The sequence below is a fragment of the Akebia trifoliata genome, chromosome 1 (assembly GCF_017979445.1).
Source record: "Akebia trifoliata isolate Shusen 1 chromosome 1, ASM1797944v1, whole genome shotgun sequence".
NCBI classification, from domain to species: Eukaryota; Viridiplantae; Streptophyta; class Magnoliopsida; order Ranunculales; family Lardizabalaceae; genus Akebia; species Akebia trifoliata.
The window spans coordinates 3,260,662-3,332,750 of NC_141375.1; the positions used below are offsets into that span (position 1 = coordinate 3,260,662).

Sequence of the window (72,089 nt, forward strand, 5' to 3'; positions counted from 1 at the left end):
CTCTATAAGTGACCTTTACTGTTTAGATCTTAGTTTCCAACTGTAGGGTTAGACACAAATAGGTGATGCCCGATTAGGAAATCACCTATTTGAGTGAGCTTAGTTAGGGCTTCCCGATTAGGAAATAACCTATTCGAGTGGGTTCACTTTCTAGATTTCAGTTTCTAACACTAGGGTCAGACAACAAAACTTCTAAACAAAACAAGACCATTGAGACGTCATCGTGGGATGATGTTAGTGGGCCAATTCGATTTGGAATCATTTGATCAAAGGTGTGGTACTAGTACCATTGCATTGGTGGTCCAAATTCTTTAAAATGTGTGACAACTACTTCAAGATACCAATCATTCTTAGCAATATAAATCATTCTCTCTTTATTTTTTTCAAATTCATAAAGACACATATACTATACAACAAAGTGTAGTAGGGTCAGTGCCAGCTGATTGAGTGATTCTTCTTTGGCTTGTTTCATTTGGACTTAATTGAATCACCACGCTTTTGATAAAGCTATTTTTAACTTTCTTATTATTAAAAACAAAACTATACACAAAAGCCACTGTAGTAAGGTACTTTCTCTCTCTCCCCCTCTCTATCAAAAGTTATAATGTTACTGGTCCCATTATATTTGTCAATGAGCCAACAGTTATGGGACCCAAAAACCTAATAATCATTAAATCAAAGGTCCACCTTATTTCTAACATGCTTTAAAACTCGAAAACTCAAAAAAAGTTATAATTCTATTGGCCCCATTAAGTATTTTTAATATTTAAAATAGATATTTATTTATTTTTCATTCTCAACAGAAGTCAAATAATTCTAACCAATCTCATGGGCTTAGACCCATATAGCTCTGTTGGTTTGACACATTGCAAAACAACTTTGAGGTCGTGGGTTCAAGTCTAGCTTACTCATCCAGAATTTTTTTTTTCTATCCAATCTCTATCCTGACTCGATGCATTTTTTAGCTGACTCATCCTAATTGCCAAATTGACTAATTTATTTGTCGAGTTGATTTGATAAGTTTGTTCCATCTTGTTTTAAGGAATAGTGCACCTCGAAATCTTGCTGAGCTTACTCAAATGAGCTTTGAGTTGATCGAACGAGTTCAAAATTATTATTATTTTAACTATGTACATTGTAGAATCTAAACCAACGTTTCATTCAACTCTAATATTTGTCAAATCGATTATAATCACAAATCAAATAAATTAATATTAAATTTATGATCGAGTATGCAAACATGAAATCCAATTGTAGGGAAATATGATTGGTATTCCGTTTCATCAAGTTTTGGTCCCAAGTCACCTTAGAAAGTTGAAGATACTCTAATTTGTCTAAAAGATTGGTAAGAGGTTGAGCGCGGTGAACAAAAAACAGAAGAAGAATCACAATTTGAAGAATCATTTGAGCAATTTAAAATTTAAATTTTTTTTATTTCTATTTTTTTGGTTGAATTGTGCATATGATAGATAGACGAGTGGATGCCAATCTAGTTGGATGTACTCATACTATTGTGATGCAGTACCTCCCCTTTTTACAATTCAGTTTTGCAGATAATATAATGAAATCAATGTATGCACTTAATCTTAATGTAATTTTATATTTGTATTAATAAAAGTATGATTGGAGTTTTTCTTTCATTTATTATTATTATTATTAATTATTTATTATATAAATTATATATTTTAAATGTTAATTTATACAAATTATTTATATAGTTTATATAAATTATATAAGATTACATATTTATATTGTATACTTTATATTAGGGATGCAATTTGGTCCGGTTCAAATCGAGAATCGAACCAAATCAATAACTTTAGAATGATTTAATTCGATTTGGAATAAGTTACGATTCTAGACTTGGCCAAGTTTCGAGTCGATTCAACAAGTTTTAAAACCTATGAATTAACTTTAAATCCATCTAGTACTGCGTGTCCTACTTGAAAATTGATAAAGTAATATTCTGGTAAAGATGCAACGTGAAAAAAAAAAAAAAAAAAAAAAAAGAAGATCTGATTCGAGGTGCGTGAGATTTCCGTCCAAACTCATTGGAAGGGATGAAAGCGAATCCAAGACATCTTTTACTATCTCGAATTTAGTGTGTGCATGCAGTTAAAAGTGGACGTGTTGCATGGGATTAGAACGAATCTTTCAATCACTGATTGGTCTTTGATATTTACAAGAAATCATGATCTTATAATTATCTTGGAAAGTCTACGTGGGCCCACAAGCTCTAGCTTTAATTTCTCTTCTTTTAAGAGAGAGAGAGAGACAGACTACATGAATGTAAAACTAAGGAAAAGTAGATTTGATTTGCATTAATTGAAAGAGAGAATCTGGTACCTTAAATCTCTTGTGGTTGAAGCCCTTTAAAGTTTCAAAATTTTCAACATGAAAGAAAAGAGAAGAAAAGAAAAGAAAAGAAAAGAAAGAATACTTCTCGATCGCTAGTTCGTTAAAAGCAAGTCAATTAGTCTTTGACTAAAATCAATAGTTATTTTCAAAATAATTGGTGGTAAAAAGTCTATCTTTTGATGTGAAATCAATTTCCAATGAAAAATGCTGGAATGACACAATCGAAGACACAAAGATGACAAAAATGATGTGTTGGCGTGCATATAACCCTAGATGTTTTTTATTTGTATCTCGCGAAAAAGTATTTACAGTAATATGTGCCCCATCACATCATTTTATGTCACTCCGACATGACTCATTTCCAATATTTGAATTCCATTGACACGTGTTTAAGGATCAACTTTTTTTTTTTTTACTTTAATCATAAAATAATATAATGGTACTCTTTGAAATCTCGTTTAAAATGCTTTTTATATGTTCTTTATAATTTAATATATATATATTTTCAAAAATGTATTTAAAACATTGGACATGTGACTAATTTTCATAACCTTACAATTGTTTATGAGCTTTTGTTCAAAAAAATTGTTTTAAATGAGATTTGGTACATAGAATAAGATTTGAATTAAATTTTCTTCATTATCATCTTCTTCGACTTTTTTTTTTTAATTTTTATTTTTGAATCGTGACGATCGAGCTACTATATGTGGCATACTCAAACAACTCCCTTGATGTGACAAGTCCGAGAATCATAGATCTATATGCCTTGGGATACACAAATGCACTCCCCCATAAAAAGTGTACCTAGAGGCGTATAGATCTACAATTCTTGAACTAGTCCCGCTAGGAAAGTTGATTGAGTTTGCCACATGGGGTAGTCAGATTATCAAGATTCTTTATTTTTTTGTTAAAATCAATAAGTTTAAGTCTAGTATTGAAAATGAATTTAGGATATGTTCGGTTACACATGGAAAATAGGATGGAAAATCATTTTACTTGGAAATTAGTATTTTCTAGGTGTCTGATTGCACTTTTGACATGGAAAATGATTTTCATTATAAAACATGGATTCCATTTTCTCACCTATACATAAGGGAAAAATGAAATCCACCCTTATTTCCCATCCCCAAATCAAAACCCTAACTTCATTTCTTCTTTTCCACCTCCACCACCATAACCACAAATCCTCCTTGTTGTCATTATTTCCATCGCCGGCCACCTTTCCCCTTCACTCTCTTTCCTCTTCCTTTTCTTCTTCAATTTTTTCCATACTTTTATTTGATGAAATCAAAGAATAAAACTTGATTGTCTAGTTCTACACATTTTTCTTCACTATTTTTTCATGGATTTCAAATTCTACGGAAAATCACTTTTCATGTAATAAAACATACCCTACTGAGCTGAATATGGGAAAATTCCCATCCCTATACATTATTCATTTCAACGAATTTGGAAATCATTTTTCAACGAAATTATTATTTTAAAATATTATCAACATGATCATCACTTTTAAAACAAAATACTTGTGATCTTGCCATTACAATATATCCGATTTATTAAGTCATGATATCAGTACCTCATGTTCAGGCATGTTTAAGGAATTTTCTGCATCTTTCACTCACTCTCTCAACACTTTGAATCCGAATAGGCCTTCTAATTGAGATTATAATCAACATTCGTTGAACATGCTAAGAAGGAGAAAAATTCTTTAAACATAGTCACTTACATTGCTCCACATTGTATTGGATCATCGCACATGAAAGATGCAAAATGTTTCTTTTCAATTACTTAAAAAAGAAAAAATAAAAATTCCAGCCATCACCCCACATGAACTTATCAGGGGCAGATAACATTCCAATTGATAGGTGGTCCTACAGCAAAGGGTGGGTCCTCTTAAAAATCCTTTGACCTGGTGCAAGGATGGCCATTGGATCGAATTGAGCTTTCCTCTCGACGAATCTCGGCCATTGCTTACCAAAATGCCATTTCCACTGCTCCTCTGTTTTATAATGTGGAAGGTAAAGCTTAAAATCAAAACCATGTGTAGTGCAGCATTGGAGGATTTCTTGATTCTGACCAATCATTTGATCGACATGTGGGCCTTTCGGATAGGGTAGACCGAACCGAAGCAATGCAACTAAATAGATGATCTCACCTTCAGGTAACATGATAGATGTTCGATTGTCCCACCTGATCAAGATCAAATTTCAGAAAAGTGGTATACATATATAATTACGATGTATAAGCCTATATTGGATAGAATCCCGTAACGTTCATATAAGGGGTAGATTTGGAATTAAAAAAATATTACATCACATTCATCTAGAAACATAATCAAAGGATAATCCATCCAAAAACGCTTTAATTTGTCGCATACGACAACCCAAATTTCATTTTCAATTAAAAAAAAAAAAAAAACAACAGAAAGAAAATGACATAAATAACCTTACGTCTAGCATAGACAGACACAGAGTTGCCCACCCCCCACCTGTACTTTGAAAATATACTGTTAAGTGGGTCCACAACAAAAATAAAGAGAAAATTACAAAACAAATAAAACATTTGCTGAAATTCCAATTTCAGCTCACTATTAATTTCTAATTTTCAAAATTAAATACTAAAGGATATTTTAGTAATTCAATTATTTTCTTTAGTAAATTTTTTTTAATCCCAAAAAGGATAATTTACTATTTTCAGAATTAGAGGCAACGTTGCGGTAAGTCAGCGAAAAACGAGAAAAATGGCAAAAAAGGAAAACTACTACACATTTTTATCTTTCTGGTAGTATTGAAGCTTACATACTTCGCACATCCAGGAACTTACACGTGGCAAGTAATCAAGAATGATGCAATGTACATAAGTGGGTCCCACATTCGAGATATCTGATTCAATGCCATATGATCCGTCTGAAGAATCCTACCCACTCAATCTAAAGGGATACTCTGATGATGGACAAAGTCAACAGCCATGTTTGTTAGGATCATGGCATTGGGTTCATTTATTGACCAAAAGATATTCTGTTGGGACCCATTCTTCATTTCGTTAAAAAAAAAAAAAAAAAACCTAATACGTGGCACCACTACAAGAGAAGTAGACCTAAAATTGACCGACTGCATTATAGGTAAAATCACCCTTCAATATGTGCATACGTGGAATGATCGTAACCGTCAATCTTAGTATGTTTTACTTACTTGCTTTTCAAGATGGGGTAGATCAACATGGGCCCACCAATTCCATCTTTTAAGATCTTCTTAAATACCATCTGATTGAAATGAACCACATTTCGCTTTGATACGAATAAGTTCAGCCAAGGGTGAGGAGTGTCCCATATGCCGCTGGACTTGGCAGCTTGCTCCACCCGCTTAACACGTAATAAAAACTCTACGTACCCCAAATTCATCTCGAATCTCAGATTCCTAATATATCTCAACCGTCCAAGCAAGTGGCCCACTACCTGGCATAACAAACCAATAACTTTGTATAATTATATCAGGGGCATTTACGTAATTTCAGAGGTATTAAATATTAATGAATGAAAGAGATGGGGGGTATTTTAGACATTTTTGCTCAGTATTGGGGCCCAACTAAATCAACTAGATCGGAACAAAACAGCGAATTACTATTTTAGCCCTGTTCAGTTGGCAAAATTACGAAAAAGACAGTATTTTGAGAAAAAGTCCAAAGCGAATCGCGGAATGAACTTTTGACGGCGGAGAAGATTTTGGATGGCAAATTCGAAGAAGATAGACTTAAAAAAAAAAAAAAATATTGGTTTTGGTCATTTAAAACAAAGATAAGGGCCATTTTAATATTCTGCACGTCAGAAAATCCAAGGGAAAGATTAGACAGATCGCATAGTTGGTTTCCTATTTAAATGGACCACGATCAGCGAATAAAATGTACACGTCACGTCATGAGGTTAGAAGATCGACGTGGGCCCACAAAATATCAGAATCGAAAATCTACTATTTTTAAACGACAAAGAAATATGGGATAATAATCCAGGGGATCAAATAAATTTAATTTATTGTTATTGCCTTCCTCTGCCCCTGACGTAAGCACTTTTTATAGCCTATTAAATTTAAGCATTGTAAGATATAACTAGTGCGGGGAGTACCTGATCAACGTTTGATGAATTATCTTGCTTCCAATAATGGAAACCCATCTCGAGACAGTATAGAACAGGACCAGCACTGTCAGGGATTCGGGTCGGGTCGAATCTTTGATCCGAACCCAATGGTACAGATGGCCACCCATTGATCAGGTCAGCGCTGTTAACGAATGCGAAACCTTCCACGTAATCGAACGAGTCACCATCCGCACGAGTCACTAGCAACTCAGCGTCACTTGTGAACTCGTCGAACTCAGCATAAACCACCCTTATCCATCTCACCTACTCACAATAACAAAAGCAGCGAAACACATAACGTAACCTAATGTAACGTAACGCCGATACAAACACAAGTAATTAAGAAATTTGAAAAAATACCAACCATGTCCGGGGCGGTTTGCAACAAGACCCTAGCTCTAGTGATAATTCCAAACTGACCCAAACCACCAAGAACCCCAAAAAACAGTTCCGAGTTTTGGGTTTCGGAGCAAACTAAAGTTTCGGATTTCCCCGTTACGACTTCTAACTCCGTTACGTTAGATGTTTGTGGACCGTAGCGGAACGCTTGCCCACTTATACCAGCGTTAGATAACGTCCCACCAACCGTTAACCCAAGATAATCCGTCCATGACCTGGGCGCAAGACCAAACCCATAAACGCACTTTTTTAATAAATCTTCCCATAATACCCCTCCTCCAACGTCCACGTGTACGGACCCACCAACCCTAACAAGGTCAATCTGACCGTTCATTGCTCCCATCTCCACCACTAATCCTCTGTCCGCCATAGCCTGACCGTTGATCGAGTGACCAATACCCCTAGCAGCAACCGTTAGATTTGATGACCTTGAAGCCACTTCAACGATTCTAGCCACGTCATCGGCTCCAGCCGGTTGGATTACAGCCAGTGGTTTGATTTGGTAAATACCTCCGAAATCCTTATCAACCCGAACTGTTGACCCGAAATCGATTCTTCCTTGTAATTGCAACTCCAACTCTCTACATAGGTTTATGCCCTCGTCATCTTGAACCGTTTCGGTATCGGTTTCGGGTACTAATCGCTCAAGGTAGGCTATCATCGTTGAAGATAAGAACCGGGTTTGGTTTTTCTGCCTCGGTCTGACTCTTCCGTGAACCGGCTCGTTTCTCCCTCTTGCGTTCTCTCCTTGGGAGTTAAATACATATACACATAGAGAGAGAGAGAGAGAGAGAGTTGAGTCGTCACACTTGGTTTCAATGTTTGGTTGACGCTTTGATCAGATTCACATCCCTCTGTCTGCCACTTTCAGATTTATATTTCCTTTTAAGGTTTTTTTATATTTATTTATAGTAAAAAAATTATGATAGGTTGGGAGTGTGTGGCCCACTGAGTTTTAATGATTTGGATTAGATTTTTCGTAGTGGGCCCACTTTACCTGTTGATGATCATTGGATTCTTGGGCACTAGTGTGTAAGTGTTACACTTTAAACATCCTCCAATATTGTGTGTTTGTTTGGAGCTACAGCCTACAAGTCTGTTCGATCGTATTAAAAGCCACCATTTCTACATGACTTATGTCTTGTTTGGTTTCGTGGCTTTTCTTTTGTAGTGTAAATTCAGTATCAAATAATTCACTGCCTAGTAATAATTGATGGTCTTAAAGTCCTCAAAACAATCATTTTTGTTACTTTCGATCTATTGTACCTTAGGATTGAAAGATTAATAAAGATGTTGCCTATATATATTTAACATTGGATTGATAAAGTAGACATGTGCCCATGGAATTTTACTTTGTGATCAACATGTACCTATTAAATTAAAAGAATTTTTTTTATAAGACAAAAAGAAGACTATTTATCCTTAGAATGTATCAGAATATGCCCATGTGCCTACATCACTACAACACGTGCATCATCTTTTATGTTTAAGGATAGAAAAGAAAAGACAATAAAATTAAATGAGTATTATTGAAAAAAAAGATGATTAGATTAGAAAGAATGAATATGAAGTTAAAAATTATCCATGAGATTGAATCCCAATCCCACTTTATGGAGGAGGGATGGTGGGGAGGGATAAAGGGTCTAGGGTTCATGTTGTATTTTATTAGAGTCGTATGAGAGTAATACTAAAATTAACATCTATTCTTACATTGCTGATGTGGAGGTGCACACATAACCATATATGCTTTTCATCGAGATAAGAGTGAAAAGCATCCATGGTTATGTATGCACCTTCACATCAGCAATATGAGAATTGATGTACATTTCAATGGACATCCTCATTTGGGTTAAGGAGTTAGAAGAAGTAACGTAATAAAGTTGAAATGATATTATTGAAAAATATGTAGTAGAGGAAAAATAATAAAGTTGGGAGGGGCATTTTTGAAAAGGAAGGTAGAAGATAAAAGAGAATAAAGTTGGAAGGGTATTTTTGAAAATGAGAAAAAAATGGAAATAAAATAAAATTAAAAATTATATTCTCAAGATTCATAGGGATTATCAACTCCTTTTGATGTCGGGGATAAAATGAGTGGGATCTGCTATATTGTGTTTTATTATATAAATAACTTATCTACGTAAAGTTTCCATGTGTAGTACGGATTTATTAGATTATAGAGGTGTATTGAATAAATGTGCATAAGATACTCCAAATCACTTTTGGTGTAAGTAATTAAAATAGAAAGTTGTACCTCATGATCTATAAGAATATTTAGGATTCTTTAGATAGAAAATTTTATCAATCAAAAGTATAAAAGTATACTTAATTGGAAAGATTTTAAGTACCTAATTGATTAATATTTTCTCATTAGAGAATCCTAAATATTCTTAATGATGATGAGCTATATACAACTTTCTTATTTCAATGATAACAACAAAAGTGATTCTGTGTATCTCTTTCTCATTTATTCAATACACCTCTATATGATCTTATAGATTTTATATTTAGTAGATAAGAAATGCAACCAATAAATATGATAAAACTAATTAAAGTCGAATTATCATGGATTTTATATATGACAAATATGGAGAAAGCTTATGATAATTAATAGATTAAGGGAAATGGAGACGTATTCCAAATACATGTTTTTGGTGTTTCATACACTAATTAATGGATTAAACTTTTGAGGTTTGAGCATGATTTTAAATCTCAACCGAGATCGAGACGACTCCATCCAATTTCGTTATCAATTTTATGTCTCTAAACAATATGTTCAAGTTTGTGTGGCAAATGGGCTGAAAACATTCATGTTCTATATGGTATGATAAAGATGATGCACGCTTTCAAATGCCAACTAGCTAGTAAATCAAACAACATTTTAATAAACCCAAAAACAAGGGAAAAACAATGTGATCATCAAGAGTCTAAGGAAGCTGAATATAATTTATCTTCGTTAGGATATGGAAAATTTAATTTTGATGGGGTGACAAATATTTTATCAACCCTATGGTTGTATAGCTTGAGAAGGGTATTAGCAAGACATATCTTTTTATAGTATGATTTCCTAACTCCCCCATGTGACATAGTCAAAATACTCTTCTAACGTGGCATACGCTAAAACCATAGATATTTACTCCTCAGGAAACACAACTACTCATATTTATGGAGATGTGCATGTGTATTCCAAGGCATAAAATCTATGGTTTTGGCACATGCCACGTCAAGTGAGTATTTTGAGTGGAGTTAGATTATCAAGACTCATCTTTAAAAAAAAAAAAAAAAAATGCTTGACATGTAAGCAACAAAGGTGCTCTTGACTTAGTGGTCTAGGGTGCAAATTTTCTATTCCATTGTTTGGCGATATACTCCAATCGACTATGCTAGGACATCGGAGAATCATCAATCATTATTAAGATATATATTTGAATTCTTTTTACCATGATTAGATTTTTGAATGCAAGATGATTAGATTTTGTGGGGACACAGGGCTGTGAGGAGTCTCTAAAAAGGGATATTCTTCTTCATTTTTTTTTTCTTTTTACCATGAAAAGTTTTCCAGTCAAAGATTTTGTGATTTATAATGGTGAACATTTATCATGAAATTGTAACTTTTGAGAAAATTTGAATGATTAAGAGATTGAGTAGATTGTATTATTCTTCTCTCGCTTGGCAATTCCTCTCATAGTATCCCCCCAATGAAGGCAAAAGTCTGTGGACCCATGTGGACCCAATACATATGGGTGCTCCTAGTAAAAGGTAGTGTAGCAATAGAAGATTCTTCTATTTTATCCTTTTTTTTTCCCCAAAAAACATGAACCAAAACTTAGACTTTCTCACATTTGGGATGGAATGAGATGAGTCCTCATGTCCGTAGGCCACGACCTCCTGAAAGCTTCCAACATACAACACGATAAGTAATGAAGCCACCAAGTTTCGAATACACAATCAAGAGGAGCAAACCCCTCTCTCTAGTTTTACTTTTACCACGGAGCTAAGACTTAATTTAGGTCAAACAAGAATCATTATCTTAACTAGTATAAATTTATTTTATATAACTAAAGTAACTTTTGTTCTTAAAAAAAAAAACAAAAAAAACAAAAGATGCTCTTTATTTTAAAGAATATTGTTGGAGATGCTCTTAGGTCAAATAAGAATCATTTTCTAAACTAGCATTAATTTGTTTTATATAGATCCAACTCTATTAAACCCTAATTTAGCAATTTCTTTCTATTATGTTCCTTCTACATCCATCCCCCTCCTTTTCAAGAATACATGATTATGCATCATATTGCTTCAAGCATCTCACGTGAAGAGCCATGTCTATGTCTTGAGGTATCACTTGAATCCCATGTCCCATACAAAGCACACAAAACTAAAAAGAATATAGACTTGCTAGTGGCTCTCCAACTTTTACTTATTACAACCCAATTTCTTAAATTGCCTATCACACCCCAATTATAATTTAAAACTCATCCTTTAAATATTACAAAGGTTTGGCTCAAATTATAAACTCAAGATTACAAAACATAATGACACTAGTTCAAATAATTTTAGTAGTTATTTACAATTATAATCTGACTCCTACAAAATCCTAAACCCAAAAAATAGAAATCTAGCAAAAAAAAAAAAAAACGAAAACAGAAAAAAGAAAAAAAACAAGAGAGGGTTCTATTGGCACTCCAATTTTTATTTATTCTTATCCATTCATTTATTATTTTTAATTGGATGTAATAGTAAAAGTTGGGGTGCCAATTAGGCTTGTCAATGAATAGTTCAAAATCCAAATCCAATTTGTATTCGAAAATTTTGAATATTAGATTCAAATTCGGATATCATTTTAGCATCTAAAAAATTAATCGAATTGAAATTCGGATGTTAATAACTGATATCCATCGGATTTTGGAAAAAAAATTCGGATTCAAATACTACTATATTCAATCTAATGAATATCCCTTGATAGCCCTAGTGCTAATATCAGCTCTAAAAATTATCCCCCTCATTCAGCACAGATCTCTAGGTGACACGTGTTCTAATGACATACATTGCTTACTTTTACCGATCACAATCATCATCCAAACTAGTTTATTTATTATAGAGATGTTAATACTTTGAAACTTTCTCGCCAACCACATTTTCCATATCTGAATCCAAACAAACCCTTCTTGGCCCTCACCTAAATCTAATGACGTGTACCTTTACCCGACTTTGAAGCGTGGCGGACGCTTCAAAATTTTAGACGAACACTCCTAAAAACATGACAGGTGTCCTTTATATTAATTTTATGCCCCTACTTTTTGCTAATATTTGAAATACCTCCTTCGAGGCATCACATGTAGTCTAAGGGAGAGTGGTAGAGGGATGGCAGCTTCAATTTTTTTAAATTTTTTTTCCCGGTTCAGGGAAGAGAGAAATTCTTATGGAAGATGAGGGGTGAAAGTCAAATTGATTTCAATTGCTGAGGGCATTCCTGGAAATAAATGTGTTTTTGGCAGTAGTTAGAATTTTTTTTTCTACAAAGGTTCGGTTTGGAAGGATTCCGTAAAGGAAAAGGTAAGTTATAAGTTAGTTAAGAAAAATTAAACGTGTGATTTAGACTCTCCTCAGGTTACACTTGAGAATTGAGATGAGGCCGTATTTTTCAAACTGAAGACATACCCCTTGACTCAAACATCCTCATCTTCAACCCCCATTGAAAATTCGACGGGTCAAGATCATAAATTTTAGAAATTGAATTTCAGTGGTTAGGGTCGTTGAAATTCTTGATATTCTCTAGGTTCGATAGCTTAGAGCTGTCAAATTTCTCTCATCCTCCATTAATTTAATGATTTCGATCCGTCAAAAAAGAAATTTGACAATAAAACATTTGATGCCTTGGTCTTTTAAATATTCTTTTTTTTTTCCCACATTGTGCAATATTTAATCTTTTTGATAAAAGGCTTAATTATTTAGGCAACCCTTGATTTTATCATCTTCAATCCTTGATTGATTTGGTATAATATAACCTTATGATAGCAAGCGACGACACTACTATTTAAATCCAAGGAAGAATCAAGGGAATTTGCAGAAGGTCGGAGATGTGGTTTTTTCATTCATTTTTTTGTTAGTCAAATTCTTTCATTGATTTGTATTTGGTTAGGGAAGATAGGACTTGTGAAGTGCCACCCCACATAAGAGTAAGTGTGCTAGCGCGCTACAACTAGCACTTTGAAGCCAGTTTTAAAACAAACGCGCACTACTACCCTTGCTTAGCGTTTGACTTGTGATACTGGATGCATGAAGGATTTTGGATAAATGCACTCGAATGTACCCCCCTCTCTCTATAAGACCCCATACTTAATTTTTCCCCTTTCGTGTGCGACCTCTGCTCTCTACTCTTCTTGTTTGTACCTTATCATTCAGAATGTTAGCTATCATTCGGGCATCTTTGATTTATTTCTTTAATTCTTATACGTCGATCATCTTGAGAATGCTCCAACCAAAAGAGACCTTCAACTAGTAAGAAAGCCAACCACCAAAATTTCTACTTACAAATTGATTCCATTTACGAAGAATTCAATAAAGAGAATGCAAGTGAGAAGGAGTTGGACAATACAATAAAGATGACACACTAATTGCACCTCCTAGTACTAGGAACCCGAGTGCCAATTGTTGCTATAGTGTTTTGAAATTTTTGGGTAGAAGAACTACTTGAATTTATCAATTTATTAGATAATAGAAAGAAAAGGATCAATGGTAAATCTAACAATACCAAATTAAATAGTAATGAAAATTTCCTTTAATATCTATAAAAATAAAGTTTGTGGCAAAAAATAGGAAACTTTATTATTTAGAATGGATCTATTAATAAAATCCAAACTTTATTATTGGAAATGGAGTCTATTTCCCAATCGAAATCCCTTATAAAATCGAAGCTTAAATAAAAACCATCCCCATCATAGATTATAAAATCTTGGGTTGATGTTTTCCCACCAGAAAGAGAGAAAACAAGCACAATTTCATCTTTATGAGGGGCCTTTGGACGTCATCATAAATTTCTTTAATACGAACATTATTTCCTTTTCCTGGCTTAAAAAGTAATATTTTAGATAAATTCAAATAAACACTAAAGGTATGTTTGATTGCATGGAAAGTGACTTTTCATGGAATTTGAAATCTATGGAAAAATAGTGGTGAAAAATAGGTAGGGTTGGAAAATCAAATTCAATTGTTTGATTTTACTTGGATAAAATTATGGAAAAAATATATGAAAAAAAAAAAGAAGAAAAAGAAAGAGAGGAGGAGAAGGAGGAGAAAGAAGATGAGAGGAGGGGGAGAAGAAGAAGAAAATGAGGAGGAAGATGGCTATGAGAGGATGTCGTGGTGGTGGTGGAGGTAAGTAAAGAAGAAGATGACGAGGAAGATGTGGGGAGAACATGGTGGTGGTGGTGATGAAGAGAGAGAGAAGGTGGCCTGAGATGGTGATGACAGGGACGATGATGATGAGTAGTGTGATGGTGGTGGTGGTGGTAGGGAAGAAGAAGATATGAGTGGGAAAGAATTGGAGATGAAAAATATGGGTGGATTTCATTTTCTCACCTATATGGGTGGCAAAGTAAAATCCATGCTTTAGTGGACTTTTTGATTGTGGTGGAAAATGAATTTCCATGGATATGTGCAATCAAATATTTGAAAAATGTCATTTTCCATGGAAATTGATTTTTCATCCTATTTTCCACGTGCAATTAAACATACCCTAAGGAGACCCACTAAAAATTCCAACCATGAGAAGGAATAATCTCATCAATTTTCAATCAACATTCATACTTCAATATAAAGGCCATACCAGACAATACTTTTTCTAACATTAAAAGTTATTTGTTCATAAAAGCTCACATTCATTGCTTTGAGATTTTTAATACCTGAAAACCTCTCAATTTCTTAGAAAAGTAGACTATCCATCAAGCCATCAAGTGGTACTTAATTGAAAAGACCATCCCCTTCTTTACCTCCTTTTTAAAAGTTTAATTTCTTTCACTTTCAATTTTCTTGGCAAGCTTGTACTGTAACTTCTTATCTCTAGTAAACTTTGGACTTCATCATTCTACCACTAATTAAGGTTACTTTTACTCTCCTTTCTTTATAACTTTAGTACACTTTTTTCTGTAAATTCCTCAGAAGCTTTTCACCACTCTTCTATTACAATGGTCCATATAATATCTCAATAACAATGATATTTTATTTCCTATTCTCTTACATGTTCTGATGCCTCCAACTCTCAGAAGGGTTGGGGAACCAAAATCAAAAGCTTGCAATATGATAAACTCGGGAGCTCGGAATCTCATGTGGAAATACAAACTTCAAGGTCTTAGAGTATTAGTAAGGATACATTATAATTAATACGTTGTAATTTGATACACCATATTATTGATTTTCATGAAAATTAGGATGTAAGAATTAGATTAGGATTATGTTAGATTAGTTAAGGATCTTTCTTAGTTTTCTATATAAATCATATTAGGATTCTTGTTTTTACTATTATGGTGAGAGAAGGCGGAGTAGGTGTGGTTCGACACCAAAATTTGAGTGACCATAAATGCCCTCACTTTTATATTTAAATTTAATATACCAAGGCCATTTTGGTAAAATACCAAGAAAATTGCAACCGACTGACTAATCATCTTGTTTAGTATTCAAAATTACAAAAGTATCATTTTTTTACTATGTAATATAAAAAAAAATTCCTTTAATCAATATTTTAAATTACAAACAAGCTCTTTTGATACATGTGCGTTTACACATGCCACTTTCTAATAACTATATTATATTATTCTTTATGGTATCAAAGTTTAAGCTCTAATTAGAGTATGATATTGCAACCCCATTCGTTGACGGTGGCATCGTTGCCATTGTTGAGCCTATTTTTTTTCTTTACTATTGTTTTACTTTTATATCTTGCATTTTTATCTCTACAAACTTCCCTAGTCCACAAATTCATCTCTGATGATATTTATTTATTTTTATTTAAAATCTATCCAACAATAGTTCTTTTAGTTAAGCCTCACAATCCCATTACATCATGTTCTTGGGAGAGATTATGATAGGCCCGATCTAGTGAGTCACTGACTTCGAAATACTTGAAAATAAGATTGAGGTGCAACAATGAAGGACTTTACATAGAGGAAGCTACTGCTAATAAACATGATTAAAATTTTGGCCATCAAAGAACAAATGTAGTATTAAAAATATTTAGTATATAAAATAAGAGTGCACACAACTCAATTCTAACTTGACTAGAGTTTTTCAATCCGACTCGGCCAAGTTTTTGTAGGGTGCAAATTAGTTTTATTTAGAAAATAAATCAAGTACAAAATTAAATGAGAGGTTAAGTCAAATCCAAATTAAATAGTATGAGAGAAAAAAAATATAGAATTAAAAGAACTTATTGGTTTGTAAAAACAAATTAAGATCGAAGTTTCACGTTGAATGCGATATCCTTAAAATAGATTTCTCCCTTGCTCTAGTGCCAACAATTTGTAGATGTTCATCTCCCAAGATACAATGATCTATAACAGAGAGGGTAACATTCCAATCTTTGTTTATGGTGAACCTGAAAATATTTGGTACTCTCTTTTAATATATCTCAAAAATAAAAAATAATGAGAACAATTAAAGCGTAATCGAATGAATGTTTTTAAACTCAAGAATCTCATAACATTTGCTTGAGAATTAATCAAAAGTGGAGTTTTTTAATCTTTTTGGATTAACTCCAATAAATAAACAATGAGGAGTTCTCATTGTTTCATAAGAGGTGTTAAAAATTGGGGTGCCAATTGGCAAAATTGAACCAATGCCTTAAAGTTGTTGGCTTGAAAATGACATACCAAAGAAGAGGTTGGTTAGAGTTAAAAGAAGTTATAACGTCTCACCTTAAAAAAAAAAAGAAGTTATAATTTCTTAGGGAACTATCCCATGGTTGGTAATGTAACATATTAAGTTACTCGTTTCCAATAAAAAAATAAAAAACTTTAATTTTCAAGTTCATTTTTATTTATTTTTTTATTTACAAAAAATTCAACAATCCCGCACATGAATGCAGAAAATAAAATAAAGATCAATAAAATTAAAAAAAATATATTTATGTAGAGAGTACAAGATAAAAATCCTTCGCATCGAAATAGGTGTCTTTTGAATTTGAATTTGAATATTCCCTAGTGAAGACCAATCCGATTTACTTGGCTATTCAGTGAACATTATATCTTGAATTGACTAATCGTTCTTGTAAATCAAGACAATAGGTCTCACACAGTCTTTTCGATACATTGGATTCTTACGATTGTGTCCATTACTGTCTTAAACAACTCATGGATTCATAAGTGCTTTAGAGAGTTTAGCCTTTTAGACATAATTCTCATAGAAATGACTACACTTCTTCACTTATATAGGTGACACCTATCAGAAGTATTTGCTATACTCTACTTAAATAAATAAGATGTAGACATCATTAAAATAATAAGTATTAACCTTACATAATTGCAGGTAATATTTTTACATCATAAAATTGGGGGTATATAGATTTATTTTTATTTAGTATTTTCTTGGAATTAATCATAAGTTAATTGTCCTATTAAATCTAGATATTGGGATATCCCGTCAACTAGGTTAGGTTTCCATTAAGCTAATTTATTTAATAGGCTTTAAACCCATTCCCCTCAATGTATTATAAACTTGCTCTCTAGATAATCTTTTAGTAAAAGAATTTGCTAAGTTATCTTGAGATTTCATAAAATTAATTTCATTGGAGAATAATTGCTTCACAGTATTATGTCTTCGATGTATATGTCGAGACTTTTCATTATATACATTGTTATGTGTTCTAATGATTACTACTTGACAATTATAATGTATACATATTGCAAATACTGTACTTGGCCAAAAAGGGATATTCTCTAAAAAAATACCTTAGTCATTCAATTTATTCACCAGTCTTATCTAGTAAAAACTTTGATTGCATAGTAGATTGAACGATACAAATTTATTTGAAAGATTTTTCAAGAGATAACTGCACCCCCAACAATAAATACATACTTATTGGTGGATTTAGACTCTTTTGAGTCTGATATCTAGTTAGCATACTATAACCTTCAATTACAACGAGATACCTCGAATAGTGCAAATCATAATCAAGAGTATATTTTAAATATCTTAATACTCTAATTAAAGTTTTCCAATGATCATGTCCTGGATTACCACATCTACTGAATCTATTAATAGAATAAGATATATCAAGACGAAAACAATTCATAATATACATTAAACTTCCAATCACACGAAAATATGTTAATTATAATATACTATCACAAATATTTTTCTTAAAATTATAATTTGCATAAAAAAGAGTTTTAATAGATTTATAATCAAATTGATTAAATTTCTTAAGTACCTTTTCAATATAATGAGATTATGATAAAGCATGACCATTAATATTTCTAGATATTTTAAAACCTAAAATAACATCTGCAAGGCTTAAATCTTTCATATCAAAATTCTTTGATAAAATTCATTTAATAGATTTAATAATATCAAGGTTAGTATTCATTATTAATATATCATCTACATATAAACAAATAATCACATGTGAATTATTTATACTTTTTACATATACACATTTATCATACTCATTTATTTTAAAATTATTAGTCAACATTATATTGTCAAACTTTTCATACCATTATTTAAGAGTCTGTTTTAGATCATGCAAAGATTTAACTAATCTACAAACTTTATGTTCTTGACCTCTAGTCACAAATCCTTTAAATTGATCAATGCATATTTTTTCATTTAATTTACCGTTTAAGAAAACTATTTTAACATTCATTTGATGAATTTTTAAATTATACGATGTCGTTATTGCTATTAAAATTCTAATTGATATTATTTTTAATTACTGGCGAATAAGTGTCAAAAAATATCTAGTCCTTCCTTTTGTCTATACCCTTTAGCTACTCGTTAGTCTTATATTTATCAATAGATTCATCTAATTTTAATTTCTTTTTAAAAATTTAATTTCTTTCTTAAAGATTTATTGTTTTACTATCAAAAGGTAAATCAATTAATTTCTAATAATTATTTTGCATTATAGATTCAATTTCATTATTAATGATTTTTTTTAATAAGGAGTTTCTAGACTAGATATAACTTATTTAAATGTTTGGGGTTTATTCTCAATTAAATAAGTCCAAAAATCTGGTACAAATGAAGTTTCTACTTTAAGCCTTTTACTTCTTCTAGGTTCAAAGTCATTTTTTAAGTTATTTTGATTGCTACTTGAACCCTATTTTAATTTTCTTTTAAGAGCAAGCATAAAATTATCTTTCTTTAAAAAAATATCTTTAAAAATTTAACATCTCTACATTCAAGAATAATATTTTCATCAACACCTAATACATTAAATTTGAAAATAAGAATCTGTAAGCACTACTATTATTAGTATAACCTATAAGTACACAATCAATAGTTTTAGGTCCAAGTTTAATTCTTTTAGGTAATGAGACTAAAACTTTTGTTAATCACCTTCATACTTTCAAATATCTAAAATATGCAAATTTTTAGGCACTACTATTATTAGTATAACCTATAGGTACACAATCAATAGTTTTAGGTAATGAGACTAAAATTTTTGTTAATCACCTTCATACTTTCAAGTATCTAAAAGATGCAAATTTTTCTTAACAAAGTTCATAAGGATTTTTTATCTAATTTCTTTAAAGAAATTTTATTAAAAAGATAATTTATTAACAAAACTGCCCCCCACAAAAATTCTAAGGAAATCCTTAACTATTTAACATTACATTAACTATATTTTTTAGAGTTCTATTCTTTTTTCTGTTATGCCATTTTGTTGAAGAGTATAGGTTGCAGAAGTTTGATGAATTATTCCATGATTTTCAAAAAATTAATTTACAAAATTAGAGTCATATGCTTCACCCCTATCTGATCTAAGAATTTTAATTTTTTTTCAGAAAATTGATTTTCTATTTTATTTTTATAAATTAAAAATTTAACTAGTTCTTCATCTTTATTTCTTGGTAAATAAACATAACAAAATCTAGTGCTATCATTAATAAAAATAATGATATATTTTTTACCACTTCTAGTTTGAGTAAATTTAAAATCATACAAATCACTATGAATTAATTCAAGAGGTTCGTCAGCTTTTTAATAGAATGCATTTTTTTTTATATTTTGATTCTATGCAAATTTCACATTTATATTTTCTATTTATTTCAAATTTAGGTAAAAATTCTAAATTAATCATTTTTTGCAAAAATCCAAAATTTACATGACCTAATTTACCATGTTAAACAGTAAATAACTTATGAATATCAACAAAAGACATAATTTTATTATTCATTCAACAGATACATTCAATTTAAATAATCCATCACTCGAATATCCCTTTCTTACAAATATCCATTATTTGTCAAGACAAATTTATCTGACTTAAAACACTCATTTAAAGTCTTTTTTACTTAATAATGACTTAGACATTAGATTCTTTCGAATCTCTAGTACATGTAGAACATCATTCAAGGTAAGAATTTTTCCTAAAGTAAATCTCAACACAATCTTTCCATGTCCAGCAACTAAAGAAGTAGAAGAGTTTTTATTATACAATTGTTCTTTATTTTCTTTACTCAGTAATGACTCAGACACTAGATTCTTTCGAATCTGTAGTACATATATAACATCATTCAAAATGAGAACATTTTCTAAACTAAACTTCAACACAATCTTTTCATGTCCTATAACTAAGAAAGCAGAAAAGTTTCCCATGTATAGTTGTTCTCCATTCTCTACCTTATGATATGTAGAAAATACATTTCTATTAGAGCAGATGTGTTTAGTGGCCCTAGTGTCCACCCACCAATCTTTATTTTCATTTACAAAGTTTGCTTATGGAATAATTGCTGCAAGATTCTATGTTTTGGTCACATTTACTTGAATAGACTTGTTAATTTTAAAAGAATCATGTTCTTTGCGCTTTCGACAATCTTTTGCTCGAAGTTCGAGTTTCCTGCACATAAAGCATTTGCCTACCATTTTATTGAATTTTTTTCTTGGATCATAGTTATTCTATTTTTGATTTTTATGGGAATTGGATTTGGGTTTGGATGAATCTTCTTCCATAACATTTGCTTTGGATTCCATGGATGAGACCATAGTTTTTTTTTCTCATTATTTCTAGTATCTTCTTTGATTCCTAACCTCACAATCAAATCCTCCGTAGACATCTCTTTATGTTTATGCTTAAGGTAATTTTTGAAATCTTTTCAAGTCGGTGTAAGTTTTTGAATTATAGATGCAACTTGAAATGATTCCCTGATTGACATACCTTCGACATGAATTAAAATTTGGAGATCTTGGATTTGATTTCTGATTGTTTTGGAATCCATCACTTTAAAATCTAAGAATCTACCAACAACAAATTTCTTTGTTTCGGCATCTTTTATTTTGTATTTTTTGTCTAGGGATTCCCAAAATAGTTCTGCAATTTGAATTTGTGAGCATACTTTGTATAATACATTATCTAACCCATTAAAATATTTTTTTTTCTACATAAGAAGTTTGAATAATTCCAAGCTTTTGATGCTGCAACTGTAGTCTTATCTCCCATATTCTCATTAGGAATATGAAGATATTTTTTAAGAAGATGGGTTAGATTCAAGATAGTAAGATGGTACAACATTTTGCTATTGCCATCTTTTGAAGTCACTATCATCAAAATTTTCTGATTTCTCTTGATGATTCATTTTTCAAAGAAACTAATTTACACTTAAACAAAAAATTTGTCTTAAGATTGTTGGGTACAAATAAGTTTTATTTAGAAAATAAATTAAATACAAAATTAAATGAGAAGTTAAGTCAAATCTAAATTAAATATTATGAGAGAAAAAAAATATAAAATTAAAAAGATTTATCAGTTTGTAAAAACAAATTAAGATCAAGGTTTTATGTTCAACGCGATGTGCTTAAGACAGATTTTGCCCCTTACTCTAGTGCCAACATTTCGTAGGCGTCTGTCTCTAAGGATAAAATGATCTATAACAGAGCAGGTAGCATTCCAATCTTCGTTTATGACGAATCCGAAAAATATTTGGTACTCTCCTTTAATACATCTAAAAAATAAAAAATAATGAGAATAATTAAAGTGTAATCGAATGAATGTTTTTAGACTCAAGAATCTCATAATATTTGCATGAGAATAAATTAGAAGTAAAGTTCTTTAATCTTCTTGGATTAACTCAAATAAATAAACAATGAGGAGGTCCCATTATTTCATAAGAGGTGTGATAAGAGGTGTTAAAACTTGGGGTGCCAATAGGCAAAACTAAACCTATAAGGCAATGGTTAGAGTTAAAAGAAGTTATAATTTCTTAGGGAATTATCCTATGGTTAGTAATGTAACATATTACGTTACCCGCATCTAATAAAAAAAAGTAAAAAACTTAGATTTTCTAATTCATTTTTATTTATTTATTTTTTTACCAAAAATTCAACAGTTCCAAATAAACTTGGAGAAATGGTTCACATGAATATTAAGAACAAATCAACCAAAATGCAATGAAGTCAAGTTGACTTGGTCAAATTTTGAATCGACTCAATGAATTTTAAAATGATGGTAAATAAATAACTAAATATAAATGCCTTAATGGAAGCTCTGACTTTGGATAGAGTAGAATGATAAAATATAATTTATTGTACCACCCCGAGATTTAAGATAAGACATAGATATTGATTGCTCACTTAAGTAGGACTGAAACACACCATGTCTTGATCTCTTTATTTCCAAAGCTTACAAAATCGAGTACACTTACAACAATATAAAAGACAACAATCTATTCTTCTGTGATTCTTTATTTATTTATTTTTGTTTGGTTGTTTTTCTTGATTCAGAATCACATTATTCTAACAATCCACACACACATACTAATGGGATATGCTAATGTTCAAGTCTTCTTGGAACATTAGTATTCTCCACACCCATGTTTCTTTCATAAATATCTCTTAAAAATAATTTTTATTTTATCTTTTAATAAAAAAAAAGTATTTTATGATCATTATTCAATGGCATTTTTGTAAATGACTCTTTGAAATTTTCTTACAAGCATAAAATTGCCATTGATAATGAAAATAAAATCTAATTTTTTATTTTAAAGAAAAATAAAATCTTTTATATGGCAAGTTATGGAAGAAATATGATTGTGGAGGATGCTATCATCTCCTGAAGTCTTGGACATTTGCATTTCTACCCACAACATATCTTAGAGTTGGTGTAGTATGATCTGAGCTCCATGTTGTGGTTGAAGAGTCATAACAGTGTAAGGAGCATGAGTATATGACGGCGAAAGCTCGAAAGCAAAGTGCTGAAGAATCATAGCCAAAGCCATCTTAGTTTCTATCATGGCAAAGTTTTGGCCTACACAAATCCTTGGACCCCAACCAAATGGATAGAACACGAGTTGGTTCTTTGTCGCCTTTGAAACTCCTTCCGCAAATCTCTCTGGCTTGAATTCTTCTGCATCGTCACCCCAAAATTCTTGATCGTGATGGAGAAGAAGTATTGGTAGCAAAATGTCGACACCCGGTGGGACAGAGATCTCTCCCACTTTGATTCCCTTGGAAGTATGTCGATAATGCTCAACAACAGGTGGATATAACCTTAGGACTTCATATAGTATCATAGTTACCTGCACACGAAGTTTTCAAGCAAAACAAAATTAATATATAATGGTAAAGATGTTTCTGTTTTTTCGGATGATTAAAGATTCAAATTAGTACCTCATGAGGATTTTAAGGGGTTAAAGATGCCCGAGTGGACTTAAGGGGATTTTAAAACTATGGTTGAAACCAGTTAAACAATATGTTGAGTTTAGTCCCACATTGGACACTCAATTCCTTATCTCTCTACTTATAAGTTCCTGGGCCTTTCCACTCATATCTCCATGTGTTTTGGCCCAGTCTGGCCCACATGTGCGGGGCGTGTTGAGTTTAATCCTACATAGGACACTTATTGCCTTGTCTCACTCTTTATAAGTTCCTGGGCTTCTCCACTCATAGCCAATTGGTTTGAGTTGGACCCCCAAAGTTATCATAATGGGTCCTCTTGGAACGTACTCTAGATTTGATCTTTAGGATTTGAAACCAAAACAAAATTGAGTTGGGTGGTTTGGAGTAAGAAGTACTCACAATCTTGAGATGGTTTATAGCATTGAAATCGGGTACATTTTTGCCACAGATTTGATAGACCTCTTCTCTTACTTTCTCTTGCCAGCTTGGGTGCATGGCTAAGACGATCATCGCCCATGTCAGCAACGATGATGTTGTTTCTTGTCCGGCAAAGTAGAACAACTTGCATTCCTCTATCACCTCTTCAATTGTCATCCCATTGTTCTGGTCTTCAGATTGCAACAAAAGGCTTAATAAATCATCACCACTTGATTGTCCACTTCTCATTGCTTGTTCTTTCCTATGGATCAAGTCTCTTAAGATTGATTTGATCTCTTTGTCCAAATAATTTCTCCTCTGGTTCTTCTTTGTGGGAATAAATCTATATACAACATCGAATCATAATGCATAACTATTAGAATTTTATAAGGATGCAATCTTGTTTCAAGCATATTTGTTTCTTCTTTGTTTGTATAATGAAATCAAAATTTCTCAATTTCACAAATTAGCGACTAAGCTTTTAAGTTAATCAAGAAGGCAACAAAGATGGTGAGGATCAAGTTACGTTTATGCCATATATTATGTTGACAGAAGGGACTCTACACCAAGCCATTATTTTTGGGGTAACATTTTTTGTACCTAATTTCGTAATTGTCTGCGCTACGAAAAAATGGTATTATGGAAAAGAAAAGGAATTGATTATTGGGCCGGACTAGGCTAAAACAAGTGGAAATATGAACTGGGTGATGTGGAGGAGAGAGAGACCTGCTCTGATATCATGAAAAATTTGGGGTCCAACTCAAAACCAATTGGCAATAAGTGGAGAGGCCCACGAGCTTAAAATGAGAGAGACAAGGCAATGAGCGTCTGATGTGGGATCACACATTTGGTTTGTGGCGAAGATGGGTGCAAGAAAAACTTGTAAACTAAAAAAAGCTCAAAATTAACAAAGAAATTAAAATGCAATAATTAATAAAAAAGAAAAAAAAAATCAAGGAAAGGCAATGCACCTGAAGCCAGGTATGTATAAGCTTTTCATAGCTTCAACAACTAGTACAACTTGCTCCTTTTGAAGTTCGAAAAGCCTCTTTCCTTCTTCATATTTTCCTCCAAATGCTGTTCGAGCGATGACATTGCTAGTAAGATTTTGCGATTCAGTCCACATATCCAATTCACATGAACCTTTAGGGCTCACCGTCTTCTTCCATCCCTCAATCATCTCACTACAACTAGTCGAAAATGCAGGTATCATCCCCTGTAATCAAGAAAATTAGGATTAAAATATGATAATCGAAGATACCCATTGGTAGGAATTAACACCATAAGACCAACCAAATGTTTAGTTAGAGATGTCAACCCGAAAAATCAATCCAATTAAACTAAATTAGGTGACCATTAAGGGCTTGTTTACAAGTAATTTGGCTTATTTAGGTGACCATTAAGGGTTTATTCACATGGGTTTAGAATTCAGTGAGTATAGATGGATAGGAAGAAACAACCTTCAACTTCTCAATGTGGAAAGCAGGATTGATTATCCTTCTATGTTGGGCCCATTTCTCTCCTTCCAAGCTTGTGAGTCCCTTTGATAGACTCAGAATGAGTGGATTCACTGGTGGCTTTTGAAAAACACCAAACTTGTTAGACATGACTTCCTTAATCAGTTGTGGATCCCATATGATCAGCCTTGGAGTTGACCCAAGCCACATTAGAGAAATCTTCCCTGTTTATCAACCATAAATTAAATCAAGAATACAATAATAAAAATGAAATAATATGAATTAAAAGAAGATAAGATATCTCCTCATCAAGCCTTAGTTTTCTTGTTTGATTTCACTCATCTATAATCCTAAAATAAGTTACAATTACTTATATATATATATATATATATATATGGATTAGGATCTGTATACACATAAAGCTACTCAAAAAGCTACAACGTGTTTTGTCTTATATATATATATATATTCAAGAATTTGTTTTTGTACATAATATATAATGCCTTGTATATAAGCTTTGAAAATATTTCCCTAAAATATGTCTTAGAAAAGAAATTTCCTTTCAAGTTTGAGTATAAAGTATGTACCATAGCTTTGTACCATATTCATCACTAATGGGACGACCCGTGGTGCAATCTGGTGCGTTAGATTCATGGGTTTGGACCATGCTTCTGTCATCAATCTCACAAACTCTTTCATGTCCCCATACAAAAAATTGTAAGGAGTGCCTTTGATCCCTTGTTGCTTCAAATGCCTCTCTAGGCTTTTGGGTCTCCACCAAATAGTTTGACCTACTCTCACAGCACCACAAATAAGCAAAAACAAACAGGAGATGATCAAAGTGATTAATAAAGACTGACTCATTTTCCTCCAAAACTAGAAAGACTGAAGTTGTTGGGAATTTGATGAAACATAGACTAGAATGATTGGTACTTAAAAGGTTTTTGTTTTATTATATAATCTGTATGAAATATTTTACTTTAAAGTCAAAATTCTGTATTCTATTATATCTTGTATTTTCTTGGAGAAAAAGATACTTGGTGCCACCAAACTTTTCGATCTTGAATGTTGATTCTGTGTGGGCCACCCACCTATTTAATGGTCTATGATCATTGTGCTCTCTCATTAATTTTTTCTATAGATTGGGATGTATTGTTGCTTGAGGATCAAGTCATGGAAAAGATTAAGATTATAAGAAAGAAACTTTTGACTAATTAGTTCATTTTTTTATTCGAACACCACAAAAGGATAAACATTTAGAGTCAAAATCCTAAGTTTTCAAATGCCTTGCTCTCCAAGTGATAATATTTAAAAAAAGAGTGACATTTGGCAATCAAGAAACAAGGAAATTTTAGATTATCTTAGGGTGGATCATGATTGATAAGCTTGTTGTACATTTTGGATCCATCTGATTTGATGTCAATATCCTTTGTACTCTAGATGTCCAGCGTGCGAGGGTGTCCCCATTATTTCCCCATATGGAGCCACCGTCGTAGTATAGATCGTATGTTTTGCCAAGAAAGTGGGGCGTTTTCAAATGCCTTGCTCTCCAAGTGATAATATTTAAAAAAAGAGTGACATTTGGCAATCAAGAAACAAGGAAATTTTAGATTATCTTAGGGTGGATCATGATTGATAAGCTTGTTGTACATTTTGGATCCATCTGATTTGATGTCAATATCCTTTGTACTCTAGATGTCCAGCGTGTGAGGGTGTCCCCATTATTTCCCCATATGGAGCCATCGTCGTAATATAGATCGTATGTTTTGTCCAAGAAAGTGGGGCGTTTTCAAATGCCTTGCTCTCCAAGTGATAATATTTAAAAAAAGAGTGACATTTGACAATCAAGAAACAAGGAAATTTTAGATTATCTTAGGGTGGATCATGATTGATAAGCTTGTTGTACATTTTGGATCCATCTGATTTGATGTCAATATCCTCTGTACTCTAGATGTCCAGCGTGCGAGGGTGTCCCCATTATTTCCCCATATGGAGCCACCGTCGTAGTATAGATTGTATGTTTTGTATAAGAAAATGGGGCGTGTTCTTGGCAATGACATCATACTTGATCGTAGTCAGACATACAACCCGGCCCTCGCACATCTAGGCAATGTTATGGTTAACAAGCAATAGTTTTCTAGATCCTTTTGTCTTTTCCCAAACTCCACGATCTCGTCAATTATTCGAGTGACCCGTTCAAAATTGCAAGAGCATCTCACAGTCTTATCGTGATTGATTCTAGTCTAATAGACTAATGGAAATTGATCTAAAAAATTCCTTCATCTTCAACCTTTAGCCAAAAAAACTTGCTTCAATTCTTTCCTTTTTCAAAATTAGTCATCTTCAATCTATTTGGATAAAAATCAATTGGATGTTCTACATGAGCGTGTGTACATACATACAAATATACTGTTTTGTCCTACATGGGTTAGAAATTTTGGAATGGGCTGATTTTTGGTGAGGGTGATCTTTATGGGGAGGAGATCAACTTCATCAAAACTTCTAATCCTATTAAAAGTGATTTACAAAAATGGATGGCCCACAATTATTCTATTCTAAACATGGGGTTAGAAGTTTCAGAATGAGCTGATTTTTGGTGAGAATAATCTCCTCATCATAGAGACCATCGTCACAAAAAATCAGCCCATTCTCATGTATGACAAAACACGTATGGCAAAATGTAGGGTGCCAAACATTTCCATATATATATATATATATATATATATATATATATATATATATATATATAGGATAGTGTTCAACAAACAGTCTTAGGGGGACAATGTTGGGACATAAAATTTGTATTATGTGGCTTAAAATTTTCGGATGGGGGTGATTTCATCCTCTAAAAAATCAGTCCAATATGAAATTTCTAACCCCATCGAAGTGGTTTAGAATTGTGAATCATCGATTTTTACTGTTAATTTGTAAAATTGCCCCCATCCTCAATCTTTTGATTTTATCTACTTTAACAATTTAGTCTCAATAACAAGATATGATTTTTGGAGAAGTAGAAGACAATTAAATTTTGTGTAGAAAATTAAAGGATTTTCTACAAGGCCTTAAGGCAAGGTTGAAAATGATGGGATGTAAATAATTCACCAAAGAGATGGAAGTGCAAGGAGATGAAGGATTGAAGTCATTTTTCATTATTCTGTTAGAGAAGACCACGGTCAAGGGGCATATCTCAGTTTGAAAACATAGGGATATCTCAAATGCTCACCCAAACCTGGAGGGTATGTATGTCCTAATGAACCTATTAAAAAAAATGAGAAAGTAACTCATCAACTTTTAAGAGATCATCCCAACCAAAAATCAGTCCATTCTTGAAACCTCTAACCCTATCAAAAGTGATATACAAAAAATGAACGATCCACAATTCTTCAACTTGTAAGCTAGGATTATGAGTTGTTTTATGTGTCTATGAATCCTCCTGACCATATATATATTCATGATAAGTGGTATCTTTTCATGCAAGTGCTGGAGCCATCGCTTTCCTTGCTTTTGATCCCTTAGCCATCACTGTCAAAGAAAGGTGACAAGTCGGTATAATGGCCATCAAGAATTGATTTTGACAAGCATATGATGATGGTGTGAAATTTAAATGGATTTCTACTTTATCCAAGAAGTGATTCATAGAAGCAAAGCTATAAGCATTCAAATCAATAAACTTTAATTGATGTGGACAAATGTTTGAGAAAATAATTCCACAATGGAGTTGATGTCTAATTAATCTCCCCAATTCCTGTCCCAAATCAAGGAATCCAAGTAATCCTCATAATCATCATATCATATACAGAAGATGAATGTCAACTTCATGAAGCATATAAATATGTTGAAGACAAATTATAATATAAATTGGTAATGACTCGCGCAACTTGACAACAAGTCTCAAATCAGGATCGATGACATTGTTGATAATCAAGATCATACACTTGGTAATATCCCATTGTTGAGATTCTTGATGTTGTTAGAAAAAGAAGGAAATGTTTTTGAGCCTCAAATCATCTTAGAGATGCAAGATGTCAAGTTTACCATTCTGGAAAATTGACAATTATTCTATTGAGGTCTTAGAACTCATCATTCAACCTTTAGATGTCTTAAAAATTCACATTTGTAAACTATCATGTCTTCCCATGAAAAATTTCTCCTCCATTAACAATTTTATTTTTCCAAAGCTCAACAAATCAAATCATTAATTATAAAAATCAACTCATCACCTTTCTTAAATTATTTCATCATCTCAAGAGTCCAATGAACAATCAAGATCATAGACTTGCAAAGAGATCCTTACGTCCATTGTAAACTACAAAATGGTCCCTAGAAGTCATAAATGATTCGTACACATCCAAATTGGGTCTACTAATAATTGGGAATAATCGCCCGAACTTTGGTTTACATAAATCAAATTTGTAGTCTAAACATGTCCAATTGATCAAGGTGCTAGGTCTGCATACCAACAAGATGGGTTAGCAATGATGGAGCCAACACAACGTGAAAAAAAATCGACAGACCGATCAAATTGATGTCAAATATTTCATTGTCAAATTTTTTTTCGATGGGCTAAAACGAATCAAATTAATGAAGGATGGGAGAGCTTCGATGGTTAGAACTCAACTACTTTGATACATGAGCTTTTCTTGGTTAGGTTGATCTTGTTGGCATAAGTTGGCAGAGGAAGATATTGAAAGTGACTCGACAAAAGGATTTGAAAGAGAGGCAAGCTTTTGCTTGGCTTTAGCAGATTTTGCACGGCATAAATTAAATAACATGTGCTATTAGGTCCTTTCCTTTGAAGGGCAAATAAAATCCTAAGCTATCGAATCTAGGGAACATCAAGAATTTCAATGGTCCTAGACTGTGAAAATTTAGTTTCTAAAATTCGTGGGCCTTGGCTAGTCAAAATTTCCTGTTTTCAAGTAGTGCAATAACCAAATAATCTAATTAAGCTCTTCACACTAAGACCAATGGATGAGGTCTACTCCTAAAACCACTAAAATTGAAAATTCACTACCACCCTATTATGATAGTAAATATCTAAGTCTAGACCATTATTTAGGGGAGATTGGTGATCAATTTCTCTTACAAGACTTAAAGATATGGTTATGTTAGTTGACCATGAATTGAGTGAACATATATATATATGTGTGTGTGTGTGTGTGTGTTCAACAGTTAAATATAATCACTTTTATATAAAGGGAGGATATATAGAGATTGAAAGGTGTGATCTGGGGAGCAAACTGAGTTGCCCTTATCATGTCACCATAATATAATTTCGATTGTCATTTTATTTTGTGTATCCCAATGTAAAGATACAAAATTCTTTGTTGTTTGACCTCATTATGAGCATTAATTATTTCATCAATCTACTTGAAGGTGTGCTTAAATCCTCACTCTAAGACTAAATACTACCAGTGGTGAATATTTAATTAATTACTTCTAGATCAAACTTATATCTTCTTTAAAATCAAAAATTCTCCTCGACTAGTTACATTTTGTCAACGAGGGAGAAGCATTTATTTCTAAGAATTTGGCATATACCATAAGTGATACTTTTGCCACCAATAATATACGATCCTGACCACAATGCATTCTAGCTTCTATGGCAATCATTGCTAAGTTATCCTCAACTGTGAAGCCATCATCTCCCCCATTGAATTGGACAAAGGATACCAGACCAGACCTTGAAAGCCCATATGAGGTTATTGATTGAGACTACCATGGAATCCTACATTGGTACCATTGTTTGGACCCAAAGAGGCCGTGGTAATTAATAATTGAAGTACAGATGGAGCCTACATTGAACCTTGTTTTAATATATATAGTGGAAATCATCTAATCATGTTGCATTTGAGGGCTACATCTGTGTTCGAATTGATTTATCCATCTATCATTTCAGCCATGTAATCATGAGAAATTTACCAACACTAGAGAAAGATGAATAAATTATTAGGCCAATCAGGTTTTTATTCAAAAATTTATTAAATTGGTTTTGTAACTGTTTTGATAAATAATTTACAATAACTGATTACTTTTCTTTTATACTCATGTTATAAAGAATAATAAAAAAAAAAAAAATTGATCAAGGTTTTGTTCATAATTATTTGAAGGGTCAAGTTTTGGGGACTCATGAAAAAAAATAAAAAAACACACAACCAGGCCCGGAGCCAAGATTTTTGGTTAGTGGGGACTAAGTTCTGTTGACGATCAACTAGTATTCTTGATTTCCTTCTATACGGTTCTTTCGAATAATTACAAAATCCGAACTTTGTTACTATAGTTCTTGCGACTGAATAGCAGTTGGAAGTGAGGGCATCGAGACAAAGGGATGCATGTAACATAGGGATATCTCTAATATCAATCAAACTGTGAGAGGGCTAAATCACTGTTTTGTTTTGTTTTAATTTAAATGTTTAATGGCCCTGCAAGGGATGCATGTCTCAGTTTGAAAAACACGAGGTATCCCTAATTCGATCAAAATGTGGTTTTTTTTATTTATTTTAAAGATGAATAGAAGTTGAAGGTGTGGGTCCTTACATTAATTAAGGCTAAGGAATGCATATCATCAACTTGAAAAACACAGGGGTCTCTCTAATATTGATAGATACTTGGGGCGAATCAATGTTTTTTTTAAGAGTGATTTATTGAAGTAGACCTCACTATTGCATTTTGAGTAGAAAAACTCTCTTGGAGTTTGGGCAACTCTCTTGATAGATATTTTATAAAGTTTGTTACCCAACAAACTTTGGAGTGTGACTCACATTCTTTTAAAATATTAAACGCCTACACCCCTATTCTTTAAATCAAATAATTATTAAAGAGATTTATTGGGTAGACCTATTTGTTGCAATTTTATTATAAATCTTCCTTACTTTATCAAGTTTGTAACTCACTTTATGAATCATGCTAGTATGATTAACTTAATAAGATTTCAAATTTTACGAAAGGTCGTTGGGTTCACATGGATTATCAAATTTGCAATCTAACACCACAACCTTCTAGATTTGATGGAAACAGTCGAAATCAAAACAAACAATTTAAAAAAAAAAATTTAACCCAAACAACTTCAATTTTATGATGTGGATCCACAATCCAAGGTTTGCTAGGTAACAAACTTCATAAAGTAAGGTTCCCTTCAAGTTGTTAGAACTTCAAGGGAGTTTATGTAATAAAAATGCAACAGTTAAGTCTAGCGGGTAAATCTCTCTAATTATTGTATCTTCTCTCTTCTCAACGTAATTATCTCTCTCAAAATCATCGTTGGGGAGCATTCGATAGACAATCTTAAGGGACAACGTTGGGAGAAATTTTTTGTCTTATATGACTTAAAAGTCTTGTATTGGGCTCATTTTTTGTGAAGATGATTTCTATGGTGAGGAGATCATCCTCACAAAAAATGAACCCAATCTAAAACTTTTCAACCCATCAAAAGTGGTTTACAAAGTTGAAGAAATGTGAATTGTCGATTTTTATCGTTAATTTGTAAATCACTTTTGACGGGGTTAGAAGTTTCAGATTGGGTTGATATTTTTTGTTGAGGATAATCTCAGCATAGAGATCATCATCACCAAAAATCAGTCTAATCTAGAACTTATAAATCCTATCCCATAGGACAAATTTTGTCTCTCAATGTTGTCCCACTAAGATTGTTTGCCAAACCCTACCCATCATCATTGGCTCACAAGGCCACATTGGCAATCCAGCGCTAAAACCTTATAGATTTCATGAAAAACCTTAGATTTTAAAAAAAAAAATTATGTTTTTTTCATGGTTTTGGGAGATGATATATGTAGATGTTGAGAGGAGAGATATATATTTACTTTAAAAAATTAAGGTACTATAGGTAGTTAAAATTTTAAAATGATGTGGATCCCATTCCAAAATTTCTCAAGTAACAAAATTGACAAAGTAGGGTTCACTTGGTATTTTGTTAGAATTCCGAGAGAGTTTTTGTAATAAAAAATATATATATAAGTTCATTTGTTGTCAATTTGTAAAGCAAGGGATATTTCTAAATATCAATCAAATTTAAAGAGCTAATCACCATTTTTTTTCTTCCAAAAGGTTCAATGGGGATTATAGCCCCTATTCGTCCCTATGGGGCTCACTTCCTACACAAGACCTCGATCTTGTAAACACGAAAGCTAGTCCCTACTTGTTTGCATCGGGAATTCTTGCAAATACAAACATTTATCGCATTTTTACCATTACGTATGCTTGGTCAATTAAGGTTGTGTGGGTCCCGTCATAAAATACCATGAAATATCGCAAAAGACGACTCTAAAGTGCGGTAAAATTTTGCAGAGTTATACCCTCCACAAAGTTTTGAGGAAATCTCGTTGTCCCCACGACTCTCACTATTGAATGAACGAGCAACTCTCTCTCTCTCTCTCTCTCTCTCTCTCTCTCTACCAGCAGGAATGCAACACTAAATCGGCCAAATAAAGTTGACTCATTAAGTCTTGCCATTTTGTTAGCAAAACAAAGTTAGAGAATTGAATTGCAAGCATTTTATTTACTTGTGGAATTGTGTCTTAAAAATTAAAATACAATTCCATGTGACAAATTATGTACAAGAAAATAAACAGCTATTATGTTTCTTATTGAATAAAGCAAGAAAAGACTATGAATCACCCTCCAACATCTATTATTATTATTATTATTTTTTAATATGAAAAAAAGAAAATAACAACTACATATACCACAAAGATTTCAGAGAGTATCATTTTCAAGTTGAAAGTTCAAATATAATACGTGTTTCTTTCGATGAACATTACATAATACTTTGTAATATTTTGATTTGTTTTAAAATGATATGGAGCCATATGTCATTTTTTATATTATAAATTAAATAATATTTTCATTAAAGAAAACAAACTATAATTTTATTTTTGACGTTTGCAGGGGTAACCAAGCAAGTGTAAAAAATTTCATTAGACACAACCAAGTACTCCAATCACAAAAATAGGTAAAAGTCAGTAATCCTAAAATTCTGTAAACACAAAACTTTCATGTTTACGACATTTTATGGTGAAAACAAACAGGGTCCTAATGATTATAATTTATTCTCGGGATAAGTATATTTAGAATGTGAGTGATAAAAAAATCATCTTTAATTAGTACACATGTTATTGATATACGTATAAATTCGGACCATTGGGATTTTACGTTTAGAGAGTTGGGATCATGTGTTTTCTCACGAGTCATTCTTCATGAAATATCAAACCCAACTCTTATTGAAATACCTACAATATTGAAAAAAGCCAACCTTCTCAGAAAAAAAAAAAAAAAAAAAAATCAGAGAACTTTCCATCAATTTCCCAACTAGCTCTATGTATGTTATTTAATATCCTCATTTTCTATCGATCTTTACTCTTGTGACGTTGTAGGGAAAGATTTTGGGTTATTCATCACTTTTTGAGTTTTCATGAGATTGAATGTCTAACACCTTTATCAACAATTTTTTGAATGATACACTCTCTAGACACCTCTTCAACGATCTCCTCAATTTCTCCAAATTAAATATATGTTTTCTTATAAGGGGGTATAAAAGAAAAATACAAGCAAACAAACAAACAATAAAGAAAAGAAAACTGTTGAAAACTTAAATTTTGAAGGAAAAAAAAAAGAAGTTATTTACCAAAATGGATTTTAATCATTTTGGTAAAAATTTTGAAAACCTTGAATAATTTACCATTCTTTTTCTACCGTTTTGGCAAAGATGTTCTACAATACTGTTTTTGGAATTCAAAGATTTTATTGAATTCATTGAGAGGATTGATTTCAATGGGTGTGACAGAAGAAACAAAGCATAAGATGCTTCCTTACCATTCTTCTCATTTTAAAATGAAAGTGCTGTGATGTAAGAAAAGATAAATTAGGAGTAAAACTAGTATTTAATATGATAGGTTGAATCCACGTATTTTACAAAATTGAGTAAGTGTTTTATTGAAATTAGTTTATCAAATATGTTTTTAAAATACCTAACAGAAAAGGACATATACCCATTTTAGTATTTATTTTTTCAAAAGGGTACCCATTGTTCCAAATATTTTGCCAAAATTATTGGGCCAGAAAAAGTTTTTAAAATATTTATTACAAAGGGTATATAATCATTTTTGGTATTTATTTATTTTGACCAAAATAGAATACCCATTGTCATAGTGGATTCCCATTTTAGTAAAAATAAATAAATACCTAATTCAAGTCTCAAGAAGTGAAAGTCTTGAGTTCGAATTCCCCCTCGTCCTTAGGGGTCACTCTCAGGGATTTATCTTAGAAAATACCTGGTGCATCTGAGGAGAGGGGACTTCATGTGCCCCGCGGATTAGTCAGGTGCACTAAGAGGCTTACATACCTTAGTTCAAAATACAATCTTCTTACTCCATACATGAATAGTAATGACCACATGAACATTTTTAAGTTGCATTGTAAATTTTTTTATTTTTGAAATAACTATTGGAGGAGAGATGCACCTACTTGGTCGGGCAGGGCTGGGTCAGGCTTGGTTTAGGTTGGGCCCTTTAGGATTTATTTGGATCAGGCCATTTTTCCAGGACCAAGGACCAGGCCCAGTTTACTAAACGCCAATATGGGCGAGAACTGGACTCGATCCATGGGTGCATAGGTTTTCACCTGTTTTTTACACAGCTAGATAAATATCTTAAAAACTGATATGGACTAGTAGTTTCGAAATCAACAGTGCCCATTTTTGTACTTTTCTAGGGGGTCCATTCGAATTTTCTAAATTTAAGAAGTCTAGACTATAAAAAAGAAATGTAGAAGAAAATGGGAACTACAAATATTGCCATTTTGGTGTCGAAGGACATTATTTTGTACAAGTGTTATTGTTATTCATGGAAACTAATGAGTCAATTAAGTGGGTTTTTGGTGAATGTGCTATAGGTTGGAGATGCTGAAGGATCTATATCATGTTGCCACATTGAAAACCCAATGCCAAAATATGTATGATGCAGCCCATGGCTTGTTAGTAGGGCTGCAACTTGGGTGGGCAAAACTCGTTGGGTTGAACCCGACCTTGGGTCAAGTCTAGGCATAGCTAGCTTGGGTTCGCCCTTGGGTTCAAGCAGCCAAAAAAAAAAAAAATGCTCAACTCAAATCGGGTTGGTCACAAACGTAGGATTGGACAGCCCGATTTGTCCAAACTCGAACCCAAACTTGAACTTAATATGATTATAATTTAAAAATATTTCTTATCTTGGTTTCTGTCACACTCATAATTCGTATTTCAATATGTATACTTTTGTTTATCTATGTATCAAAACTAATATGTGATTATTTTCATTAGATAAATAATTGTTTTGTTATTAATGTTTAGTTTTAAGCGTAATTCTATATTGTCATACAATGATTACATAACAACTTTAAAATGTTATTCTTTTCTTGCAAATTGTGATTATTAATAAAAAATAATTATTTTAGTTAATCTTATTATTTTTCTTCTATCTTTAAATTTGCTCATAATTATATATATAAAATTTTGAAATACATTTTTAGGAAGAGTAATTATAAATTTTTAGATCTTTCACACGCCACTTATCTTTATATAAACCCTTACATTACAAATACTAAATTACCTAGTATTAATAAGGAATGAATTAACCCGACCAACCCAACTTGACTAGGGCTCAGGTTGAGCATTTCATGCCTGAGGTCGGATTAGGCAAGGGCACCGATTGGTGTTTGTCAACTTTGGGTTGGGCGCTAGTTGATCGCCAATTCGGCCCAACCCGCCCGAGTTGCAGCCCTACTTGCTAGAGTGCTTGTAAACTTTTCATGGTTTGCAAAGGTGTTGTACTAGGATCGTGGATCATCTCGAGGGTGTTAGATTGTGAACTTGATAACTGTAATATGTGTTCTTTAATAAATGTAAAATATATTATCGAAATAGAAAGGACAAGATTGAGAAGATCTTCCTCATATAAGTAGAAGCAAAAAAACATTTGATAATTTCCTTTTGCTCGTTTAGGACCTTATTTTATTGGTCTTAGCAATGTGTGTGTGTGTGTGTGTGTGTTTGTTTGTGTGTGTGTTAGATAGATGTGTTTATTAGATTAATATTTACTTGCTGGTTTACTCATATTGTCTTAGTCACAAGGATGCCTGATAATGAAACTCATGTAGTCGACTACCTAAAGTGTCATTGAGATGCTACTTAGTGTCAGACTGACAGAAGCGTACCTTTAGCAATGCAAAATTATAAGAACTACTTGATCAGTATGAAATATGATATCTTATTTGCAATGGCATGCAGCAATTGATTAATCATGGAATGCAGCAATTTGAAGATTGAAATTAATGGAGCCCAAGACATTGAAGAGCATTATATTGAAAATTCTCGTAATCACAGGAGTAGGCGGTTTTCCAGGAGCATTATGATGTCACTCACTGTGAGGTCATGCCTAGTGGTTGTGGTGGCATACTCTTTGTTACATGTATTAAGTTGGAACAAAAGGATATGCATGTGTAAGTTGTATGATGGCATGAATCACTTCATTTATAAGAAAGTTTATTGGTTCTGGACAAGTCGAGTTTTGTTGCCAAGTTTCTAAACCTTTGTTTTAGTTTGAACATGACAACAGTGATTTTTGTGTTGATGATGGGAGTCTCACTATCTGTTGGAGAGTGTACCCCAATAAAGTTGATTGTTAATCAATGAAACTTTTTTTTTCATGTAATTCATTTGAGTTTTGGAAAATCAAGATTGTGTCGTCTCGATTACTACGTATTTACTTTCAAAAGTCTCAATTTGCAAATAGATTTTAGGAAATCATGTTCAGTTTATTGTTTCAACATGGTTTGGATCTTGTGCATTGGCTACTGTTATTATTATTATAATTTCTTTTGCATTCTGATTTTTTGGCTTTCAGTTGAACTTGATCCTGCTAAGCTCCTTCTTGTTTTTAAAGCAGATGAGGAAATCTATTCTAAAACAAAGGTGAACATTGGAAGTTTTTAGTTGAGACATTTGATATTTTTACTTGAACAAATATTGTTTCAGACCAAAGATTACAAACATTCATTGTGGCTACGCTCCCCAATCGTAGTCGTGCATGGGCAGGTTCTTGAGGTTGCACTAGAATTGCAATTGGGGTTGCTTAGATATCTTTGTTCAATGGGATCCAGGGTGATGCTGGTATTCTCACATTGGGTGTGTGCAATTGCAATTGAAGTTAGGCTCAGGTCTTCAACATAACCAACTTGAATCTATTAATATTCAATAAAGCGTTCATATCTACTTTCACTGCTCCAAAGCATCTCAGCTAACTCTCCATTTATCACCTATTGTATCCACTACGTTTTCTGAATTTCTCATGGATAAGGATCAAAGACCACCAACATTGACACTCAACATAGTTAATAAAAATATATGGATTTAACAGTGGGTACCATCCTTAACAACAAAAGAGAGGTTCATCATTCTATTACACGGCTTCATTGCACTTTTAGATACTCCACACCATTTTATGGAGTATTCAACCTGGTTCAACAACAAATACCTAATATTCACATCAAGGGCATCATGGATAATGGGACTCATAAGGAAGAAAATGGGTTTATGAGTGGAAGACAGACTTGAATCATGATACAAATATATTTATGGTTCAATTTCCATTCACTGGTGAAAAATGCCTCAAGAAAAAATATATGTACTCATAACCAAAACATAGTCTTGAGATAACAATAGAATTGACTGACCTAACCGCCACAGATATCTTACAAGGTAATTGTTACTCTTTACAAATAAGATGGCCAGACATGTACAAGAGCTCTAATCCGCAATGTCTCAAAATTCGAGTACATTAGAACATTACAAGCAAAAAAAGTAAAAAAGAAAATACATAAATAGGCTTTTGTCCAATGATCAGTGATCAGAAAATACATAATCAGGAATAGAGATGAGATAAAAATAACTAAAGAAACTAAAAAGTAGGACTGGAACCTCTTGCATTCATTCGAATTGTTGTTGAACTCTACATGTTTCACTTCAAAGGAACCGATCTTCACATCTGTAACAAGTATGCTTATCTTCTTCAGAATGCCTTTCAGCCTCTTTGTATGATCCACATGACTTATAACAGTTTCCATATTAGCCATTTGCATATCTATGGCATTCTTCCCAAATCGTAAATATACAAAAATCACATAAATAAACCTGACAAAATCAAGTTAAATTATTTAACTTAGGTGATACAACCGAATCCAACAAAACAGATGATGAAAGGGGAATTACTCAAAAGAAACATAACTAATAAGTTCAGGGCATTCTGGAATATAAATGTAAACATAACAAATTCCTTTTCTTCATACAATGCTAATAGTTCTTCAAAACCCTCCAAATCATGATATCATCATCATCATTTATGAAGGTTTGCTATGGGTAAGATTCATAAAAAATGTTAGATTTTCTATTGGTAAATAAAAACATATGCATAAATTAATTGAGAGGAGAGGGTGGGTCAAACAAGAAATGGGACTTTTGCTCAAAACAAAAGGCCATCAGAAGAGCAACTTGGATGAGGTTCTGATTCATATATTCTGAATTCCAAAGTTTCAAATAGGGAAAAAGGCAATTGTACAATAAGACACACAATTGGTATTCTCTTCAAGGAATCCAATTCACAAGCCAGAAAAATAGGGAGGCAATTTATGTTTTCAATTCTCTTACATCAAAGAATGCTAAAAAAAGCCAAATTTCTCAGAGAACCCATAACTCTAATATGCTTCATGTAATCATCAACTGCCTTCATTGCCTAGTCATCAAAGTATATATTTGAAGCATGGTTTTTAAACTCGGTATTGTGTCTCATCTCGTTCAGCTCCAATACCGAGTCGTCTCGGACGAGTTTTCCGATACGTTTGAGACGTCTCGTGAGATAACTCGAAAATTTGTACGTGAGATGTAAAACTTGGTCAAAAAAATGACTTTGTGAGTTGGTCTCGTTCAGCTCCGATACCGAGTTAACTCGGGCGATACGTCTCGGTCTCGGACGAGTTTAAAAACCATGATTTGAAGCCTTAAACAAGTGTACATTTAACTAATGAGGGATCACAACAGCCTTTTTTGTTTAGTTCCCCACATTAAGATTGGGATCTCAGTCACAATTTGAATACAAGATAAAGTGCACAACAGTATCTACTATTTATATGATAACAAACTCAAGAAAAAACTATTTTTTTTTTCTATCCAGCAAAGTCGAACATCATAACTAGCTCTTTATTTATAACAGAGTTCACACATTGCTACTTGTAGAAACAAATTCAAAGCATCAAACATATTCAATAATTGGGTGAAAATAACATCTAGGTTGTGGACAAGAAATAGAAATTACCCTTCCGAAAAATTTACTATAAAAAAAATTTATTTTCTAATTGGGTTGAGTTCTATCATGCATTTTATGATTTAGGGAACGAGAGACCAACATAGAGCCGAGAGAGATAGAATGATACCTGAAGTCGAATCAATTTAGGGTTTCTTTACAGAGGTAAATGACGTCAATACCATTCGAGTAGAGAGAGAACTTCACCAGCTTTTAGGGTTTCGAGCAGAGAGAAAACTTCACCAACTTTTATCATTTGATTTAGGGTTTTTCGTGTTTTTGCGTTCGATTTAGGATTTTTCGCCGAGAGACCTCATTCAATTTAGGGTTTTTGTGGAGTAGGAATAAGAGGGAAATAAAGCAAATATCTGATTTGATGTTTTCACAAAAAAGGTATCTAGACTTAGAGGGAGGAGCTTGTAATAACGCGAAGTTTTATTTACTCTCGTGTTGGACAGCTGTGAATCAAATCTCGTCAGCACGATTTCGTTATATCCTATGACCCATTAACTCTATCACGATTTCTATTTTCGTTTTTGCCACGCCATTTTTTTGACGGTTGGATTTAAAATTTCAATTTGGGAGTTTACATTGCGTTTCAATAGAGCTTCTTGACGACTTCTCCTGTGAGGAGCTAACAAACGTTTGGACTTGCGCTGAAAGATTTCTACTCTTGTGGGAAGAGATTTTTTACTCTTTGTTGAGAAGTTTCAAGAACCTGTTCTTCTGCGGAGAGATTTTTTGTTCTTGCGGGGAGAGATTGAACTTTTATTCTTGCACGGAGAGGAGTATCCACGTAGTGTCCATCGATTTTCAAACTCATGATCTAGCCCAGAAAAATGATTTTTTTAGGATTTTTTTTTTCAAACCTAATCTAGACCACAAATCAAGAGGGATGAGATGTCATTTGGATCAACGTAACAGTCCACATGGATCTGTAGGCTTGACTAGTAGGGGTGGGGCATTTGGCCTCTTAGGACACTATATCTTGCATAAATCCCCCCGTGTACATGCAATACCCCCACAAGCTACATATGCCAAGTAAATCAGGAAGGGTCTTGAACTTAAAACTTCTCCATTTTTGGAAGAAAGTCCTAGCCACTCACCCGACACTCGTTGGTTAAGATACATTGTAGGTTACATAGAAAACATATTTATATGTTTAAAATTTTAATTTTCTTTGGTTTTATTATTATTTTTGTTTAACCTTAAAATAAAACATGATTGATATACCTCATCTTCACCTACTTTTGCAAAACCATTAGACATTTTTTTTTTTTTCCAAAATTCATATTTTAGGTTTGGGTGACAAAATCGCCACTTATTCTCTTGATGATTTGATTGACTTTTTGATGCTCTAGTTATTGATCTTCTTGATCAATATCAAATGATCAAGTTAAGTTTGATTTTACCCTATATGATTTTGCCAAATAAATTGAGTGTCGAAGATGGTGCAATCTTTTTTTTTTTTTTTTTATCTCTTTTCCCAGGGGAAGGGAGTTAAGGGTTTCTATATTAGTCTATCTAGGAAATCATATTCAAATCAAGTATCCTATCAATTTGTAAAAGTAGAGGGGTATCTCAATTAATATGATAAAACACAACGGTTGTCTTTCCAATGTTTATCCCTTACAAATAAGTATTCAGATTCAATCTTACATGCATCCCGAAGATAGCTATCAACTTTATTCCTTTTTCTCTTTTTTGCCTTTCCAAGAATACATCTTTTTCTTCTTCTACTCTCTTGTCAAGAATATCATTCGACTTTATATATTTTCTTTCCTCTTCTCTCTCTTTTTTCAATTGAGAGTAGATCCTCCGTAACAAGTTTCTCTTGTAGATTTCTATAGCTCTTGCTCTACAATTCATAGAAAATCACATTGAAGAAAATAATTAAAAATCTTTTTGGATTCATGGTTTAGATCAGATTTAAAAATATATATATCAAAAAACTTTTTTCTAAATCAAGTGTGAAATGGATGGTCGTTGAACTCTTAAATTTTAGTGATTGGATGTAATAGTCTCTATAATGTAACAATCTTATGATCCAGCATCTTGAGTTGTGAGAAAAGAAAATGCCTAAAAGAACCATCGGTTCATAAAGTAAAATATAGTATTACAAAAATTACTCATGTCAGTTTACACAAATAAAATAAAATTTTTAACTAATATGCTTCTTGAAATCATACTTTGCAGGTACTCCAATTTTGAAAAATATAAATAAATAGAGCATGAACTTCACAAGCTCACAAGTTCTTTCTAACACCCTAAACATAATTGTTAACACTTACGAAAACACTGACTAAACAAAATATAATATTTGTTAATAATATTAAATGTATAAAACAAATATAATTCAAAGCAATAATTAAACAAAACCATCATTCAAATCATCAAAATCTTTTTTTTTCTTTGTTCCTTTACAATGACCACCTCACCAATTTAACCATTTGGTAAATGTTACTATAGGGTTGTATTTCACACCTAAGATAAAACAATCCATATCATATTTATTTTTATTTTTTTTTTCGTTCTTCCTTTATAAATAACAGCAATGTGTTTAGGGATTCAAGTTTAAAGAGCAGAAGAAGATATGAGAAAGGAGACTAGGGTTTCTGGGTGAGAAAGAGATTAGAGTCCGTAAAGTTAAGAATTATAAGGACTCCAAACAATAATCATTTTGTCCAAGGGGGGTTTTTAAAGTATTTCAAGATTTTTTTCATGAATCATGTGATTCCTCATCACCACCTAAGTTATTTAAAAAAAAAATCTCTCTACTTTGTCATTTAAACATTCGATTCAATTATTTCAAAAATCCTAAATTACAAACCAATAGGATGACGCCAAATAGGCAAGATATCCTTATTCAAGATCTTCTAAAACAAATGTTTTATTTATTTATTATTATATTAAAATACACTTTTGGTTTTAACAAAATCATTAAGGGCTTTTAAAAATAATTTAAATAAATATTAATATTAAAAAAAGATCAAACCCTTGATAAATCTAGGTATCTATATTGAAATTAATTAATTTATTCAAAAGGTTATTTTATACTAAATAAAATCCTTTATAGATGATTGACTATTAATCATGCATGGACTTTGGGCTTTAAAAGCTATTAATCACATAATCTTATTGTCTATAAAAAATCAGGGTTATTACATTCTACCCACCTTAAAGAAATTCCAGCCTTGAAATTTTAGACTAAACACGTTACGGCTGCACACTCTTTGATTTTGATAAAAATCTAGACTTAGCTCTAACAAATTAGTTACACCTTAAAAGTACAAGATTTAATGGTAAATAAAAATAATAAATCTACACCAAGACATAATATATTTATACAATCGATTATTAAAAATAATATTCTTTCATATACATAATATGTAATTGAAAGCTTTCACTCAAGCAACTTTTAGTCGTTCCCTATAGATATAAGCCTTTTCTTTGATACTAATTTGTCACTATGAGAAAACTCATAATTGGCCATTAATGCAAGATCAGGCTCGTAATCTAAAATCTCTAGTTGTGAGAAAAAAAAAATGTATAAAAAAAACCATCCGTTTATAAAGTGAAATATATATTAATCTTCAATGTCAATTTTCACAAATAAAAGAAAAATTAAAACTAATATTATGACTTCTTGAAACCATATTTCCAAATCACGCTTTGCCGTAGTCCAAATCTGAAAATATATATATTAAAAAATATAAAAATAAATAGAAATAAATAAAGCATGAACTTCACAAGCCCGTGAGTTCATTCTAGCACCCTAAACATAATTTTTAATACTTTCAAAAACACCAACTAAACAAAATATAATATTTTTCAATAATCTTGAAAGTATAAAAAATCTAGCTCAAAGTTGCAATTAAACAAAACCACCGTTCAAATCATCAAATTCCTTTTCTTTCTTTGTTCTTTTACAATGAACACCTCACTAATTTAACCTCTCAGTAAACATTACTAAGAAGTCGTATTCTGCACCTAAGCTCAAATCCCTATCGTATTTAAAATTTTTATTTTTCTTCGTTCTTTATAAATTTCGGCAAGAATGGAGTTTAGGGTTTCGAGTTTAAATAAGATAATAGCATATGAGAAAGGAGACTAGGGTTTCTTCGTGAGAAAGAGAGTATGGTTTTATATAGTTAAGCATTATAAGGACTTCAAGCATTAACATTTTTGTCCAAGGGGTGTTTAAAAGTTTTTCAAGATTTTCTTCATGAATCCTCCGATTCCTCATCACCACCTAAGTTATTTTGAAAAAATCTCTCTACTTTGTCTCATAACAACATTCAATAATTCCAACAAAATCCTAAATTACAAACCAATAGGATGATGCCAAGTAGGCACGATATCCTTATCCAAGATCTTCTAAGATAAATATATTTTTTAATTAAAATACGTTTTTGGTTCCAACGAAATTGTTAAGGGCTTTTAAAAATAATTTAAATATATTTAAATATTAATTACAATCATACCCTTGATAAATCTAGGTATCGACACCTAACTTTATTAATTTATTCAAAAGAATATTTTATCCTTAATAAAATATTAAATAAATAAATAAACATTGTTTATAAGTCATTTACTATAAAACGTGCATGGGCTTCAAAAACTATTAATCACATAATCTTGTTGTCTATAAAAAAATATGAGTTATTACAAGATCTGTTCCCTTTTCAATAATATCCTTCCAACTTTATTGTCTTTCCTCGAAGGTGTATATCTAAATTACCCTAAATAAATTTTTTTTAAATATTTAAAAAGAATAATGGTCAAGTAAATATTAATTCAATTTGTGAGTCTTCTTTCATGTTCCTAAATGAAAAAATTATGTTTTTAAAATGTACCAAATACAATTAAAAACAAAGAAAATAAGTAAATGACTGAGAATAAGTAAAAAAGTTGGGGGCCAATAGAAGCCCTCTCATTTTTATTTTTATTTTTTATTAGATTTTTGAGTTTTAGATTTTTATATGAGCCCAATTATAATTGTAAACAACTATGAAATTGTTTGAACGAGTGTTATAATGTTTTGTAATGTTGAGATAGTAATTTGAGCCAAACTTTTGTAATGTTTGAATGGTGTGTTTTAATCATTAATTGAGATATGATGAATAATTTAATAAAATGAGATGTAATAAGTAAAATTTGGGGTGCCAATAGCAGCTCTCTATATTTATGTAGGCAAAAAAAAAAAAAAATCGACAGCAAGATATTTACACCCTAATTAATGGTAGCCTTCTCAATTGGTATTGTGCATCAATGTTTTAAGAGGGGATGGGACCCACCATCACTTCTCCTCATGATTTATTTAGTTTTCATGATGATCCAATCATTATTACTCAATCAAGGGCATTTTTCTTTTCTTATGATAAGTGGAGGGAGAGACTGAAAATGATTTATGGATGGAGGGTAAGGCCTCTTTCATGGCTGCTCTACTAATCTTTACTAATAATACTAGAACTGAAACCAAATATCTCAATATTTGGTCTATCTAATTTTAAGCAAAGTACTGAAAGTTTTGATACAATAGGTTCAATTCTAGATTGTTTGATATTGGACCTAGATCGGAATCAAAACTGATATATGACCTATAAATGTCATTTCTTTCTTTGTATGTATATATATATATATGAGGAAAAGGAGATGCACCGACTCCTCGAGATTCTCATCCACATTCTTGAAAAAATAGAACATATTCAATCATACATGTGAGAAGACCGAGGAAGAAAATGATAGAAACAACATTAGACTATATTTTATTAGAGTCTTTGTCTAAACTGACAACTACGTCCCAAGCTCTAGCGAGTCAATCTAGTATATTTTATTTGTAATTAATATAAGCTTCTCTCTACATGATTTGGGTTTTTAGTCCCTTTTGTATGCTTCTCTCCTCTTGAGAAAAGGATTTTGTTTTTTAAATAGAAAAAAACATGGACTAAGAATGGCAAAAAATTATTTTTCAATCAAGGAGTAGGTTCCTTTTCTAGCTTTTATTCTTAACAAATTAAGATGAATCCTTTTTCCAAATGTAATTCCCTTTGCATTAGGATAGATTACTTTTAAAATTTAATATATATATAAGTTAGTGTGATCTGATTTATGCCTTGGATACGTTGTGAGATGCGTTGTTCCTTTTCTCGAGCCAGATGTTTAGTTTTGAATAACTTGTGTAACCCTAGGAATCTTTATCAAATTCGAAAGCATGTGACTAATGGCAAATACATGTTCACTTATCTTATTAAATGTTTCTTCACTAACTGTTCTAATTGTAGTAGGATTATCTATCATAAGTGAACTTTCATTGGTTGGGGGTATCGTTTGCTTAGTTGACCACATAGGGGCTGTTCTTGAACTTAGAGAATAATGATATTGTGTCAGAACCTTTTTCCCCTGTATTTTATTCTTTATTCGCCTAATATTTGCCTATTTGTATTCACGATGGTACCTTAGAAAAGAAAAAAAAAAAAAAAACAAAAAGCCTTTATTTTGTATCTCAAGAAAATGACTTTGATTGACTTCGATTTTTTTATTTTTAGTTTTAGGTCAAAGCAAGCCCCTCTCGTGGGGGGTCGAATGAGATCCTAGCCAACTAGGTAAAAGAATGGTGACCCTAATTTCGAATCCTTCAATTATTATTTTAGGGTACCTAGAAGTATTTAAGATGTCCCATTATAGACCCTTAAGAGATTGAATTAAAAGGGATTTTAAAGAAACCTATATAATAGAAACTAAGATGACCTCTATGAGGTTCAAAGACCTTTAAGAGATCTGAATTGCAAAATGAAAGACAAATCTAAGGTTGATCTTTAAGAGATTTGAACTATAGATAGAAAGATGATCTAAGTTTGATCTTTAAGAAATCCGAACTACGAAAAGGAAAATGATCTAAGGTTGATTTTTAAGATAATCAAACTATGAAATAAAAGATGATATAAGTTTGACCTTTAAGAAGTCGAGGATTTTTGAGAGATCCGAACTTTGAAGCGAAAGGAAAATTAAACTTGACCTTTAAAAGGTTTAAGGATCTTTAAGAGGTCTAGACTACAAAACGGGAAACAAATCTAAAATTTACCTTTATGAGGTCAAATGATCTTTGAGAGATCCGAACTACAAAATGGGAAATGAATCTAAATTTAACCCTTAAAACGTCCAAGAATCTTTGAGAGGTTCGGACTATAAAATGAAAATGAATCTAAATTTGACCTTTGAGAGATCCTGACTGCAAAATGGGAAAGGAATCTGAATTTGACATTTAAGAGGTTAAGGATCTTTAAGAGATCCTAAACTACGAAAGGAATGACAGACCAATGTTGATCTTTAAGAGATCCTAAACAGTGATCTAGAATGATCTTTAAAAGGTTGATGATCTTTAAGAGGTGTGGAATTACGATTTAAGGTGACTTTTAAGAGGTCGAGGATCTATAAGAGATCCGAACCTATGAAATGCAAAGCAAACTAAGGTTGATCTCTAAAAGATTGAGGATTTTTAAGAGATCCAAAACTACGATTTAAGGTGACCTTTAAGAGGTCAATGATTTTTAAAAGATCTAGAACTATGATCTAAGGTGACCTTTAAGAGGTTGAAGATCTTTAAGAGTCTGAAACAAAAGGCAAACTAAGGTTGATCTTTAAGAGATCCGAAACTACAAGATAAGGTGACCTTTAAGAGGTCGATGATCTATAAGAAATCCAAACCTATGAAATGAAAGGCAAACTAAGGTTGATTTTTAAAAGATTGAGGATTTTTTAGAGATCTAAAATTACAATTTAAGGTGACCTTTAAGAGGTTGAGGATCTTTAAAAGATTCGGAACTACAATCTAAGGTGACCTTTAAGAAGTCAAGGATGTTTAAGAGATCCGAAACAAAATGCAAACTAAGTTGATCTTTAAAAAAATCTGAAACTACGATTAAAGTAACTTTTAAGAGGTCGAAGATCTTTAAGAGACTTGAAACTATGAAACGAAAGATGAACTAAAATTGATTTTTAAGAGATCTGAAACTACGATCTAAGGTAACCTTTAAGAGGTCAAAGGTGATCTTTAAGAGATCTGAAATTACGATTCCCTAAGACACTTGTTGGGTTAGTATTGGAAAGAATAAATGTTTGTTATAGAAGGTCAATTTGCCTTTAAACCTTTGGAAATGGGTATCTCAAATGTAGGAGATTGAACCCAAAAGGCCTTGGAGGAGGTTCGTTATAGATGGTTGATTTGCCTTTGAACCTTTAGAATTAAGCATCTCAAATGTATGAGATTGATCCTTAAAGGCCTTGGAAGAGCTTCATTGAAGAGGGTTGCTTTGTCCTTAAACCTTTGGAATTGGGTATCTCGAATGTAAGAGATTGAATCTTAAAGGACTTGGAAGAGTTTCCTTGTATAGGGTCACTTTGCCCTTGAACCTTTGGAGATTGGGTATCAAGAATGTAAGAGATTGAACCCGAGTGTTGTCTGCCTTAGTCAAGGCCTTGGACTTGAAAAAGATGCATGATTGGCACGGAGAGGTTGGAATGACCTATCATGAGGTAAGGTCAAAGCTTTAATGGTTCTATGAAATCTAACTGAATATGGAATTTGATTGAGTCAAGCCAAGGGGTCCTTTAGTCCCCTTAAGATTCCCCTAAACCTATAAAGGAAGATGATTGGATGACCACCCTAAGGATAAACATGAAGTGTTGGGGTGAAAGGCTTTTCACCCTCCTTGGATGGTAAAGTATTTTGAAGACTTTGAGTGAAGGTATTTCCCTTGAGTCTATGGGTTCGAAAACATTTGGAAGAATTGACACCTAAGACTAGGGGGTCTCGAACCTGGGCTTATGGACTTTGGTAAACTCGGAAGAACCTTATTTAATTCTTTGGATCCGATAGTAAACTCAAGGGAAAGAATGTATCTAAGCCTAAGGATTTGGACACTTTGGAAGATTGCACCTAAACTAGAAAAACACATGGGAGAATTGCCTAAGCCTATGGATTTTGATGAACTTGGAAGACCATACTTAGGCCTAGGGATTGTGAAGGTCATGGGAGTACCAAACCTTGACCTTTGAACTATGATAAGCTTAGGAGAACCACACTTGGGATTAGACTTGGACAATCTTGGAAGATCACACTTAAGCTTATGGGTTGAACTTAATTTTATATTGGAAGTTAGAACCAAAAACACACAAGTAGAAATGATGCTTAGAACTTGGGAAAGATCTAGGTACTTTAAAAATGACCATATGTGACAAAAGTTCCGTCCAAGGTTTACTTTGGCCATAGGTTAGTGAAGATCAAGGTTAAACAACCTTCTGGCTTTAAGTATTTGAAGGTCAATGTATGGAATACCCTAGCCATTGGTACTATGGAGGGTAGGCCAAATGGCATTCTCCCTTTAGGTCAATGAAAGTCAGAATACCAAAAACTCCGACTTTAGGATAGGTAACAGCTAAAACAAAACTAGTCTACCCTTTGGTCAATAAAGAGTTATACAATTTGTTTTCAGATTTATGAAAAATTATTTATAATAGCTAAATAAATGATTTTTTTTCTCTTAATTCAATTACATTATTGAAAATTTTACCAATATAAATATCGAATATATTTTCATCATCGTCGGATGACGAACTCAAATTGTTATCAACAAATCCATCTACATCCTTATCGGAATCATTTTGTGTTATAACATTAGGTTGAGTTGTACCATACACAACATTATGGTCTATATCAGTATTTTGATATTGATTCGATGAACTAGACCTACCTTGACCATAATTTGATTGATTCGATGAGCTAGACCCACCTTGACTATAATTTGATTGATATATTACAAAATTTTCATGTTGTATCACAAAAATAATTATATTTTAAAAATTTTATTATAATTTAATATATATTCTCAAGTTCCTTGGTAAAAAATATCAATTAAAAAATTTTCATTATTTAAATTGAAAATTAAACTTATTAAAAATTGTCGTTAAATATTACAAATTGAAAGAATAAGAGTTTTTAACTCATCATATGTAGTTTTTGATAAAGTCGATAAAAGTCACATTTCCAACAATATACGTGATACTTTCAAAATAACCTCCATATCAATAAATAATTACTCTTGAAGACATCTTCGATGTAATTGTGAGAGAATGAAAATAATGAGAATTATGAGATAATCAAAATAGTGAGAATTGTAAAAGAATAAGAAATATATATATATATGGGAGCGGTTCAGCAACCCCTTACGGTGCCCCATATGGTGCCATGCATTTTTTGTAAATCACTTTTGATGGGGTTGCAAGTTTTGGAATAGGCTGATTTTTTGTGAGGGTGATCTCTACGGTGAAGAGATCATCCTCACAAAAAATCAGCTCATTTTGAAACTTCTAACCCTAGTTTACAAGTTGAAGAATCGTGGACCGTCCAATTTTTGTAAATCACTTTTGATGGGGTTAGAAGTTTTGGAATGAGCTGATTTTTGGTGAGGATGATCTCCTCATCATAGAGATCATCCTCACAAAAAATCAGCTCATTCAAAAGCTTGTAACCCATGTTTTGAAAAATGCGTGGCACCATATGGGGCACATAATGGGGCTGCTGAACCGCTCCCTATATATATATAATCCAACGACTAAATAACAGTCAAAAAAATAAATAAGTAATTTAAATTTATTTTGATTTTTTAATTTAAAAGGGCCAATTTTTGTTCGTTTTCACAAATTCTAAAAAATTATTACTTTTTTTCAAAAATATTTTTTTAAATAGATTTTTTTATATTATAATTTTCTCTATTCGAAATTTTGTGGTGATGAGATGCCAAAACAGGCTCAACATTTGTCTCTTTCTTATGAAACAAAAGTCAAAACCACAACCATAAGCAATATTTACTTGACCATGTTGAAAACCCCAAGTACAGTTCATTTTCCCTAAAAGCCTGAGCAAGCAAAATGATAGTTGAATTGTTAAGCTAGTGGAACAATTTGAGTTTTATACTCCAGATATTGCAACTATTCTTAGATGTTATAGTCATGGCATGTGCCCAAACAGTACCACTATTGATGCTCCTCGGGATTCGAATAGTTATAAATTTTGATGACCATTCAATACTATGATCCATTTTCTGCCTATAAAAGGTTAAATTTGGCTTCAATGCATAATAAATAAAGCAAGAGAAATAGGTGTGGAGAGAGAGAGAGAGAGAGATGGGGAGGAGTCCATGTTGCTCTAAGGAAGGAGTCAACAGAGGAGCCTGGACTGCCTTAGAAGATAAAATCCTAATGGCTTACATCAAAGCCCATGGTGAAGGGAAATGGAGAAACCTCCCCAAGAGAGCTGGTACATAGAATACTTTAACAAAATCTTTGTTTTCTATTATTGTTATCCCTCTTTAATCTTTCACTGTAATCCGATCTATTAAAGAAAATGTAGGAAAGTGATGAGAATATTCATCAAAAACTATAATAAAAAAAATAAATTAATAAAAACATTTTCTACACTTTCACTTATACCCCCCCCCCCCCCTAAGAGAAAATATTTTTTATGTACTTTGAAAATTCCTCTCTTTGGTAATTCAATGCAGGTTTGAAGAGATGTGGGAAGAGTTGTCGGCTTAGATGGTTGAATTATCTGAGACCTGACATCAAGAGAGGGAACATATCTCATGATGAAGAAGAGCTCATCATAAGACTCCACAACCTTCTTGGGAACAGGTTCTCTCTCTCTCTCTCTACTATGTGTCATGGTTTCAAAACTCCGAGACTGAGAAATATCGCCCGAGTCGTCTCTGTATCAGGCATGGATGAGACAGACAGACAGACAAGTCAATGTATCGGACGAGATTAAACCCCATGCTCGTTTTTGTCATTGTTGAACAAGATGTCTCCCGTGTCGGAAAATTTGTCTGAGATTGAGACTTAAAACCCCAAGTCAATTTTTCTCATCTTAAGATTACCTTCTTTTTTTTTGTCACTCTTTTTCTGATGGGATCTCTTCAAATATTAAAAGAATACTCTTAAGCCGACTTGCTGACAAATACTTCTAGGATGCAAGGGAAAAATTAGATATAACAGATAAGCCCAGTAACATTAGTAAAGCTTCATAGGGATTTTTTGTCTAAGTGTGGGTAGTCGGTATCTTCATAGACATGTCTATTTCACCAAACCTCCCTCCGAGATAGTGCCCAAATCGCTACGCCTTTCGCGTGAGTCGGAACTTATCCGACAAGAAATTTCACCATATTATACGACTGTTAGTCTCCTCCCATGACACACCCATATGGTCATACCTACACCCCGACTAACATTTCTAGGTGTGCCATGCGAAGGAAAATTGGCTATAACCGAATACCCAAAATATAAGGCAATCGGTTGTGGCGGATTTCCCTAGAAGTGTGTTTAGTCAGGGTTGGAGTCTGACTAATACTCTCTCTCTCTCTCTCTCTCTCATGGTTTTTTTTTTCTTTCTTTCTTCTAATATAAATATATATATTTTTTGCTCTGTAGATGGTCTTTAATAGCAGGAAGACTGCCAGGACGAACAGACAATGAAATCAAGAACTACTGGAACACCACATTAAGAAAGAAGGTTGAAGTTCATCAAAAACCCTCTTCATCATCCAAAAGAAAACCCATCATCCATTCAAAAGAGATAAAGCCCATGATCAAACCGTTGATCACTAACCAATCAGTAACACCTCCACTAAGGACTCGATCCGACGTAGTTCATACCAAGGCCTCGAGATGCACCAAGCTCATTATCCCTACTACACCATATCAACCAATCCCATCTCTAAACTACAATCAGAAGCCCATGGATTCAACGATGGATAATTTGGTTGATATTCAAAACCATGAGAGTCATTTAGTAATTCCTCCAGATTTGGATGATTTGAAGATGGATTTAGGAAATGTGGATCTTGGTGTGCAACACTCTCCGGACACAAATTTCACTTGTCTAGCTAGTGATGATTTTCAAGTTAGCAATAATGAGACAGTTGAGCAGGATAATAACTTAGCTGATCATCCTCTATTGTTCGATGAATCGATGCTCGAAAATTGGATGGTTAATGATTGTCTTGAACCGAATGATGTGTTAGATCTAGGAGCTTTGGCTTCCTTTCTTGACTCACAGGATTGGCCATGAGAAGGAAATCTTCCTATGGACTATATGTATATAGTCCATACAAACTCTTCTTGTTATAGATAAATAAAATATAAAATCACCTTTGTTTGTCTTCCTAATGTCATCTACTATGCTAATATAAATTTTTAAGTTGATTTAAGTTTAATTAAAGAAGCCATTATGCTTCCATAGAAATCACTTCTCCTTGAATCACTTTCATAAGAATGGTGAATGTAAAATTGGATGTTTGGTTAGATTGTTTAAGAAGTGTTTTCTGAACTCTAAATAACTTACAAACAATACAAGTGTTGGACAATTAGCAATTGTCATTTATTTAAAAGATCAAAGATAGTTTGTCGGAAGATAATACGACTTCAATCTGTAAGATAATACGACAGAAATTAAACTAGCTAGAATCTATAAGTTGGTCCGGGCAACTTTTGATTCAATCTGCCTCATTTTCAACTTCTAGGTTCTCCAAGAATACGAAAATCGAGCCATTGCCAAATGCATGCTAGTGTCATATCCTACGGTACTTTTGAGGCCAGACCAAATATTTGTCAAATTGGTACGGCCACATTTGGACCTTGATTAATTCAATTCGGTTGGATCGATGTATTTTATCAAAAACATAAAAATACGTTTACATTTTTTCCTAAGGTGACTCTATTTATATTCATAACTCGATAATAGTTATTAAAAAAAAAAAGCTGATTGTTTATTGATTGTACCAAATTACGGATTGTTTATGGATTACAAAATCCAACCATATTCAATCTAAAAGTGGGAATATAGGCCCAAAGTACGTATCGAATGTAAGTTACATGAAAAAGGGGTAAATTCGACAGACCATTTTCACATAGGGTTAGTTTACTTGAAATATAATCAGACCAAAGATCGTATGGTACAATTATTTGTTCTCTTCCACATAATCAGATTACACATTCGGATTAATATTTTATTTACTTGAAAGAGTATACTATATATTAAAATAAGAATATTCTCATCTGATTGTCATTTTCAAATATCATATCATCACGAAAAAAATAATGTTTCTAATATTCTTCTTCTTTTTTCCTCTTTATTTATGTGTTGGAAAGGCACATTTCACCCATCATTTGATGGATTCATCCATAGCAACAAAACCTATTTCAAAAAATGGGGGTAGACTAAATAAATGCAAGTCTTCTATCATTTAAAATAATTTTTTATCTACTTTTACTCCTCGTTTTAAAACTCGACACATTTGATTATCAAGTCAAATTGAAAACTCCCATATATATATATATATGGGTGGCGTTCAATGGCAAACTTTTTGGCAAAACATTTTTCAAAACATGAGTTAGAAGTTTTGGAATGGGCTGATTTTTGGTGATGATGATCTCCTCACCGTAGAGATCATCCTCACCAAAAATCAGCCCATTCCAAAACTTCTAACTCATGTTTTGAAAAATGTTTTGCCAAAAAGTTAGCCATTGAACGCTACCTATATATATATATGAATTTATAAATATTCAAAAAGTAATTTTAAATATTTAAAAATAAGAATTTTTATTCGTCACAAAAAAATATTATATATAAATCAAACAACTCAATGAAGTTTTTTTTATATATTTATTTATCATACTTGGTGCATTTTCGAGTTGGCTTGACCAAGTTAAAGATTTTTTGAGTTGTCTTCGTGAGATTATTTCATCAACTTTAGGGGCCAAGTTTCCTTGAAATCCAATTGAGTGGACAAGTTTACTATTTTGTTTTTACAATCTCAATCTTTATTTTTATTTTTTTGATCTTCTCTCACTCTTTTAGGATAATATGTCTCTTAATTAAGATATTTAATGGATTCAACTACACCTACTTGAAGAATTATAACTATCAAAGTTATTTAATGGATTCAACTACACCTACTCAAAGAATTATAACTATCAAAGTTATTTAATGGATTCAACCCAATCTAATTGTGAGCCCCCCCAAGCCCCCGTGAACTTAAATGTGTCATCTTATGTGAGAGAAAATGACGAAAAAGTCCTCATCCCATAAAGATGTTTGAAAAAACACACGGGTCTTTGAAAGTGGAGTGACTGATGAAATTACTTTTTCAAGGCAACAAGCATTAAATCGTTAATTATTTTGAAAGATTCTTAAATAGACTTCAACAACTATAGTTCAGATACTTCCCTTAATTTCAACATAAAAAAGAAAGTTGGGATGATGTGAAGATCTTATTGAAGAAAGAACACCCAATCTCATGACCCAACACACACACCAAAATTGCCACCTAGCGTGGACCTTACATACTTGATTGGTGATTTCTGAGTATTTTTGTGATTAATAATTTTCAAATGAGATGGTTAGAAATTACCAATCAAGCTTATTTTAAATGTCTATATCTACCAACTTATGAACCAAAATGAGGTTAATGGGTCCATAACATCCCATAGAGCATTTTATGTGGGGCTGCAGTTAATTTTGGTTGTTGAGAAGTTGAGATCATAGTTTTAAAATTAGACAAGTCAACTCAAAATTTGACTCAATTAGATTTTGAAGTGACTCGACCGAGAACTCGATGGTGCCAACTTGCTCAGTCAACTTGGAAAATCATCAAGTCTATTTGTTAACTCGGAAATGATTGAATTGGATCCAATTTAATTGGATTATATATAATATTTTTATTTTTCCTATAAATATTAAATTTATTTTTAAAATATTTATACATTTTATGTTAGTAAGGTTGTCGGTGGATTAAATTAGAACAAAAAAACATGATTTGATCCATTTAATAATTTATGATCTAAAACAAGGATTTGGGAATAAAGAAGTACCTGCTCGAATAAGAATTCAATCCGATTATCAAATTCATTATCAGGAACAAAGCCATGATTTTTTCTAAGTGAAAGCAATTAAGATCCTTATAAATTTTAAAAATTCTTGTGAGAACAATAGAACTGATTTTTTTCGCCTCTGTCATTTGTTGCAGTAGTATATAAATCCTTATAAATTTTAAAAAAATTAATAGGGACTAATTTCCCCACTGTAAATCTCAAAGTCACCTTTTGAATCTAATTTTGTTACCTCAAAGGAAGAAAATCATAAATAGAACGTGTAAAACCAACAATATTCTTACTCACCCCGCACATTAAATCCATGGCCCAAAGTAATTAGGAAAAAATATGAACAATATCTTGTAACCCTATATATTAAACCCTAAACCAACTAAGCCTAAAAGATTTCTCAGATCGATCATTAATATTGATATAATCGGACGATCTCATCCATATAATCTTCTTTTGAATAATATTTGAGATGGTTAGATTATGTTGAATTTTTATATAAAACATCATTTGAAAGGACAAGATTCTACAATATGAATGGTGGTGAGATCGAACACGTATAAATCAAAATCATAAATATTGGATCAAAAGCACCTCCAAAACGTTATATATATTTAACCAAAACTCACACGTCAATTTCAATATCAAGCGTTGTCGTTTGATATACTCCTCTATCGTCCTTCACTTTTTTTTTCTTGTGTATCATTTGCGTAAATGACCTAAATTTATCAATGTTGCAATCGGTCTCTCTCAGTCTTAAACCACCCATCACCAAACAGCCATGGGTTGATATTATTACTTAAGTTAAAAAAAAAATGTTCTTGTCTTAGTTGTTGGGTCATTGTGCTTCAATAACGATTGTGATGCATTTTGATGGTTTGTAACGGCCAATGATGAATGAAGAATGACAAGATTTTAAATGTAATTTTCCATCAATTTCGAAGAACTCATAAATTTCATGAAGACATGTATTTAGTGGTGAGCTCTGAAATCGAAAAATAAAAAAAGTATCGAACTCAATACTAGAAAAATCAGATTCTTTTCCAAAAGTTGACCTAAAAAAAAAATTAAAATAAATAAATAGTTAGAGAAGAACACAGCTCTCATGACCCACACATACCAAAAATGCCACCTTACATGAACCTTACGTACAAAAAAATCAGTGATTTCTAAAGTTAGATTTGATTATTTTGTGATGAATGGTTTTCAAATATGATGATTAGATATCAACAATCAACCAATCCTTAATGTCTAGTATCCATCAAATATGATGTCAGTGGGCCCGGATATCGCTGCAGGGAATTTATGGGCTGCAGCTAATTTTCCTGATTGAGATTATAGTTTAAAACTCACCGAGTTGAGACTCAACTTAGTTGGATTCATGGTTTTAAAACTCGGTTTCGCGTCGTGTCTCGTCTCGTCCAGGCCTGATATCGAGTCTTCTCAGACGAGTTTTTCAATACGTTTGAGAAATCTTGTGAGATAAATCAAAAAATTGAACGTGAGTCCAAAATCTCGGTAAAAAAAAGTGACTTTGTGAGTTGGTCTCGTTCAGCTCCGATATCGAATTAACTTGGGCGATATGTCTCGGTCTTGGACGAGTTTTAAAACCATGGTTGGATTTCTAGGTGATTATGCTCCACAATTCGATGAGAGGAAATCATCGAGTTAACTCATTAGGCTGATAATGCTTTAAGCCAGGTCCAAGTTAATATTTATTCATTAAATATATTTTACTTGACTCATCCAAATCAACTCGTGAGTTTTCGATTTGACTCGACTTAGTGGACACTAGAGTTAAATTCAATTTGAAAACTATTGTTGTGAGATTAATTTTTTAAGTATGTCAATTAGTTGGTAGTAGGGTTGTCCATGGATCAGGTCAGACCCGAAATAAGATCTGATCCATTTTATAGTTTGTGGTCTGCAGAAGTTGATATCTAAATTATAATACATAATCAACTTTGTTTAAATAATATTTGAGATGTTAGGATTGAAGTTGATATCTGACCAAACTCTAACATCAATTTCTCTTATTAACAGTTGACCTTTATTCTACCTACTCTATTACCACCTCACACTTTCCTTTTTTTCTTCACCAATCATTTACGGAAATGGCTTGAATAGAAACATATACTGTTGGCACACCAACTCTTACTTATAACACACCATTTCTTTATAATGAAAGTCCTTTATAATCTTTCTAAGTCTTTAACCAGCCACCAAACAACCAAAGGTTAACATTATTTATTATTTCTTTAAATAATAAATTTATTTAATTACAGATTGGATTCTCTTGACTCGAGAAATGACATACGATCTTGATCTTGTAAAATACAAAATTCAACGTATCTCCATGATATGTCAGCATGGGAATTGAATAAAATTCTATTCAATTCCCATTACTTAACGTATCCTAAGTTCTAGATACCCCAAAATCTTAACTTTGGTAAACTTCATCTTTCTAAAATGCCCCCATATCTTAAGAAAAGTTTTGTACACAAAAATCCAAAGTTTGAGAGGATGGCCATTATCCCAAGTGGGATCACTTGATCAAGAAGATCCCAAGTCAATCCCTTGTAATTGATTCAAATCATTGAGCAAGTTAAAACCCAAGTCAAGCTCAAATAAAATCAAGACATGAGGAGGCCAATCCCTTGTAATCGCTTCAAATCATCGAGCGAGTTAAAACCTAAGTCAAGCTCAAATAAAATCAAGACGAAGACGTAAGGAGGGCTGAGTTTGGAATGAACCCTTATAAACTATGCCGTATTACAAACAGTAATTAATGGTCCACACAACCTTCCAAATAAAATAAAACAAAGTTTGAAACAAAATCCTACAAGTAATCTCTCCCATTTAGTGCAGTAAACCAATAATTGTGTCATATTCCTTTTCTTTAGAACTGGGGCAATCCAGGTGTGTGTACCACGCCCACGCCCACGCCGTGTGTGGGTCATCCCCATCAAATGCTGCAACTTTCAAAGAAACAAAGAAAAAGACAATAAGAAGCACGTGAACCTTTTGTATGTTCTCTTTCATTTGCATGATAATGAAACCAAATAAATCATTGTAGCTGCTGACTCAGGAACATCAACTCATGGGGCCAATATTTGGTTACAGATTCCTTAATGATCGCGAAATCCTTATTCAAGATCCACTGTATCATAGAAAAATTAAGTCAAATCAAAAGAATAAACAAACACAGTAAGACACATCACACACGTTGAAGTTAAGTTATACAAGGAAACAATAATCTTAATAAACAAAACTAATAATTAACCATTATACCCCTCATAACGCTCCCATAGCGACAGTATAACAACGTTATTTTGAGGCATTATAAGATGGTACAATACAATGCATTATGTAGAAACTTTCTTCAAATTATATATATATATATATATATGTATGAGTCGGGTTCTGCTGACTCACTGACTCAAGAAAAGACACAAAATCTTGACTCTATAAACACAAAATCTAACAGTTGAGATTGTATTCATATCTCTAACACCACATATCTGAATGACACTTACATTTGAGAATAATTTTCAATTGTAATTTTGCATTTACATGGTCAAGATTTTGTGTTATTTCTTGAGTCAACGGAGCCCAACCCTATAGACATGGGTCAAGATCGGGGGACAACTATTAGTTACAGCTTTTATTACACCACCACTCAGATGTTGTCCATTTTTCCGATGCTTTTTACAATATCGTGAAACGCCATTAGATCTTGTAAGACGGATGGCATCCTAGTGATGTAAAAAAATAAAAAAAAAATTGTAACAACTAGTTGGCCCTCGATCCTAACCCATATATTAAGGAATCTCTATCCACAACACAATACCTAGGTTATAGCGCCTTGACATTGATTGCTAGGTCTGTTCAACCAACTCTTAACAGCATATTGGGAGAATCATAAAATGCTCATACTATAGAGTTCTAGTTATTTCAAATAATAGTTAATATCAATCATACGTTCGCATATTTTTAGCAAGAAACGTGCAAGGAACTTCAATGGATTCATCTATGAAATAAGTACATGAAAGAGACATTTTCAAGTCTCACTCATCTTTCTCTCCCTCTTGGAAAGAACATAATTTCAAAAATTAAAGTGTATAATGTCAACTCAGAAATAAATTTTGCCAAAATGGAAGAGAGTGTTCATGAACCATGATCACAACTTAGAAAAAGGAAAACGTCTTGAATCAGAGATCATTACCAGTTCTAACCATATGAAGCTAACATAAATGATCTTTTGCTAGAAAAAGCAATCTTTACTACAACACTCCATCTCAAAAGCCACCCTCGCTTTCTTATTTTGATGTGTTGGGTGAACCTAACTTTCTAAATACAAGAAAACTTACTTTCTCACAACTCCCATAGAAACTACTGATTTTCAAATAATTCATGCTACTTCGACACCTAGTTTGGTAATGGTTGATTGGGGCATATATCAAACATATAGTAAACAATTAAAAACATTTAAACTAAAAGTATATAATGTGATATAAGCAAATAAACCCTTGTTATCAAACCAACAGAGTTTGTATCATCCTGATGCACACAACAAAATTGAGATCTAAATTCGAACATATCTCCAACTACTAATATTAAGTGAAAAATTCAAGTACAAATCCACAATTACTGCAGCCTTTACCAAAAGATTCCAATCTGTATTAAAGATGAAACTAGCTACATGATTCATTCAGTCAACCCCAAATTTTTTAGATAAGGATAGAATAGCCAGGCCCACATGGCCTGCAATAGTGGGTCCCACATGACCAACGAGGCAATGTCAACCAAGGGTGCTTCTATGAAGATTATTGACACGAGCCCAATGCAACTGATGACTTGTTAATCAGAGTTTATGGAAGAAATAAAGGCCTGATATGATTCACCTCAAGCTTTGATGTTACTGTCTGAACTTCCATAAAAGATTTAGTGTCCTCTATAAAGAGGGGCCCTTGCCTTACTCTCCCCATGGCCAAGGCCATCACATGGGTACTTCTTGTCTCAACCCAGGACCAGCTCGAGGCAATCCTGGAGGGGGTCATCTTGGGTTTTTGTGGACGCTTGTATATCAACCATCAGTGTGGCATTTGTATGGACCCTGAGGTAGGGCACATGCACCTTATAAACCCCACTATGCCAACAATGTAGTGCAAGGGTTGTGCCTTATCTCCAAATGGTTCTAGTGGGAGGATTGGACCATCCCAGGTCTCATGGGACAGGTATGCCTCATTATGAGCTACATGATGCGCATATGCGTGGTAGTTCCCTATCAAGTGGCGTTGTAGCACAGTATGGACAACATTGTGCACTGGAACACTAGAAATGGACCCGATATGGCACATTGACCTCACCAGGTGCCCAACACACATACTGTAAGTCCCAAGTTGTCTCAAGACACTTGGGTTAGGACCCAAGGACATTGTTATGTGTATAGGACCACTCACTCTGCACTGTTCCTCCGCAATCGAACCTACAAGACTGCCACAGTTGGTATCAAAGCTATCAAATAACAATGTATTTATATGATCCACAACTTCACAGTTGATACCAGAGTGAACTGATCATCAATGTGAAAGTGGGATTCTAGTGTACTTGAGATGGTGAATATTTTGGTGCTAATTCGTAATGGGATCCAAACGACTACATGCAACAGTAACACATCAGAGTTCCCAAACGTATGTTAGGAAGTAGGTATGGGGACTACTAGGAAAAATATGTAACAATTGGTTTTAAATGAAATGGTAGCTTATGGAAAAGCTGCTAAGATTGAGATGTTGCATGACGAAGTCAAGTTGCGCGGGATCTATCAAACAAGATACAAAGTGATGGTCGGTATGAGTAACATTCTTTCATGTAAGGAAGGGAAAAATAATATCAAAAGACCTAGAGGAGGACCAGTAAAGACCTCTTTGAAGATGTGCCAAGGAATGATGAAGTATAAGACCTCCATGGAGGCCTCTTGAGATGTTGGTAGAGAGTTGCACAAATGGTCGAGCCAAGCTCACCAATTTTGAAGACCACTGTGGAGCGGGGTACAATGTGTGGAAAATCATGTAAACTTGGAGTTGTCTCTTATGAGAGATCTCCTCAATGTTCCAAGATATATAGAACGTGTGCACCCAGTATGCCCTCATTATGCCACCAACGTAGGTACAGGGTCATGCCTTACCTCGGATGGTTCCAATGGGAGGATTTGGCTATCTCAAACCTCATAAGTCAGGTTGTCTCACAATGGGATGCTTGGTGCACATAAATCGAATAGTTCCTTATCATGTGAGATTGTAGCACATTATGGACGACGTTGTGTGCCAGAACACTAGAAATGGATCCGATATGGCATGCCAATGTTTTGGGCGCCCAACACGCGTCATTAACCCCCATGTTTCCTTCAGACACTTGGGTTATGGCCCAAGGACACCATTGTGGGTATGATGAGCCATCAGCATAGATTGCATTTGTGCGTGTTGTTTTGAGCATCAAGACATTGTATCGATTGCAAGGTTACCGGAGCACATAAGGCTGGCCTTAGTTGGGCCACTACAAACACATCGCACAGTCCCTCTACTGTTGAACTTACATGATTGTGACACCAAGCCAGATTGAAACTTCATACTAGCATGTCTCTAAACCTTCAAAAACAGTAAGTGCGTTATGACCCTCAAAAAACCCTTTCACATAACTTTGACTGCAACAAGAAGTGCCAGATGATCTCAATTACGAATTGGTCAGTCCATGGTCATGGCCATAGATGGGATCTTCTACAAGGGACATAGCCACATATCAAATATGGTCCAAGATCATGGTCATATATGTACTATAAAACAAGGAAACAGTGCTAGTGATTACCTTGCTCAAAAATCATTTTTCATGCAGTGGCGCAACTATATTTCCTACATTCCATGTATCTCACATATGTGAGCACACAAGTATATAAATAAAAACATTATTATATAACCAAGGTCATGTGTATTGTATGCTAAACTAAATAGTACAATAATGCAACAAGTTAGGTTTTGCTGCTAAATCTATACCAACCAAGATTGAACAATCGAGCATTAACTTATATCTCCAAACACTCGTTGATCAGGGTCTAGAAAGTGGTTTCTAGAGCCCTTATTGCATGGACTTTATGGTTAATCTATACACTAAATTCCCTTATTAAATAAAATTCATTATTAGTCCATATTTATCATTGATTTCCATTAAATAATGTATATTGGAACTAATTACTGTTATTTTCGTATAAAAGGAAAAAGGTTGTAAATTTCCAGAAATAATTCAGAAAATTTGAAGAAGTCACTGCGATCAAGGACCTGGGATAAATCAACTGACCAAGACCCAAGTCCATTGGTCCCCCTATTGACCGCAGCGCTTAGGTTGACTAGGGCGGCACGGTCACGTCGATGAGTCAAGCCTCGAATTTTGTGCAAAGATTGGCAGGTGAAGCTCATTCGTATTAAATTAGGGTTTTTGAATTATTGTAATTACAGAAGGTTTTCGAAACCCTAATCTAATCTCTATAAATAGGAGACCAGACCAGAGTTACATATATCTAGAATTTTATAGCTTTACTTTAGTGTTTTTCTTTTAATCTTTCTTTAGAAGAAAAAGTTGTAATCGAAGAAACTCTGCCGATTTCATAATCAAGAAGCAATAAAGAAGATTTTTTTTTTCTCTCATCTCTACTCTCACTTTCATGTTCTCTTTATTTTATTTTTGCTTTATTGTTATTGCAATGACTATTGGCTAAATTCTCCGTTAGATCGGTCGAGGAAGCCTGAGCAAGATTCTATTAACTTCTTTTTATTGTTCTCATATCTATGCTTTATTGTTTATTGTGAAAATCTTTAAGTATAAATTATTGGAATGAATATTAATTGTTCTACCATTTTGATGGTTTATTCTTTGATCAGTTCAAAATAAACCATGCTTTACAAAGAACCCTTAATACTTATCTTATAATTTCGACTTAATAGTTTATTACATGTTTTTCGAAATTCCTTCGTAATATAACTGATTGATATTTTGATCTACAAACATTAGTTTTGTTAAGTGGATCGAGATAAGTAGAGGACATCTAAAGATTGTTAACAGGACTCGCAATAGTGGATCAGACCAATCTACACTTCTTCATAGTGTTTTAAATACCTTCTTTTAGTATTTTGTTTTAGATAATTTATTCTCGAAGACTGTTTTTAATCAGTTACGTAAATTTGAGTTGGGTTTGAAGTAAAAAGAATATTGGATTAACGTTGTCTCTGTGAATCGATCATTGCTTGCGAAGGTCTTCATTTTATTCTTTATTTTATCATAATCTACATCGAACACGCGCTCTTATGGAATCAATATCTCCTTTTCTCTTGTTATACACACACGCAGAGAGAGTATTGACCTTTGATCATATTTTTTATCTGATTGTAGCCTTTTTTGAACAAGTTAACTTTTTTTTTTTTTTTTTTTTTTTGCATTTACCAATTACAATTAACTCCCAATTTTGCATTTGCATGATGAAATCCTTTAGACATGTCATGGGATTTAACAAAGATGACTTTGCATCTTTTCTCTCCTATTTTGAAATTAACCATTTCAACCCCCTATCCACGTCTTGTGAAATGCCATACAACTAAAGAATCTACGCATGATCTCCCTCCTTTGGAATTAGCAATTTCAACCCCTTCTATATGTCTTATTGAGAAATGTCATACAGATAAGACTCTACTCATAATCCCTCTCATACTGAATTCGCAACAAAACCACTATTGTCTCTAGTATTTGCATGACCTCACCAATATGTTCAAATTATATGATACTCAATAGTTAAACCTACATCATCAATCTAGCAAGACTTGAAAATTCACACAGCAGTTGGACCATCCACACGAGGATAAATTCATATGGACTAAAACAAAACAGTAACTATTCAACTAATACTACTATGGCATAACCTGAGAAACAGAACGAAGCCTCTGAGGACTATGGAAAAGAGAATAGCACCAAAAACTAGAAATTCTGTAAAGATTTGACGATAAAATGATGTCCATCGGTGTGGTCTATACTTGTTTAGGAGTTTCCAATCTAATTCTGAAAGTTGAAATTTTGAGTTGAAAAAAGCAGTTATTGAGAGAAATATTCAGTACATTACTGGCTTCGCTTGAAGACGGATTGAAATTTGTCAACAAAAAAAAATCATGTAAAATGTTGGAGGGTGGGGAATTGGATTCCAACATCTTAAGTAGGGAGTTACTCTTACTCAAGTTCCATCCAAGTGGCAAGCCTTATTATAGTGAGCAATAGCTTATAATGGAATTAAAATAATAAAAAATTATGTGCTAGGCAAGCGAGAATAGTGGTCAATAATTAGTAGGTGAAGGTGGGTTTTGAACCCAAGACGTGGTATCAACACTCACAGACTTTAACCAACTTAGCTAGTTGGCACCTTCAATAATGGAATGAATCTGCATTAAGAACAAAAGCACAAGAAACATGCCTTCTACTTCATCTACTAAGGGGTACACATTAACAAACACCTCCATCAAGTGTTGGCTAAGAGTACCCTAATTAGAAGTGAACAAGGTGTCAATGGGAATTGCAAATGAAGAGTAACCCTACATTAAATGTCTTCCCAAAATCTCACTGATCTCCCATTTACTAGAAAGAAACAAATGCCCCCTCCAAAGATTTGTCTCCAGTTACAAATGTCCCTCCATACAGCGGTATTATAAAGGGTTCTATGATGATTTGTGGACCAGCCAAGGTTATATGAACAATATTTTCTATCAACCACAGTTCTATATAGAATACCTCTCTCTGCCCCAAAGCACCACAACCATTTTCAAACAAGAAACGTATTCATATCTTCAATTATTCCAATACCCAGTTCAATCTGATATGGGTCTACAAACCTGGTCCCCGGCCACCAAATGTAATTTACATTTGTTTTCTGAGTCATTCCACAAGAAAATAATTGGATAAGCTAGATTAGGTTCTTTTTATCAGTGTCAACTTCCCTCTTTTGAATAACAAAATCTTCTTCCTTGAGACTAGTCTTCCTTGCACGCATTCAATTGTAGGATCCCAGATTGCTTTAGATCTGTAAGAGACATCCAAAGGAAGGCCAAGATATGTAGAGGGAAGATCACCAATACCACAACCCATAAAATCTTGAGATTACCTTCCTCATAGAAATTCAATTAATGGATCCTAGATAGCATTATATCTGCAGGGGACACCCATAGGAAGGCCGAGATACATAGTGGGAAGGTGACTAATACTGCAACCCATACCCACTTAGCTCATCTAAATACCCACTTCCCCAATGTCAAAGACTTGACTCTTGCCCAAGTTAATTCTTCAGCCTGAAACAACTTCAAAGCATCAAGGCTATATTTTAAATGAGTTAGTTGTTGAAAAGAGGCATCCATGAGGATATGTATATAATCAGCAAATTGCAAAAGACGGATGGGAGGATAGGTCTCACTGGCCTTGAAACTGATCAAAACACCATATCTTTTGTTTTGGAATTCAGTCAACTAAGGGTATGCACCACAATATCAAAAAAGAGAATAACAGATCATCTTAGTGTAAACCCCTCAAACTTCTGAAGAATGGAGCAAGGGAACAATTTAATAGCATAGAGAATGAATTGTGACAACAAAGAAGATGCCAGCTAGCAAAGTTGGTTAAAGTCTATGAGTGTTGATACCACGATCTGGGTTCAAAACCCACCTTCACCCACTAATTATTGACCACTAATTTTGTTTGCCTAACAAAAAAGTTAGTGTGACAAACAAACTCTGATCCACCTTTTCCAGTTTGACCCAAAACCCAATAATTCCAACATGTAGTCCAGGAAGAACCAGTTCACATGGTCGTAGGCCTTTTCCATGTCGAATTTGCATAAAACAACCAGGGGCCCACTTTTTTTGCATTTTAGACTTGATGCATTCATATTGTATGAGAGCATCATCAAGAACTTGTACATTTGCCACAAACCCACCTTGGGAAGGGAACTCACAAAATCCAAAGTACTCTTCGTCCTTGATGTCAGAAGTTCAGAACATTAGCAAAGATTTTGAACACATTATTTTAGCAAGTTAATGGGTCTAAAGTCTCTCAAAAGGTCAGCCCCTTGCATCTTACTTCTAAGGGATATGGGTAATGAATGTATTGTTAACCCTTCAATCCAAGAATGCTATGTTGAAGATGTCTTATTTCAGTAACCTATGCATCCTCACAAACAATATCTCATTTCTTTTTTTTTTTTATAAGTAACAATATCATTTCTATTATTTTTTTTTATAAAGGCAATCTGGAATCCATCCAGCCTTGTCACCTCCCAAACCTTTGATGGCTTTCAACACTTACATCCACTCCAAACTTCGAATGGGGACTCTAACCAAGATGACTGAATAAGTTGAGATATTCCAAATTGAAGTCATCGAGTGTAAATACGAAAATTGTTTCTAGTAGAAGTCCACAATAACTTGCCTTGTAACATCCCAATACCCAACCCATACCAACCAAATATTCAGCTGGGAAACATTATTGATTCTTTTTCTGGCGGATAAGGCTGAAGTAACATTGTGGGGGACATCGTGGGGGACATTTCTGACGTGGATGTGTGTCATAAGCATAGATGCTTTTCATCGAGATCTCACTCGTATCTCAATGAAAAGCATCTATGGATAACACACAACCACATCAGAAATGTCTCCCACGATGTCCCCCACAATGTTACTCCAGCACAACTCTTTTCTGGTACTAACTACCTGGTTGTAAAATATGTTGCTCCAGTCCCCTTCCTTAAGCCATCTCACTTTAGAATTTTGTCTCCATGAGATCATATCCCCATCCCACCCCTTCCCCCTCAGCCCAAAAACTCATCAACTTTCCATATTCTATTTTTAAGTTCCACTATGATAACATTCTCAACTTCTGATATGGAATCAATTTCTTCAAATCCATCAATCATGATATCTCCCCGTAGAAAGTTCTCAACTTTTAGCACATCCTCCCAAAAGAATTCTTGTTTCATGTTTCAAATCTTTCTTAGTCCATGTCATCATCTTCTTCTTTGATCTCAACAGAAAAATATCCATGATAGCCATAGGGGGAAAGTTCGAGCTACCATCAACTCCTCAAGATTTGTCCACCATAATCACAAACTTTACATCTCACACATATATCAATGATGTGGAAGAAAGAGTGAACAAAAGGAAGAAATAGAGAATGCCAGAGTTTTTACAGGGTTCTTCGTTAAAATCATCACTTACATACTCGGACTCCTCAGATTCAATCCACTAAAACCATCTTTTTTTGCATATTACAACATTAATTATCATAGTTAGCCCTCAAAAAACCCCTATAAAAAAAATTTAAAAAAATTAAAAAAAGCACTACCCACAAGTTATGCCCTTTCATGATGTCTCCAATCCTCCACCCTTACAGCGAAGATTGAAAATCACCAAGAAACACCAAATGAAAATACATAGAAAACAAAGATTAACTGCCAACCTTGGTATGATTTCCCAGCCAGCGGTCCTCCACGAAGTCTAGCTGTCCAGAGAAGTCAAAGATCTTGGAGGATGGAACCTGGTTGAAATGAATTGACCTCAGGAAAGCAGTCCAGAGAGTTCACCAAATTTCATAACAGATCCAACCTTTCCATATTTCGAGAACAATGCTCAAGTTAAATTGACAAAACTCTAACTCAAAATTATCAAAGAACACCAGCTTCATCAACAAAATAATTAGTCCGTAATCCTCACTATCACCACAAAATGGTTATTGATAATTAGCTATTATTTTCCATAAATCCACATTTTCTGCATTTTATCAAAATTTAAATTATATATATCTGGGTACATATAAATAAAAACAAAATCTGAACTACAACACTACACACCAGAAATTTCCTACTAAATGATTAAAGGAACAATTTTTTTTAACCTCAAAGAAAGATCTCATCAAATCCCTAACATTCTCCTCCTATTTCTGATCAAAGAAACAATTATCCTCTTCGACAATTAGCTATTTATTTTCCATAAATTTATATTTTCTGCATTGTATCACAATAAAATTGCATTTAAAAGAAAAAGAACAAAATCCGAATTACAACATAAACAGAAGAAATCTGAATTAAAGTTTCAAAATTCTTTAACCTCCGAGAGAGAGATCTCGTCAACTCCATAACATTCACCTTCTGATCAAAGAAACAACTATCCTCTTTGATAATTAGCTATTTATTTCCATAAATTCATATTTTCTGCATTATATCAAAATAAAAATAAAAAAATCCAAATTACAACATAAACAGCAGAAATATAAAACTAAACAGCAGAAATCCAAATTAAAGGATAAAAAAAAGTTAAACTCCAAGAGAGATCTCATCAAATCCCTAACATTCTCTTTCTGATCAAAGAAACAATTATCTTCTCTGATAAATAGTTATTTATTTTCCATAAATTCATGTTTTCTGCATTCTATCCAAATAGAAATTTATAAAAGAAAAAAAAAATCCGAATTACAACATAAACAGCAGAAATCCGAATTAAAGGATCAAAATTTTTTAACCTCCGAGAGAGATCTCATCAAAGATTAGCTGATTGCAGCATCGGAACAACATAATCCACCACAACGACGCTCTCCAACAAGTCCCTAACCTTCTCCTTCTGCTCTTTCACAGCTTCCTCGTTCGAATCCAACGAATCCAATTCGCTCAAACCAGGGAAAATCGCAAGCGACGCAACTGAAAATCCCTTCGCTCTCGCAGGTGAGAAATTTTCCCCAAAACTAATTTGATCTATCGAACAAAATTGATCTTTAATCCCTCCAATTACGCCCAAAATCTCCCCTTTTTCATTTTCCCCCAATCCTTCCTTCAACTTCAAGAACGTAAGCCGAATTGCAGATCCAGATCTTGGAACTAATGGGCCATCGAGATCAGCAACCCAATCAACGGCCATGATGTCATCACAGATAGGTAAAACTGACTGTTTTACGATAGTTAAATGCTTCGGATGCGCCGAATAATTGCTCAGATCTTCTTTAGTTTTGTACCTACTGTGTAACATGTGAGTGAACTTGAAGGACGAAGATCGGTTTCTGAGTATCGGTCCAGTTGATAAGTGGAGGACATGATCGAGAGAGATCAGACCGTTGAGACCGTTGATCATGGAGTTGATCTTATTGGGATCTGTGTCATCTTTGACTTTGAAGAGGACAATGTGTTCGATGGTTTGAGTTTGACTCATTTTGACCAGAGAAGAAAAGGGTTTTGGTGTGAAGGAGAAGGGTTTTGGTTGACGAAGAAGAAGAGATTTGGGAGTACAAAGAGAGGTGGACGAGAAGAGTGGGCGTACCGTTAAAAACGTCATCCCTATCTGTATCTTCTAAAGCATGAAGTCACGCACACACACAATTCTGAATTCTAAATGACTGAAAGTGATTTGTTTAGGGTTTTCTGCAGGTACCTCTTCTCTGCATTCTGGTAAAAATTGGTTACCCTTGTCTTCATCATTCATTATATGATATGCCCTTGACTTTAGTCTTTTGTGAAAGATGAAAAAAATATGGGAAAATTATCAAAATAATAATAATAATAATTATATATTTTTTATAATTATCAAATCGAACTTAAACAATAAAAATCGACACTTCAAGTGCCAAAATTTTTAAATAAAATAAAATTTCGATACTTAAAAGGATGAATTTAAATATTAAAAAAAAAAATCAAATTTTGATAAATTTCAATTTAAAAAATAAAACAAAAACAAAAAAGATGCTAGATGGAAATTATTTTTGGCATACGCCTTATTACGTGTTGGCTTACACCCCAACAAACGTTTGACATGTAGCGCAATATCATCAGTAATAGAGAGAGAGAGAGAGAGAGAGAGAGAGAGAGAGAGAGAGAGAGAGAGCTTATCTCTCTTACCAGGTGCCCACATATTTATTTTTTTAGATTTCAAATCTTTAAAAAAATCGTTGAGCCCACAGTGATTGTTACATTAACAATCCAACAACACAACCTTTTAGATTTCATGAATATACATAGGGTGACGTTTGAAGGTCCTAAATTGCATTAAGCATTTTATCAATGTATGGGTTAGAAGTTTTGGAATGTGATGATTTTTTTTTTAGGATGATCTCTATGATGAGGATATCATCCTCACAAAAAATCAGCCCATTCCAAAACTTCTAATCCCATCA

At 33.1% G+C, this 72,089-nt stretch overlaps 3 protein-coding genes, 1 long non-coding RNA gene and 1 pseudogene across 11 annotated transcripts; 1 reads left to right on the top strand and 4 right to left on the bottom strand.

Annotated features, from left to right (window-relative positions):
* Positions 1 to 4,182: 4,182 nt before the first annotated feature.
* CKX7 (cytokinin oxidase 7) lies at positions 4,183 to 7,731 on the bottom strand. The gene is made up of 4 exons (XM_086434977.1): positions 6,852 to 7,731; positions 6,476 to 6,751; positions 5,550 to 5,812; positions 4,183 to 4,548 (listed from the first exon to the last, which is right to left on the bottom strand). Exons 1-4 carry the CDS (start codon positions 7,545 to 7,547, stop codon positions 4,230 to 4,232), a joined length of 1,554 nt encoding a protein of 517 aa, XP_086291103.1. The 5' UTR covers positions 7,548 to 7,731; the 3' UTR covers positions 4,183 to 4,229.
* Positions 7,732 to 23,079: 15,348 nt separating this feature from the next.
* On the bottom strand, positions 23,080 to 26,499 carry LOC147410403 (cytochrome P450 CYP72A616-like). Its single transcript, XM_086440849.1, has 5 exons — positions 26,175 to 26,499; positions 25,591 to 25,811; positions 25,102 to 25,346; positions 24,113 to 24,473; positions 23,080 to 23,613 (listed from the first exon to the last, which is right to left on the bottom strand). Exons 1-5 carry the CDS (start codon positions 26,449 to 26,451, stop codon positions 23,188 to 23,190), a joined length of 1,530 nt encoding a protein of 509 aa, XP_086296975.1. The 5' UTR covers positions 26,452 to 26,499; the 3' UTR covers positions 23,080 to 23,187.
* A 12,738-nt stretch (positions 26,500 to 39,237) lies between these two features.
* LOC147410404 (uncharacterized) lies at positions 39,238 to 41,307 on the bottom strand. Its single transcript, XR_015176581.1, has 2 exons — positions 41,059 to 41,307; positions 39,238 to 39,763 (listed from the first exon to the last, which is right to left on the bottom strand). It is a non-coding gene; the product is annotated as an uncharacterized LOC147410404 (long non-coding RNA).
* A 10,747-nt stretch (positions 41,308 to 52,054) lies between these two features.
* Positions 52,055 to 54,149, top strand: LOC147410405 (transcription factor MYB123-like). The gene is made up of 3 exons (XM_086434998.1): positions 52,055 to 52,245; positions 52,490 to 52,619; positions 53,412 to 54,149. Exons 1-3 carry the CDS (start codon positions 52,113 to 52,115, stop codon positions 54,049 to 54,051), a joined length of 903 nt encoding a protein of 300 aa, XP_086291124.1. The 5' UTR covers positions 52,055 to 52,112; the 3' UTR covers positions 54,052 to 54,149.
* A 5,449-nt stretch (positions 54,150 to 59,598) lies between these two features.
* On the bottom strand, positions 59,599 to 71,372 carry LOC147410406 (stress-response A/B barrel domain-containing protein UP3 pseudogene; annotated as a pseudogene). Of its 7 annotated transcripts, XR_015176585.1 has the most exons (4): positions 70,452 to 71,372; positions 69,393 to 69,470; positions 62,785 to 63,508; positions 59,599 to 60,021 (listed from the first exon to the last, which is right to left on the bottom strand). The product of XR_015176585.1 is annotated as a stress-response A/B barrel domain-containing protein UP3 pseudogene, transcript variant X3 (transcript). The 7 variants fall into 7 exon arrangements; XR_015176588.1 differs by lacking the exon at positions 69,393 to 69,470; XR_015176583.1 differs by lacking the exon at positions 62,785 to 63,508.
* Positions 71,373 to 72,089: the final 717 nt, after the last annotated feature.

What these genes read in the sequence shown, in the direction of transcription:
- CKX7 (XM_086434977.1), bottom strand. Translation starts at nt 7,547, where the DNA reads ATGATAGCCTACCTTGAGCGATTAGTACCCGAAACCGATACCGAAACG. An exon ending in TGCAAACCGCCCCGGACATG is followed by an intron (nt 6,752 to 6,851) that starts GTTGGTATTTTT and finishes TATTGTGAGTAG; the next exon opens with GTGAGATGGATAAGGGTGGT. An exon ending in TACCCCATCTTGAAAAGCAA is followed by an intron (nt 4,549 to 5,549) that starts GTAAGTAAAACA and finishes GATCTTGATCAG; the next exon opens with GTGGGACAATCGAACATCTA.
- LOC147410403 (XM_086440849.1), bottom strand. Translation starts at nt 26,451, where the DNA reads ATGAGTCAGTCTTTATTAATCACTTTGATCATCTCCTGTTTGTTTTTG. An exon ending in TCCACATTGAGAAGTTGAAG is followed by an intron (nt 25,347 to 25,590) that starts GTTGTTTCTTCC and finishes TCTTGATTACAG; the next exon opens with GGGATGATACCTGCATTTTC. An exon ending in CTATAAACCATCTCAAGATT is followed by an intron (nt 23,614 to 24,112) that starts GTGAGTACTTCT and finishes CTTCGTGTGCAG; the next exon opens with GTAACTATGATACTATATGA.
- LOC147410405 (XM_086434998.1), top strand. Translation starts at nt 52,113, where the DNA reads ATGGGGAGGAGTCCATGTTGCTCTAAGGAAGGAGTCAACAGAGGAGCC. An exon ending in AAACCTCCCCAAGAGAGCTG is followed by an intron (nt 52,246 to 52,489) that starts GTACATAGAATA and finishes AATTCAATGCAG; the next exon opens with GTTTGAAGAGATGTGGGAAG. An exon ending in CACAACCTTCTTGGGAACAG is followed by an intron (nt 52,620 to 53,411) that starts GTTCTCTCTCTC and finishes TTTGCTCTGTAG; the next exon opens with ATGGTCTTTAATAGCAGGAA.